The sequence below is a fragment of the Oxyura jamaicensis genome, chromosome 4 (genome assembly GCF_011077185.1).
Source record: "Oxyura jamaicensis isolate SHBP4307 breed ruddy duck chromosome 4, BPBGC_Ojam_1.0, whole genome shotgun sequence".
In the NCBI taxonomy this organism is placed as follows: Eukaryota; Metazoa; Chordata; class Aves; order Anseriformes; family Anatidae; genus Oxyura; species Oxyura jamaicensis.
In genome coordinates, this window is record NC_048896.1 from 44,201,646 (window position 1) to 44,262,593 (window position 60,948).

The 60,948-nt window shown below is 42.9% G+C and overlaps 1 protein-coding gene across 1 annotated transcript; it reads right to left on the reverse strand.

Annotated features, from left to right (window-relative positions):
• Nucleotides 1-25,087: 25,087 nt before the first annotated feature.
• Nucleotides 25,088-60,256, reverse strand: ENPEP (glutamyl aminopeptidase). The gene is made up of 20 exons (XM_035326033.1): nt 59,355-60,256; nt 54,263-54,404; nt 51,664-51,795; nt 47,534-47,654; nt 45,346-45,500; nt 44,601-44,714; nt 42,800-42,934; nt 38,548-38,613; nt 36,786-36,851; nt 35,429-35,580; nt 31,884-31,963; nt 31,395-31,522; nt 31,224-31,279; nt 30,271-30,421; nt 29,425-29,498; nt 29,219-29,320; nt 28,937-29,107; nt 27,300-27,440; nt 26,265-26,343; nt 25,088-26,015 (listed from the first exon to the last, which is right to left on the reverse strand). The coding sequence occupies exons 1-20, from the start codon at nt 59,984-59,986 to the stop codon at nt 25,866-25,868; spliced, it is 2,847 nt and encodes a 948-aa protein (XP_035181924.1). The 5' UTR covers nt 59,987-60,256; the 3' UTR covers nt 25,088-25,865.
• Between the last annotated feature and the right edge of the window lie 692 nt (nt 60,257-60,948).

A 60,948-nucleotide genomic window follows, 5' to 3' on the forward strand; every position in this document is an offset into this window, starting at 1 on the left:
CACTTGACCAAAGATATAATGTTTTGATTAGGTCGTAAATCAAAATCTTGGGTTGTGTGGTGTTTTCTTTCTTTCATTCTTTCTTGCTTTTTTTTTTTTTTCGGGGGCTTTCCTCCTTATCAGCGGTGGCAGTGTGAACCTGGAACAATGGAGGCCGTAGAGAGGAGGTTGGGGGGGGGGAACACAACGAAATGGGGACTCTGCACAACGACCGCTGCGGGAAGCAGGGGGCGAGGGGCTTAAACAGCGTCCCCCCACCCCCCCCGACCCCCCCACCCCCCCGCGCCCGCGCCCCCCCCCCCCCCGCCCCGGCCCTCCGAGAGGGCCGCTCCCGGCCGCCCGCTGCGCCGTCTGCCCCCAATCCACATCCAGGCGCGCAACCCCCGCGCAGCCTCCGCCGCAAAACCGTGGGGCTGCGGGGCTGCGGAGCGCCCAGCCCGCTGCTCTCTTTTGTTTTCGGTCGCCTCCCTGGCGCACTTTGAACCCTGGCGGTGTGCAGGGAGCAGCCCCGCTCCTGTCCCGCCGCAGTTCCCCCGGTGCCCACTGCCTCCCTCCTTCCCCCTCTGTCATCTCCGCCTTATTTTCCTGCCGCCCCTGTGTTTTCCCAAATCCCTCCCGCTCTTGCCCTACCTGCGCTTTTTTTTTTTTTTCTGCCTACGAAATAAAATAGTTTTTACACCCCTCGCTGCATTTTTGGAGGGAAGCGACCTCCTCGGGGAAACGGAGGAACGGAGGCGCGCACCGGAGCCCGGGGCAGGGCTCGGGGACCCGTCCCGCAGGATGCGCGGCTGCGGGGCTGGGGTCCGAGCAGCCCCTCGAGGGGTGGGGTTGGGGCCGATTTGGGATCGAAGCCCACTTGTGCCTTGCTCAACGCCCGCCGTGGGACGCGTGCTTTGCGGGGGGACGTCTGAAATTTGTGCGCCCGGCCGAGCAGGTCGGTCAGTACAACCCACGAACCACGAAGGATTTCCTTCTCCGGGGCTCCGTCCAACGCCGGGCTAATCGGCTGCGAAATTTTCATTTTCTATCTGCGAGCCCAGATTGGAATTAACTATTCCGGACGGCTGCGTCTTCTTCTCGAGGAAGAAAATAGAGGGGAGTAGAAAAAAATTCTCCCCAAATAAAGGCAAAGCCTATATTCTTAGCACTTTTATTTCTGAAGGTCTCCGAGGTCGGGTTTGGGGAGCTTGGCCGGGCACAGTCGTGGGGGCAGCGCGGGGGATGCTCCGCGGCCAAGGCACCAGGACGGGGACAGGGGCACGGGACAGGGACGGGAGAAAAATTAAAGGAACAAAATAAAAGCCCCAGAGCAAAGCCCCCAGCAGCCCGCCCGCCCTTCCCTGCCCGGGGTCCGGAGGGATGCTCACTGGGCGCACCCCGACTCGGACACGCACCAGGCTAACCTAAAACCCTCCCTGTCTGCTTCCATGAGATCTCGGCGAGGTTTTTCCCCTTCTCTCAGCCCTGATCCCGATCGGCCCGAGGTGAACATCTACCGGCCGGAGCGGCCCCGCACACTGCGGGGAGGAACGGGTCGTCTCCCCGCTTCCAGTAAAACGTCCCGTAAAGTCCACCTATAAATCTTGGTATGCGCTTCGCGTCCTGCCCTTGCGACGGGGTATTTGCCACCCCCATCCCCCCGATCCCACCCTCCCCCCAAATCCCTCCTGCCGTCTTAACCCCGGCCCCGCACGGCCCGGGTGGGGCGTGGGGAGGGGGAGAGCCGCCCCCCGATCCGGCACGGCACGGCACGGCCCTGCGGGGCTGCCCCCTCGCCCCCCTCGGCCCCATTGGGTACGTGTGGGTCACGAAGAGATGCCCCTATACAGCAGCCAGACCCTATACGGCTCGGCAGGGCTCCCAGGTGCAAATTCGTTAGGTGGTTTTCTTTGGGTTAAAAAGACAAAAAAGAATAAAAGAAAAAAAAAAAAGAAAAAAAGATAAAATCAAAAAAAAAGATTAGAAAAAGGATGAAAAGAAAAAAAAAAAAGAAAAGACAAAAAGGAAAAAAAGAAGAAAAAATAAAATAAAAAGAAAAAAAAAGATAAACAATGAAAGAAAAAGAAAAAATATTTATTTTTTTTAATCTGGAGTTGCACAGCCTCGGTGGTCAAAATCGATGAGCATGCAGCGATCGATGCCGCCAGCAGCCCAAGGCCGTGACCGAGGTTTAGGCAAGCGGGGAGGGAACTGCTGGGCAAGGCCCCGGCCTGCTGGGTGTGCGTGTTGAACAGTGGCAGTGCCCGGGGAAACACGAGGGTGGAGCCGGGCTCATCACTTGATGTGTATATTTAGTGTGGTGGTAGTCCCACGAGCTCGCAGGGGACTACTTCCTTGCTTAAAGTTATTCGCATGCTTGAGTGATTTGCTGGATTGTGGCCATATGTAAAGCAATAAATATAAGTGGCTACTTCTGTGCAAATAGAGATCCAGAGGTCTCGCAAGTAATTTTCCAGTAGATCCAGACACCGTACTGTACAGATAAAAGCCAACACAGCTCTTTTCTTTCATACCATTAAAATAATAATAATAAAATATAATAAAAACCAACACACACACCAATTAAGGTCACTGGGACAATGCAAGCAAAAAGGAGCGTGAAGCCTTTCCCTTATGCAAACCCTCACAGAGAACTTCCGAGGCTGCGTTACAGGGAGAAGAGCAGTGATCTGCAAGTCCCGCGTGCAGGTTTTGGTTCCAAAGCCATTCCCAGTCTTCCCAGTCACAAAATCCCACATCAGCCTTGCTGGACACAGGGCCCGCAGAGCAAGGCGATGCCTTGGGTGGCATGTCAGTGTGAGAGGGGGCCTGGCCCCCGTGGTGCTCCTTTGAAGTCCGCAGAGGCTGAACTAGCAGCATGGGGTGGGAGAGGAGTTCCCAGGCAAGCAGGGACTCTCCCTCTGAGGTCTGGGGCAGCCGGATCCCCAGCGTGTCTCCGGGGAAGGCCGAGCATGCTTCCCACCCCTCGGTAGGGATGGGAAGAGCCATGGAGACAGAGGTGGCTATTCTGCCATTTATCCTCTATCCGCAGAGCCCAAATATCTGGCAATTCACTTTTTTTTTTTTCTTTTTTTTTTTTCTTTTTTTTTTTTTTCCTAGTGCAAAGTAAAACAGAGTTTGATTAAAATAATAATATCCAGCTTTTGGCAATGCTTCCTATAAATTCATGGCTTTAGCCTGGACTGTCTCATGGCCAGACTGTAAATTTTTGCATTCTAACTCGCTGTGACAAATCTCTAGCCCCAGTCATTGTTATTTCCTTCAGCTTTCACATCCTGCTGGCAAAAAACCTCCAACTCTGGTATTCTTCCCCCAAAACAGAAATTCCTACCACAAGGGCTGTTACCCTGAGAACATTTTTTAATAAACATATTTGGAAAATGAAAACAAGACATATAAAATCTATGAATACGGCTAGCATCAAATGAAGACTTGGAAGCAGTTTCAAGTAGTGTTACAAATAGGAAATAGCTTTCCAGAGATAAAAATGCGCCACGTGTTTTGTTAACACCAGCATTCAGCCGAGCTTTGCTCTCCCAGCTTATGAGGACGTTGAGGGACACCTTTGTCCTGTTTGGAGGGGCTTGTGACTGCTGGCTGAGCCACGAGGGCAGGGGTTCGAGCGGTGTGGGGATGGCTGGCCATGTCCCTGTCAAAACACGGTGGCATGATGCCATCGGGGTGACGGCCATCCCCACGCATCGACAGCGATGGCCTCATGGTCAAAGTGAGGGAAATGGAGAAGGACACTTGGTGGCATTGGTCCCTTCTGTAAATTCTGGCCCAGGCACCTGGGGTGCCATGCGAGGCTTCAGCCCCTGACGGAGAGAAGACAAAATGGCTCCCACTGGCAGCAGTGGGTGTCGTGGTGTTTTTTTTTTTTTTTTTTTTTTTTTTTTTTTCAGCAAAAATGGATATTAATTACCCTGAGAAGCAGCCTCATGGCCGACTTAGTGACAGTCGCAGGCTCTCAGTGTCTTACAGGGTGTTTCCTTTTAATTGTCTAGGGCACAGGGAACGTTGCATTTTTCTGTCTTCATAACAAAAAGGCTTCAGAAGCTGGAGTGCAGCTCTAACAGCTCTCCCTGTGACAATAGGAGGCTTAATTCTTGTGACGGCCAGACACTGCCATTGGAGACAGCCCAAATCCCCTCCGGTGGAGCTGGGAATTCTGGGGACATAAATAACGCGGCTCCGGGACCCCGGCGAGCAGTGTTTACACGGCCGCCTTGCAGGCCCGCCACGCTCAGTGCCCTGCCTTCCTCCTTGCTCGGCAGGGAGAAGGGGCCGCGACAGGCTCGTGGGTCCGACAGGGCTCGGCAGGAGCAGGCCCAGCATAGCTGCAGGCTGAGGAGGAGCAGAGCCTGGCCTGGGCTGCAAACAGGGCACGTTATGCAGAGCGCTCCTGTTACTTTTCCCTTCTGGTGGGACAAATAAAGGCAAAGGAGGAGTAAGAAGAAAGGGTGAAACAGCTTGGGAAGAGGTAAAGAGGCCTTGCTTCTGGTTCCTGTGAGACTTCTAGCACAGAGGTTGTCACCTTTGTCAAATACAGCACCACAGAGGCCACTGCGCGGTCATATTAAGAAGGGCCTATATGCTGCCCAGATCTCATTCTGTGGTGATAACACCCAATCCATTGTGTTTTACAGATTATTATTATTTTTTTAATGTCAGCCTTTACCTTTCTTCAAAAAATATGGTCAAAATAACCTTATGGAGGGAAAATGGAGCAACCAAGTTGGTGACCCTAATGCAGTTTCTGTAACAGTGGTGATGATTCTCATCACTTGATTATTGTTACTGTATATGGCACCTGAGTAATCTCACAGCAAAATTAAGATTATACAAACATGAAAGTAGAGTGTGTGGGGAGTTGCGGGCAGAATGCTCACCATGAATATCCAGACCATTGCAAGACCTTTATGAGGAGAATCGCGGAGCCCAATGCAGGACTCAAGATGAAAACCTGGGGTTCAGCCCTGCCACAGTTTGTGTTAGAGGGATTTGTGGGGCCCTTCCCTCTGCAAAGACCCTGCCCTGGGGCCCATCCTTGGTGCGGTGCGGTCTCCAGTGGGGCAAAGAAAAGCCCAGCTCTGCCCGTCGGGAGACGCCTGACTTGAGGCTGCCAACATGGGCCGTAGCCAAACGGCAGGAAGGATAAAATCACAGAAAGCAGTCACTGATATCCTGGAGAGGAATTCAAGGCTGCTTCTGAGACTCCTCTGCACATAACGCTACTCCAACAGTACTTAACTCCTAAGGGCATTAGCTACGGGGTCCTGGCTGGGTGGCCCCTGTGGTTAACGTGCTCTCCTGCAGCCTAGCTCCTTCACGGCTGCTGGGGGAGGCTGCAGGACCCCAAAGGGTGCTTCCTGCTTTAGGCTGTGTTTAGACGGTCCTGCAGGAGTGCCAAGTGTACTGACCTGTCTTTCAGGGACCCCTCTTTTCCTCAAAAGTGAATTCTTCTTCCCCAGTTCCCTCTGAGGACAAGCAGCACAACCCCAGGCTTGGGTCCCTTATGCAGCAAGGATGACTGCCAGCTGCTGGGCCTGATACTTTCTAGTGTGAGGGGCCCCATGTCCTCAGCATGGAGAGAGGGTCAGGCAGGCACACCACATCTCCTGGACCCTCCTACATGCAGACTGCTGGCCCCTCCTTTGCTGCAGCAACTCCTAAAGCTAGTCCGAGCGAACTGAGTGTCAAAGTAGCTGTGCATCTGCTGAATCAACCAAACACCAGATGCCAGGGCTGGTGCCTGCTTCAGGCACCAGGACGAGGTGAAGCCAGCAAGGTGTTTAAGATGATGGTTCTGGGATGCTTCCAGACCAGTACCCGGAAAGCGCTGTGTGATTCACATGGCGTGCAAGCCTGGTTCAAATGTAGACCATCGTGTACCACTTTTGCCTGCTCTCACCTGAACTGGAACAATCGTTTTCCATGTGGTTTGAAGATAAAAGCATGTGAGTGGTTGTGAAATGCTCAGCTGACTTGGTGAGGAAGAGCATTTCGCTATATGGACATCGCACCCATAATTTCTACCTAGCAATGGGTACTTACTGGGCATAATGCATGCATTCGTTTTAGTTAATTTTTTTTTACTGGCATACATAAGATTAGCACTTTCAACTCCAAGCTTTTACACAGGTAAGAGCATAATCTTCATAAAAGGCTCTACAGACAAAGTGGCTTGTTGGCCCATCAGCTTGAAATAACCTACCTGCACTAAGCACCACAAAAGGTTTCGATCTAAAAGGTAAGCATAGCTGCAGGAGCAGCTGACTCAGAACGAAGCAACCACCTCACTACAGAATCATTAAGGAAAGACTTTAATAGGCTGGGACAGATTTATAATAATTAATACAACTCGCTCATTATCTGAGACAAGGCATCTACAGCACACAGCATGTCTCTGCGTGAAATTTTAGACTTATTTGCACAAGTGTGGGCTGATTACATTACATGTAAGTAGCAGGGTGAAGCAGGACATTTGGTCCAAATGCATGTAAATAGAGTACCTAATAGTTTAAAGAAAGCCGTGTCGTGGGTGATTTATGCCTCCCTACTTTGTCAAATCACGTAGACCTAGCTAGACACTTTCATTTCTTCTCCCCAGGGAAAAGAGCGCAGTGTTTCAGAGACTCGTCTCCAGAAAAAGTGCCACAGTGGTGGAGATGCCAACTTCTCATTTTCCCAGTGGGTGGTCTGCTGCAAAATCCCCAAAAGGCGAAGGATCTCGAGCTAGCCAGGGCCTCCCTTAAGCTGAGGCGTTTAAGAGATTTTTATGTGTAATTTAAGATGTTTGCTGAGAAATAGAGACTCTGATTTAACTATTTGCAGCTTATGATTTTTCCATTAGAAAATCTTAAGGAACCATCAGCACATTCCATATTTGACTGACCACAAAATCACAATTTTTTCCCTCAAATCTATTGCCACACAGCAGCGTCCTTTGTTCTTCCCCCAGCATGTTCTTGCACATTTGGAAATTGCTGGAGAGGACACTCAGCCACTGTTACTCACACTGAGCAGGACAAGTCCCTGAAAAGATCACCACTAGCTTCTTCTGGGACAAATCACGAGGAAAGGGCTTCATCTGTGAGGCTGACTGGGCTGGCTTCCCTGCTTAGCATTTTGTGCAGCCCCAGAAAACACCCTGAGCTTTCACCCTGCTCTCTCCATGCAGGCAGCCCTCTTCTACACCGCAGGAGCTCAAACCAGAGGGAAGGTGAGTGGCTCTGCTGCACCGCACGCAGCATCCCTGCACCTTCCCCTAAGTGCCAGAGGTGCCAGAGCTGCATGGCAATAGACAAATTCAACTACATCTCCTAATCTCCCTTATTTGTGCAGTGTATTTTCATAGGAAATACAGGAGCAGTGCTTCTGTGTTTGTTGCAGTGCAGCAGGGTGGTCCTGTTTAAGCAGCGCAGAGAACCTGGAGCCAGTTTCCCCTCCCGCTCCCCCCAGTAAGCTCTTTGCAAGGATGTAGATGTGTGAAGGAGCAGCAGACAAGACAGAGACCGGAGCCAGATGTTCCTCCGAGAGCTGCCTCCCGACTGGGATAGAAACCCAGCTGTTCGCTGACTCAGGGGGATCGCAGGCAGAAAGCTCGGGGATTTGCTGTGTGTGCACACCAGAGGAAGGCACAGCCCCAGCTCTCCTACCCTGACTCTTCCCAGCTTGCAGATGGAGGGAGGAGCCATGTGCTTGGCTGGGAAAAGGATGCTGCTGGGACGTGAGCCCCAGCTCCCCGCAGCATGCTGGTGAGATAGGTGGGAGCATTTCTCCCAGGACGTGGTTAAGAAATCCTGGTCTGGGCAGTGCGCTGCTGCCTTAAATAGTCTGGCAATTTGACTAAGTTAGAGGAAAAATGCCGAGGAAACTGCTCTGCTATAGATATGCTGTAGGCTGACAGCTTGTGCCTGGCTAGCAAAATGTATTAGATATTTCTGGGCATATTTACAAACATCTCCTAGTTAGGATAATAAGCCACTTGGCCAAAGTCAACATGAGCTGCAGCACACATTATCCTCTCAACCAAAGCATACCTTCCATCCAGAAATCACAGTGCAGCCCCCAAAAGCCTCCCTGTTCCAACCTGCATTTAATACCATCGATCTGGGCTGAATACAGTTTTCCTGCAGCACTGGTCCATCGGTGGCAGTCCCTGACCAAGGAGATTGTTTGCTGGTATGGAGACGTCTACCAGCAATGTGCCGTGAGGAATGAAGAAAAGCCTGACCTCGGTGTGGTTTTCACTTTGTGCTTTTCCCAACATCCAGGAACAGGTGCCGTACATAGAAATGCTCCACTAAATGAACATCTGAGGCTTTTGCGTATAGATCCTGCAGACATGCACCATTGCCCAGAGGGCATGCAGGGCAAATCTTTGTAGCCTGTACCTGTTCTAATTCATGGTGTATTTCACTACTTCACTCCTCTGCTGCTTGGGATGGGTGTGCAGGCTGAAGGCACAGGGCTACGCCTACAGCACCATCTGTGGCCTTGCTCTCGGTGGGCATCAGGGCTGTGTCATGAGACAAAGCTGGCGTGTCCCTCCTTGGAGCTGGTCCCCAAGCCCTGGGGCCACACGCAGCCCCAGTGTGGGACGGTGAGGACAAGACGCTGAGGTCCATTGCCAGCATCAGAGGAAAGTCTTGGCGGCTCCCCGGGCACACTTTCACTCACAGCCAGGATTAGGAACACTTTTTGTCCTGCTTGATAAAGCCCAGCATGGGAGCAGATTCGACCTGCTCCTGGGAGGAGTGCACCTCAGCAGCCACAGGATGGCCTGCCCTGCTCTGTGCTGCCCCCAAAAACTGGCTGGAAAGCAGCAGCGTTGGTGATGCTGCCTCGCAGCTTCAGCTAGGAAGATAGGAAGAGCATCAGGGCTGAAGTACTGGAGAAGGGGGCATTACAACTCCTCTGACCACCACCAAGATCCCTCTGAAAAAAATAACTGATTAGAATTTTATACTAGTGTTTCTAATTGGTCGCATAATGTGCTAGTTTTGCAATGCAATAACCCTGAGGAAGACAGGTTCACATTCAGATGAGCACTGCTAGCGAAAGCAAGGTGAGAAATTCCCTGCTTTGAAAGGCTGCCATTTAAATAGATAAGGCAAATTGTAGGAGGAGAAGCAGAGCTAGAGAAAAGTGAAAAGACTTGCTCAAGGTCACATGGCAGATCAGTGGCAGATCAACAAAGCTGTCTGGTTCTCTGACCTGCCAGTCTGCTGTCCCGCAAGGTCCTTGGAATAAAGGCTCTAATAGCTCCTGCTGTCCTCATGCCCACGGTGAGGCTGTGCAAACAAAGTATCACAGCATCACCTCTGGCATCCCAGAAATGAGAATTCCATATTTTGTATGCTCAGAGTAAGAGTCCCTGAAAGTGGAACGGTTTGTTGGATTGGTCATTTGTTTTTAAAAATTAACTTTTGGAAAGCGTAGCTATCCCAAAGTCTATTTTTTTTCCATGGTGAGAGGAACACGCCGGTGACCATAATCATGGCAAAAATATAGGATAAGAAGCCCCCCCCCCCCCCCCCCCCCGTGCTATTTTAAGTTGGCATGTGTTTACAGAGATAACATTTGATGTCATAGTTGCCACATTTGACAGAGAAAAGCCTGAGAGAACCATTAACTATAGGACGAGTCAGCAATCTAAGGCATCTTTGTCCTTTGCTAAATGATTAGCTCAAAGCAATGTTTCTTCTGAAGTTTCCACCCTAAGAAAATCCTGCAAACAAACACTCTAATAGCTATTATAAAATAAAGAATCCCTTATACATAACTGAATTTTACAACTGGGCAAAATCAACTCATCTTTATTGCCCACAGGAAAAAATATTTATTTTCCCTTTATTTCTAAATGTGTTGTAGTGATGTTAACTACAGATTTGAAAGCATCAGAGAATGAGAGAATAGAAATAGAGACAAACAGGAGTGAGGGTGCCAGATTTCTTTTTCTGCTGTACCACATTTTTGCTTTATAGCCCTGAGCATGTCACTTAACCTTCTGCCTCAATGCATCTATATGCAGAAGGCAGTGATGATTTGTAGTTCACATAATAATGCTTCTTCAGACAGAGCCCCCATTCCTCAAACCTCCTTGGGACAGGACTCAGGAAAAGAGATCTACTTGTGAAGATCTGGGGAGAAGCTTTTTCTCAATGAATCCAGGTAATCCCCAAGGAGCTCAGCAAATCCTAAGGGATCATATAATTCAGTGGATTAGACATAGCTGTCAAAGAGTTGCACAGGAACTACGTTCCCACTAGGCTGCTGGCCACAGCTCCCTCAAAGCCCCTCGAAGGGAAGGGCGATGCTGGTCCACAACGAAGCCCCAGTCCATGGGTCTTCTGTCAGACTCCTCCAAGGACCAGAGGAGCAAATGATATTTTTGCCTGCAGCTCAGTTGGTTTCTGGACTGTAAAACTCCCTCGCCATAGCTGAGAGAAGGGGAAGACAAGAACGGGACAGGGACAGCTTAATTTGTCTTTGCAGGGGAGGGGAAGACAGCATGCAGATGGTACTCTGAGCAAAGGGATCTGAGCAGCTGGGGGAAGATCCCACCCTGAAGCATACTTAACTGCTAATGGGTTAAGAAGAGCAAGATTATTTTTAACTCACTACTTGTGAAACATTTTTCCTTTTCCTTGAAGAAGTACTTTGGCAAAAGGTGTGGCACAGATGCCTGTAATAGTAAACGCGGTTACTGGGAAACATTGCACTACATCGCATCCATAAGAATGCAGAGTTTCCTTTTGTAAAAGACTATTTTAGGCACTCAACATTTTTCCATGCTTTCCTTCCTACTAAAAACATCCCTGAAGGGTGTCTATCTTATGTTTGATGATTTATTTATCTTTTGGTTAAAGATTCAGCAGAAATGGCTCAGCCATTATTTCCAGGGGTAATGAAATTAATCTGTCATTCGGCTCATTTTCTAAAGGGAGAAAAAAACCTCCATCCCACTGCACAGCACTAGCTTGCATGTGCTCGGGAGCAGGGATGCAAATTTGCTGACAGGGTTACTCTGGTGTCAGGAACATGCCCTCTGCTTTCCTAAATAATATCAGCCAAAACCGTGATATTCTGGTTTGGACGTACTCTGGAGAGCCTTGTTAGAGCTGGGCAGCTCAATTCTCTGAAGGTTACACGTGCCGTAGCCCCCGCCAGCTCTCGTCAGGCTATGGCTGTTGTAGGAAACACACATCGATGTGTTATGGAGCCAAAACACAGCAGCACATCCCAGAGGGTTCCCCGTGATGATGGCGAGGTGGGGGCTGCTGCTTGCTTCACTTTCTGGAACCAGTCAGTAATCCTTCAAACAGCCCCCGAGGCTGCACTTTCGAACCCCGTCTCTCCAGTCCAGGCTTGGAAGATCTTGAGGAGAGTTTGTGGCCAAGTGGCCGCTGGAATCACCACTCTTGTGCTTGTGGTAGGAGGCCAGCTGACTGAAGCAGGGACACAGATCGCAGCGGGCATCTGGAGAGACACAATTGAGGGGCAGCTGAGGGACATGTAATGCTGAACTTGCCAAAAGAATTAAGATACCCAGGCCAGGCTGAAACTGAGGGCTGAGTGCTTTCTCCACAGAGTTGACAGAGAGCTTGGGATGGATGGCCATGCCCAGTTGGGGACCATGGGAGGCAGCGCAGACGAGGGCACCGTGCCATTAGGAAGAACCGCAATGGATTGCATCCTCTCTGGAGTTTGTAAGCATTAGCAGAGGGCAATCAGCACGGGTAGGGCAGGTGACAACATTGCTTGTAGTCAGAGGACACCTTCATCGGCATAGAGAAGAGCATGCCGGGGAAAGCAGCTCAGCCAAGTGGCTTGCTGCACAGCTGAGGAGCCTCAAGCCATGTCTTTGCTCAGGAACTGCATTTGACTGGTGTGAGGCCTTTGGTGCCCAGGACTGTGCCTCCGTGCTCAGGTCTGAGTGGTTTAGACTTCCACAGCACAAGTATGGGTCCCAGTCATGTCCCCAGCCCATGTCAGGACAGGCTACTAGTTTTTGGAGTCCAGTTGTTTGGAGTTGGCTACCCAGCTCCTGAAGCAATGAAGCAGGAGGCTGTCAGAATGGGTGGCTCTAAGGGAACACCACATTTATCTGCAAAATAATTTCTTCAAACCCTGTTGAATCCAATGGAAGTAATTGCTAGATGTGTTACTGGTAAATAATATAAGCAGGATTTGTACCATGTAGCAGTGAGTACCCCAAGAAGAGGGTGTCACCTCCGAGCTATCCCAGCTTTGTGGAAACTTCTTGACTTTAGTCTCTCTGTGCTCATTTCACCATGTTAAAAACAAAGACAATACTTTTCCTTTCTTTTCTTCACCAGGAAAGTTTTATTTGCCCTCTACCCTCAGGAAAATAGAGTCAGGAACAAAAGAAAAAAAAAAAAAAGCAAAAAGAATTAGATTTTGTTTGTTTGTTTGTTTGTTTGTTTTTTTCCTTAAAAACTCTGAACATTTTCAAAACCAAGCATTTTTCATAAAAAAGCTCACATCTGTTATTTATAAAATTCCATTTTTATGTGATTTCTTTCTTTCTTTCTTTTTTCTTTTTTTTTTTTACTGGCTCCCATTCATATACCAACAAAACAAATCAGACACAAGTATTACATGTTGTACCAGTAAGTGCTGGAGTCCCTGGAAGAATATAGCAGCGATTACTTTTTTTCGCTAAAGACTTGGCAAGGGAGGTGTGCTTGGAGGAGGGATAGAAGGAAGAGAGGTAGCTTGAGAACAAAGACAAGCATGATTAATAGAGTACAACCCTCTTTATCTTCTTTGTTCCAGATACCAAACATATTCAGGTGAGTAAGGAAAAAGGCAAGTCAGCGTTACATCTCTGATGAGAGCCGGAGTCAAATGAAGCAGACTCCCAGATAAACCCATTTTCCTTTTCCTTTTCAAATAAATGTATTCAAGAAGGCACAAGCTCGTCAGCTTGGGCACTAGGCTTATTTTTAAACATTTATCTAGTCAGCATGCCAAGCTCCTAGATATGCTCACCAGCAAAACTCTTAAGCCCGGTGCACTATAGCTGCAGCCTGCCTCTCTTGTCTTTCTTGGGAAACCTACCATTTCGGCCCCAGCCGCACACAGAAGCTGCATCGCTCCGACTGCTCAGGCGTAAGTGCACCGGCACAGCCTTCCCCCTATCCCCCATGTTGTGTCTGCCATTATACCAGCATAAAGACCCCATACTGGTATTGTTATTCCTCACCAGGAAAAGGAATTAATTGCAAGCACCTTCCTGCCACTGTAAGTGAATTGATACCAGGAGCTGTAGATGCAGTTAAAAGACCCCCCAGTGTTTCCCCCCCAAAGTCTCCCACGCAACCAACACAGTTACGCTTGTACAAAATCTACTTGTAGAGCTGGCTTTCATGGGCCAGGAGCCTTTACCCTTCTTTAATCCACTTAGATTACCAGCAGTGCACTGCTAATTCGCATGGCAAAGGGCTTTCTGCAAAACACAACTTTTTCTGGTAGCAGAAATAGATGAACCCACTTTCCTCTAAAGAATTGATTACTTGATGCCTTTGTGGGTTTTGTAGAGCACTCTGGCCTTGTGAATTAGGTGTAGTTTGGTGAATTTGAAAGCTTAAACCATGTGTGAGGATGGCAAGAATTTGTGTTTAAATTCAGGACTGTAAAAATACAATAAGCTGTATTTTTTTAAAATGTAACTTTTCTGTTTCTACATGCAATAACACAAATTTTAAACTAACAGAAACACAGAGCCTTCTGAACTTTTACAGAAATGTCTGTCTTGCTAAGAATCTCAGTCTCCATTGAACTGGCAACACACATTAATGAGAAACATTAGATTATGAATAAAATCATAAATTTGTTATGTTAAGTGCTAACTTTGTCCTGTAAACATTGCTGATAGTCCAAACAAGCCTTGGTCCACATAGAAGTTGCTTATGAAATAGACAAGAAAATGTTATGGATTTATTAAATATTAAATATTCTTGTACTTTACATTCAGAACTCAATTTTTTTAGACACTCTGGATTTTCATTAATAGAAATCAAGCAAATCAGAGTTCAAGCTGTTGCTGTTGCTTGAGTTGAGCTATGCTGCTAAAGACATTTTTATATGTGACATGTTCTCCTACATACTACCAGCCATTTGGTTACATTGGTACTGTTTGAGCAGATGCAACGAAGGCACTGAAACAGTTCTAACAGAATGGAAATATATATACTGTGATTGGTGTCACCAGTAATGATGGAAAGCTGGAGGGGGGTAACACGCGAAGGCAATTTTGCCCATCTTTATTTATATTTTTTTAATCTTCCCTTGGTATTCAGAATTTTCTTTCGGGAAATTTTCTCCTAACAGTGGGAGATTCCTGAGCAATTAACTGAAGCTGCTAATATTTTAAAATTTCTAACACTGAACTCAGCTGGTGGCATTATTCATGTAGTAAAAGTTAAGCTTGTGCTGCAGTACCTTGCTGAAAGAACCAAATAGATTCTTAGCTGCTCACTCAGTAAAGAAGTTACATCAGTGTTAACAAAAAGGCTTTCTGTATGAACCGATTATTAGTCACGTTCTCTTGGTCTGTCAGATTTACTTCCTCCTTGCCTGACGCCACATCTACTAAATCTCCATTCACCTGTAGAGTAAGGCAAGTAGAAAAAAAAAAAAAAAAACAGGACTGGATTTTTGTGTGTGTGTGTGAAACATTACCAGAAAATCTCAGTCTGGACTCAAAATAGAAAAAAATAATGGTGGATTAGTAGAGATTAAGACTACAAAAAGTTATTTTCTCTCACTATTCAATCACATTCAGGGGCAGCCTTAATTCTGCATTTCCTTGTGTTTGCTATTCTTTTAAAAGCTTCCAGTGAAAACTGAGATTTAATTCTCTTGACAGCAAAACGTCCATGACTGTAAAAGAAAGGCTATTTTTCTAGTCCGTGATGGAGATAAACACTGCACGGCCCTTCTCTTCCTCTTCCCTTCCTCAGGCTCTGTTTCAGCTCCTTACACTGTGATAAATGGCACTTAGATCCAGGATCCTGCTGTATCGCAAGCACGGCTTCCTTAAGTATAACATCATGCTCTCTGTACCAGCACGCTGCTAGCGCCTAGTGAGAAGCGCATACCTCCATCCAGCCTGTGGACGGCCTCCTGAAATGCAGTGAGGCTGTGGTTGTAATCTGTCCTCTGTGTAAGTCAGATCTGAAAAATAAAAGTTTATTGTTATTCGGGTAAAGCACAGAGCCTCCATCACCAAACATAACTGCAATGCTGATAATTTCTGCTAATAGTGATAACTTCGGTCTAATGCCATATTGTACACAACATAGGGGGTAGTTATGTTGATGTGCCCACTCACATGTGGACCTTTTCATCTCCAGCCCTTCAAATTTTATCACATGGCTGCTGCTCCACAGAGAGAAGTCTCCTCTTCATCTGACTGAATGGCAGGCTTATGGCTTTTAAAGGCTGTATCTAAAACCCACTGAAGCAAACACATTCAGAAATTCTGTATTCAGTGACTCTTTGCTCAGTATATGAAACAAAGAGCTAGCTTCTGCACTCCCCCAGATGCACAAAGTTTTTAATTCTGGAGATGCAGAGAGACCACATCCCCACATTTTGTCCCGACACAGAGGCAAGATGTAGCCAAGGCAGGCAGCAAGACCCAGAAGCTAAGAGGTACTTGGGGTCAGGCTGCATAAACACAGTCAGTATTAAATCTGTATTTTTTGCTTACGCCTCAGTGCCTCGGGTCTCTGAGAACCTTACTGCGCTAGGCACCGTAAAAGTCCAGAACAAACTTATCCAGATATAGACTTTGATTAAGGCGAGCATTGAATAGTGACAGATTTAGAACATGTCTGCTAAGGACATCATTACAAATATTTTAAAACTTAAATTGCTTTTTGGAGCAATACCACCCCACCCCCTTCAGAGGGGGGGGGGGACCTTGTCAGGCAATAAATAAATGTTTACAGAAAAGCGTTTATGACTCAACATTAAATAATGATTTAAGATGGAAATGTTGACAGAGCCTGAGTGCTAGCAATACATCTAAGAATCTCAATGCATCTGGGAATTTATTTCCTTTTACAACCTATGATAAAAAAGAGAATCTATGTATGTTTTGAAGAAAAAGCACAAAACTTCACAGCAAGTGCCAGCCAAAATGATCTGCAATGTCTGAAAACAGGGATCTCTACTGGAAACAGGGACAAAAACTCTACTGTAGCTGTTTCAGCAAGAAAAACAACACAAAAAATCGTCTCCATATATTACATAGATTCCCTCTTTTGTTCATAACTCATTGTTTCAGAAATCAGGACTGTTAACTAGAACTGTCTTTTCATTTCTCCATTCCCCTTGTTTGTCATTTTATCTTAAAATGTCTACTTGCTTCAGAAAAGCCTTCTTAATTTTGACCCACTGGTGGCCTAGCTAAGCACTGAGCTAATATTGACTAATATTTCAAAATAAATTGCTCCCTCTAGTGAGACCGCCATAGTACTGATGCCCGGCAGACGTGGCGGGGGGTGGCCAGGATGAGTTTCTGCATGCTGCTCCAGCAAGCCCTCAGCCCATTGCTGGCTTGGTTCTTGCTCCAGACAAGCTCATGAGGATCCTTGTCTGAGCAAAGAGTGCTCAATAAGGCCTTCTGCATTTAAGATAATATTATTTACAAAGGCTTATGCCTCCTACACTCTTAAAACCTTCCCTAAAAGAGCAGGCAAATTAACCAGCAGACCTTTGGAGAACCATATGAGCTCGCCGAATGCTAAAGCTTTTGCTGTGGATGAGTTTCATACAAACAACATTGCCATCACCCTCTCCTCTTCTTCCAGCTCTGGGCTGTTTAGAAAAAGAAAATCCGGTTAAAAGTACACCTGGCTCCAAATATGAGCTGAGTTCTTCAGGACACCTCCCTACACCCAGTGGCTTTCAAAGTAAAAAATATTAACTTTGCAGAGTCCTCAAAAGCAAAAGGACATGAAAAGGAAACAGAGTTAGCTCTCCTTTTGGTACTTGTCAAGGTGGCACCACCAGATGAGGCCCGCTGCCACGAGTGGCAAGGCTAAAACCCCGCCATGCTCCCACTGAAGGGCTTTTTCTTTAAAAGAATGAAAATTGAGCTCTGTGTAGCACACCTATAATAAAGCAAGAATTTGGAATAGGCCACAGGCCCTCCCAGGACCACAACAGGGAAAGGCCACCTGGTGGGAGAGGTAGGCCTGAGGGTTATGTGAGGGCGGACATTAGAGTCTTGGCAGCCTCGTGCTTCATGCTTGCTTCTCTGTCAGGGCAAACTCGCTGCCCCTCTGTCAGGATGAGTCATTCAGCACAACTCATCTCCAAAATCCCTCCTTGCTGTTGAGCAGAGTGAGGGGCCCTTCTCCATCGGTGCCCTGAGGCACCATGGCGAGGCCCTGTCAGCTGCCTGGCGCTGCTGGGAATGGGTGAATGATGGCTGGAGGCTCTCCCCCCGTGGGTCCTGGTCTCCCAGCCTCTCTCTTGCTCTTCACCCTCCCCTTTATAACAGCACTAAAGTCTCACACAGTTGCCAGGGCTGCAAACATTGTGGTGAACGTGGGTCCCTTTTCTGACAGCAAAGCTCAGCTCCCCCAAACGGCTCTTCAGAGGTCAAAGCAGACTCACACTTGTGGGAGAACAGCCATGGACAGTGATGGTTGAGCTGTTCTTCTGTAAATGACATAATGACTTAAAGGCAGGTGGTGAGGTTTGTTAAATAAATATTTCTTAACTTCTTTTCAGTGAGGAATGAAAGAACATATCAATCTTAAAAGCAATGGATTAAAAAGGACAAACACAAACCTGTTTTGGAAATACTGAGCTCAGACTGAAAGCGCTTTGTTGCGGGCTACCGTCAGCTGGGTGGCGTGGTCCTGGACAGGAGATGTCCTCTGGGGGAGGATGCACCTCCTCAGCCCAGGCTCTGCCACGCCAGAGGCTGTTCCTGACAGCAGCACAGCTCCTGCAGCAGCCGCACCACCATGTTTTGCTGAGTACAGTGGGGTTATCCATGCAGATCATTGGCAGGTGCTTGTTTCCACAGCCCCTTGAAACACACATGTGTATGTTCGTGAAGAAAGTCAAGCTTGCAAGGAGACGTAATATCTTTTTAAGGAATCAGGTGGTATAAGTGAAAAGTGGAAAGAGCTAACAAATACCTGGCACAGAATGGTTTATGTGCATTTCTGACCACCGCAAATGTCACATGCCTGTTTTTGCTAAAAAGCTTTCTTTGGCTGCAAACAGCTCCTTGAGGTAAAAACTATCACTCTCAAGCTCAGTTTGCCTGCTGAGCACAATCGTGCAATCCAGTTCTTTACAACTGTCTGAGGTTCTGAGAGTTTGGCTTCCTGGTCCTTTGTAGTAGTGCCCATGTAGTAGTAGTTTTGAAACATAATGTAGTAGTTTTGAAACATAACTTGCATTTCCAACAGTTTCTAAGGACCTGAATGGCTAAACAAAATTTTCAAAAGCAATATAGAACCTTATCTTATAGGAGTTTCATTTTTTTGTTATTTGTTTGACTTGCATGATTACAAATTTTAGCTTAATGATTGTCATTTATTCTAGGTTAAGTAGTCTTACGTAGTGTTACTTAGAAGTGCCTGCATACCTGATTAGTGTTATTCCTAAGACCAAGACAACTTTGTTTTCTTAAGATGTATTTCAAACAGTTAAGCACACTGTGTTAAAGCCGCTATAATTAAATGCAATGACTGCTAACCCTCACTAGAGGATGCTCTTAATACACTGTGGAGAAATAAAAATAGCAAAATCTTTTCACTGCATGTTCTCGTCTTCGACAAAGGAGTATGGTTTTTGTTGTTGTTGTTGTTGCTGTTTTTCTTTTACAAGGGGGAAAATGTTCATTTCTATCTCCATGATGCTTCTGCATGAATATCCTATTTATTTCCATCCTTTTAACCATAAAATTATTCTAGCTATTACAGCCCCGTGAGATTAGGAAATGCACAGACAAACCACATTTCCCAGATCACCATATTCATTCTTTTCTGGTGCACACAGAAAATAGATTATAATTTTCCAGTTGCCTGTTAAGATGTATTTGAGCAATGGCTCCTAATTATAGTAGTAAACATTTTAATATTTTACCTTTACTTTACTTTTTACTACATTTACTTTTTACTTTACTACAAGTTTATGTTTTGCTTTGATATATGTTTTGGGGGGCAATACCTTTCCCATAGCAAAAATTAATGCTATTGTTTCCCTATCATGTTTTCTGATACTTACTCTTTTCTGTACTAATCTTCCCCATCTGATTTGTCTTTGATAGGTTGCGTTCATCTCCTATGTAAGGAGCCACATCTAAAACAATTTTAAAAATACTTCAATATTTTGCCAAGAACTCTTCAATAACTTGTGCAGAGCTGTTAACATCGAAAATAGGCATGTTTAAACAAACAACACCCAGGATAAGATGAGTGTCACCAGGACATGTCTGTCAAAATACTTTGGCAACTTAAATGCCTCTCTGGTCCCCTGTCCTGCACATTGTTTCCGTGTTCACTTGGACAGCCCAGAAGGTACTCCAGAAGTGTTTTGGTTTTATTTTATTTCTGAGTGAAATCACCCATCCATCAGACAAGAATAAGCAGATTGTTTTGGACTGATGTCGTGTTCTCCAGCCTTTTAAAATGTACCAAACATTTCTCTCCTTGCTCTCTTCTCTTTTAATCATGCCTCTACAGATGTGGCCATGGGGAGCAGTCTGTCTGGCGTGCGGAGCAATCGAAGCAGGAGGCACCAGCTCTCTCTGGAAGCCGTATCAGCTTGTTAGCATGCTCACACGAACAACGTTCTTCGTCCTAGCCCTAACTTTTCTGGCCAGGCCTCTCCGACGCCAATTACGACATGTTGTTCGGCTGCCTACCTTATTTCCCTCTCCTGCAATCTGATCTTTGCCGTGGCTGACCTTCCCCTAGGTTGTGTTGTTCCAATGCAAATTGCGTGTTGTTTGCTCTGCTGGCTGTTCCGTGTTTGTAATAAAGCAGTGACTGACTCAGTGTTCATGAAAACCTGCCCCTGCTTGCATCAGCCTTTCTCAAATTGCGCAATTGTGTGCTTCTGTTTTGTGGCTAGGGCGATACCTGAGGGTGTAGTTTGCTCTGGTTCACCTCCCAGTTTGTGTTGGTTTGCTTTCCTGCCTGGAGCTTGTCTTTCCTCTCTTGCAGTCTGGCCGGGAAGCTCGGCAGCCCACGTGCGAAGCCAGCAATAGTGTTATTTTGGGGCACTCGCTAGGGGAGCACACTTTTGTTTGTTTGTTTTTCTCCTGAACTAGGGAGGAGGGGAGTGAGCCTGTGCAGCTTGAATGGAGCTTTGTTTTGGGCAGGGGAAATGAAAAGCTGAAATCTTGCCTAGCCTGACAGAGAACTGTGCCCCTCCACACGACTCAGCCTTTTGGTTTGGGATCCTTGAAGTGGTAAACTACAAGAAGGGCTGCCTTTACCAGAGTGCCAGCGCAGAGGAACACCCCTTATGTGCAGCAGTTGGAGACCTTGTGCGGGAGGTGGAAGACGGTGAATTATTGTTTCTGCTGGAGAGAATTTCAAACCGCATGCCTTCCCTTTCCGGCTGTTGCTCAAACCGCTGTACTCTACGACTCTGATCCTATACGTTTGTATTTGCTTAGGGCCTATTAATGCAGGTCTGAGCTTATTAGCAGTCTCTGTTGAGGACATCCATCTTTACTTAAAGTAATAATAAAATATAGCAGTCTGGCATTCCTGTGTTTTCAGATGCTCATGGGAAGGACTGAACTAGAAAGCTACTTGTTTGCTTTTAGTCCTGACTATTATTTAAGTACCACGTGGAAATTTGAAAGACCAGGCCTTGTATATTGTCACGTGGAAGAATTCTATTGCATTTCTGTGGAGGAGATGGAACCAAGCCTTGATCCGCTTGCTTTCTTTGTAAGTGCTCCAGCCTAAGAAAAAGGGAGCTGATGACTTTTCAGCATTGATTTTGTAGCTTCAGTCCACAGTGTTTTCTCCATCTGAACTTGCCTAACAAACCTGGGTGGGCCCTAATTTCAGTTTGCTGAAAGAGACTATTTGCTAAAATAAATTAATCAAATCTGGTTTTGGCTGACCACCAGACACCTGCAAAATCTGCCTCCTAGACTGCCACAGCAACTATTTTGGCTCATAAGAACTTGACCTATGGCATTAACAACTTCTTGCCATGATGATTTAAGCATTGATGATTTAAGCTTAAGCAAAGGTATGGTGGATATCATGCATACAGCTCCAGCATCTACTTAAAATTAAGTCTTAATTCTTATTAAAAATAAGAATCCTGTATCCCCAGCCCCCCTTTTGTAGTGTCAGACTCCAGGGCTCTCTCATGCCTGGATCTCTTCCTTTCCCTGTCTGCCTGCTTCTTGAGACCACCTGTACACGTTGCTTCAGCATCATTAAACCGCCAGCAAACAGACAGAAATCCCTGGACATCAGTGTGTGAAGAACAGAGGGTTGATATTGAAAGGATTTCTGTGTATGAGAGATTGCTGAAACAGCTAGTGCGTGCTACTTAAGAGCAGGGTCTCTCAGATACTGTGCCATGGTCTTGTTTTTCAGGATTTGTTCTTCACTCACAGCTCTTTATAATATACTCTGTGAAGTCAGAACCTCTCATGTTTGTCTGAACCTAATGTAATTCAGGTGCTTATATAAATAAATTTGCATATTTTTTTTTTCCAGAATGTACCTTGGAAATGCTCAGACACCTGGGCAGCCATATGAGTCATGGAGGTACCTGTGAGCTGGAGAATACCTTAGTCTCATCTAGCTGTATGCTCCTGTACCAGTTTTCCACACACAGGCATACATTTAGCTGCTGTAAATGTGGATGTGAAGTTGGAATACCTCCAGGTCAACTGCCTAAACACTAAGGAAAGCAAACACAGCCTTGTTTGACTAACTTTCATAACTAGATATGTATAACAACAGAAGATAAAGTCTTAATCTGACAGTACAGTATTGCTGCTGATAGCAATGCGACGAGGCCCCGTGCTTCTGATCCCACTTGGCTGGGCTTTCCTGTGCCTTCTACAAGCTACTTCTCACCTTGAGTCCCCCAAACTGCTGGAAGATGCCATCACCCAAAATGATGGTAGCTAGGAGATGGCTCTGGTCATCGCAGGATGACTGGAGGGCTACTTCCTAATCATGTCCTATTTCAACAGAGAGACATACCGTAAGTATGTCGTGGTTTTTATGTATGCATACTGTGTAGTGATCTTAACTCCTGTTTTAGAAACTGACTCAGCTGGGAAGGTGTAAACCCCTTGGCATTTGCGTTGGTGCTATTCATTTTTTGTTTTATTCTATGCAGTAATGTAATGTTTTCAGTCCTTTTTTACCTGAATCATCAAGATAAAACATTTTCATGGGCCTATCAAATTTACAGCCTCCCAGGGCACCCAGGCTCAGGCTCTATAGGACACACAGCTGTGGCTGATATGAAAAAGATTTGCAGAGCTGGTGTAAGGCAACACTAGAACAGTCACAAATGGCCCCTCTTTAAGTCCACCACACTGCACTTCGGTTACTCAAAGCATTTCTCTACCTCTCTGCATGCTCCGGTACAACAGCAGCAGAGCCTCCAAAGCTGTGCGGGTCTGAGAAGCCAGCCAGTTCTGCACTCCCTCACTTGGCTTTATCAGTGGAAATTCCTTCCTCGCTGATCGAATGACCAAGGGAAAATTATCTCTTTTTAAAACAGTTCACATTTCTTTGGATTCAGTTTCAAATTGGCATTCTTAAGCTTATCACAGACCATTTGTAAATGCACTAGTTCCTGACCGAAAGATTTAGCATGTACCAGATTTGTTATCCGTCTAGGACAAACAGTCTGAAAGAGGCACATGCCATACAGTACATTCTCCATGAACCGTTCAGGGGTAGCAAGAGTGCTGCATAATCTAGAGAACATTATTTAAAATTGACAGAACCTTTATCCTGCTATAAAAGCAGCCTTCTTCTGGGGCTTTTGGATTTACTTCCACATTCACCTACCTAAGATCAATGCAGACATCCAACAAACCTGTAACATCAGAAGTACCCAAGCACTGGTCTACTGTCTCTGATCAAGTACCACTCGGGCACAGAAGCTGCACGTGGTCCTCCTGTCTTCCTGAGTGGGGCAGGACTGCAGTGACAGGAGGCAATTGCTTGGTTCACTAAATCCCTTTCTCTCCTCCATGCATGCATGGTCATGCACCCAGTTCTTGCTCAGGCTTGTGCTTGGCTTCCTGCTCTCTCTTTGCCTTAGTGGTATTTTTCTGTTGTCTCTCTCTGATTGACCTTTCTGATTTTTTTCTACAACAGCAATGCACAGTACTACCAATATGTGCCTTGTCTTGAATAGTGCTATGTCTGCGGGTGTGCGATGAGGGCTGCTTTTGTTAGAGCTTTCCAGCACTGCAGCAAATCTTCATGCCTTCTTGTGCTTTCCCTGATGAAAGCCTACTACTGTAGCTAACAAGGTAGGCAAGTTTGAGCCCACTCCATAGTAGCAGCACCTGCATATAACAAAGGATAGAAATCTCTTAAAGTAACTGCTTAATCTTAGCCCATTCACACATTTCTTCCTACAGCAAATTGAAGCAGAAGCATAGGAACAGTTAAAGAATCAGTTCTTTCTGCCAGATTTCAGTGTCTTCTTTTAAAGGGAAAACTGCTGATCTAGCTGCTTGAGCATCTTTGTGTCAGTTCTGCATAGTTACACACGGTGGTCAGCAGGAGTTAAATACCTGCCACTAAAGCAAACAGCACCTGCAGCCCAAGCAAAATTCTGTGTGCTGACCATATGTACTACTGCCCAGTCACAGCATTACAATGTGCCGACAGCATTACAGTGTGGGGTGACTAAACCAGTCTGTGACCTTGACACCAAGAGAGGTGTTACTCGCTTTCTGGGCTTCCAATTCACTCACTGAATGGAGAATGATGGAGGCAAACCGGTACATCTCCTCCCCAGCAGGCAGCTGAACAAGGCCAGTTCCATGGCCTGATCTGCTGGTAGTTTTGCTTCACTCACTGTCCTCTGCATATCAGTGTGAGTAATAAGAAAACCTGGCAGAAATTGCTTGGCCCTTTGCTGCCTGTTGGCCTTAAAGAGGAGCTGGTGCCTGTAGCCAGTTGTTAGCACTGTTAGTCAGCATCCTGTCATGTTTTGTTTGCAGGAGGCAAATGGCTGCTGACATTTTCCTTTGACAGGATGACTGACTTGGTCACCAGATCTGTTTGGGCTTGTTGCAGCTATTTGGGTATCTAGGGAGAGGCCCAAAACTGTACCAGTCCTGAATCTCCTGGGGGAGTAGGGCAAAGTGTTTGTTTCCATCTGGGACTACATGTGCTTCTCTGGAGCCCCCTGTGCTGAACAGAATCCCAAAGGCAGGCAGAGCTCATACCCCAGGATTTCTGTACGTCAGAGACACCTCTCCAGCATCTCCAGCTTTTCCTTTGAATGGCATTGCGGGCTGAAGGGAAGAGAAGTGCTTTTCCATGCTCCTGTCATCCCATCCCACTGCAGTTTCCAGACAGCTGTGCCTCACCTCTCCCAGATCTGCCTACAGGGAGATGTTTCGTGGTCCTGCTCCCAGGGCATTCACACAGGGACCAGCTCCAGCTTGTTCCCTTCAGCTGCTCCGAATTCCACCCAGCAGACCAGGGAGAAGGCTGCGAGGATGGGGCTGATGCTCACGTCTGCTGCTTGTACAGTGTCAAGATGCAGCTCAGAGGCAGGCAGAGCTGTCCCATTGCCTTCCCCAGCATTGCAGTGACAGTAGGACTGGGAACAGAGTTGTTTCTTTGCTGCCTGTGCTTCTGCTGTCTACTCATTCACAGCAATGGGACTGATATGAATTTGCCATTTTTTGTAATTCCTCGGAGGAGGTAGTAGATGTTTTCCCTTTAAAAGTCACTGATGCTATATGTACCCCATAGCTGGGCTATGAAATGACTGCTTTTCTACATGCCTTGCAGTTTTCCCACTTTATTAGAAAGAGACCGAGACTTTCAGGTAGATTTTCTAAATTTTATTTTTCCTTAAGAAAAGAGACAGCAAGTACCATCTGTCTTGTTTGCAGTAAAGGCTGCCACAAGTTCTTTTGACAAGATTTAGAAATAAGACAAAAATAACTAAGACAACCCCTTCCCCAAGCTACAGAATCACAACTAATAACATTGAAAAAGAAGCTGATAATATTGATCCTTTGTGTACCAGTAGTTAAACTTCAAAAATCAATGGAGATGGAAGCTTAACTAGCCTTTCTGTAGGATAAGAATGCAAAGCTAAATCCCAAATGTAGATTTTTTTAATGAATATAAATATAGGGAACGATCTTCAGACAAAGTTTAAATCACTGCATAATTCCCTTTTCTCCAGAACAAAGCTCCCACACGGTGTACATGGAAAGGAATCCCTGAGCGTAGTAGGTGTACTTCTGTATCAGCCATGAAGTAGTTTTTCAGAGTGGTATATGGAAGGCCTGAGAGCCACTTGATAAACAAGGATCCCAATTATGCTGTCATTTCTGCCTTGAGTAACTTGAAATATTTGTCCTGTTTTTTCAGGCAAATGAATCTCCCAAAATATAAAGCTATTCACGTGCACAAGCACTGGCAGGATCCAGGATCAGCAGCTACACAAACATTGCTCTGGCAGTGGTCTCCTGAGTGGTTGCACAAAAAATATTAGACCTTGGTCCCCTAAGGTACCTAGGTGAGAAATCCGCATTGCTAAATATCTCTGAGGATCTGCATGCCCAGAATGAGGGCCTGATATTTTTAACTAAGAGTTTAAGGGCCTTTCCATGACTCTAGCCATGCTCGTATCTCCTCCTTGTTATCTTTCAGCCATTGAATATTAGTCTTCACCTGCTCGATTGACTGACTCCTGGGTGATTCTCCTGCCCCAGCATTAGGATATTTCTCAAAGAAATTTTCCATCTGGAAAAGAGAGAGAGAAAGAATTGGCATGGGGAAATAACGCTGCCATCGGGCAAGTAGGATTTTACAGGGACCTGATCAAGTGCAGTTGGGGGTGAGAGCGATATTTAAGCTCAAGCTAGTAGCACTGGGAAAGCTTTACAATAATTCATACTGCTCTAGATACTTAGGGAATAAAAAGTCCAGTTTTCTGACCAGTAGCTTTTAAAATGTGATGACCTAGAACCAAGAGAAATGCTGGCACCGTACCTGCCAAAGCTGGAGTTCAGTGTTAAAGGTTTGGCTGATGGTTACTATTCGGCCAAGGTTTCTGTCATTTATAGTGAATCTAGGGAAAAAGATATAATAATAATAATGTTTGATGCAAAGCTGTTCAAAATAAAAGGCAGAAGTAATTATCTGAAGCTTAACCTTCTAACAGCTCTATAATAAAACAGATGCACCCATATTTCAGCATTTTTGGAAACACATGAAAAATGGTACTCCTAGAGAATATCTATACTGTTCTCAAATAAGTCTAGTAATGGAATGATCTCTTCTGGGGGATTATTATTATTTTAATTTATGGTTTATTGTCTCACATTGGAAATCGGGTGTTTCAAGACATTTTGGTCCTCCCAGGTCTATCTCCTGCTGTGGAATGAACTGCTTAGCGATACAAACACTGTCTGGTTCACAGCTCTAGGCTAGCAGGTGGGTTCTGCTTCTGTGCCCTCACCCAGCATTTAGAAAGGGGAAGGAAGGAGAGGGAAGTCACTCCAACAGGGAGGAGCAAAACTAAGAGGTTTGTTATTATTTCCACTGCTCTTCTGTACCTCCTGCTGCTTGCTGTTACCACCAGAAGGGTTTTAATTCTAAAATTACTGCTCTGTACACTGTCTTCTCATTATGAAATCAATAGAAGGAAAACTGTATCAGAGTGGAGACATGACTGACTACTGCAGAGCATTTCCATGTAAAAACAAGAGATTTCTACATGCTTAGTGGAACTTTCTATACTTTTTCAACATGATTTATCGGTAATGGTCCTTAAGGGAAAGAATGTTTTTCGAGTTAGCAGCCAAGTACTTTTTCACAGAAGATGGCTACAGTTGTGTTGGTTATACTTTCGGTTTTCATTATGAAAAGAAGCTGACCATAAGAACTGCTTGCTTTTACAGAAATGAAAGGAGACTCACAAACTTTGTCTTTCCAGAGAAAAGTAGAGGCAAGTGCTTATGGCTGTATAGTGACAACAGAGAAAGGCCTGTAGACCTAAACTGCTCCATGAGATCATTAGCGTACCTGTCAACTAAGTATTGCCAGTTAAGCCGAATCCAGTCCCAGGCCATTGTTTTCCCATAGGTGTTATAGGAGATGTATCTCAGGACTGTGAACACATCTTGGCTTTTGATGAAGTTGGTGTCGTAAACATATTTCAGATACCTAAAGGAAATTTCATAAGAATCAGTGCCTTTCATGGTTGTTACCAGGGAAAGCAAATAGTAAGTTAACACTTTCCATGCAGACTTAGCTGATGACAAAGAGAAGTAATACAGTGTTAATGCCTATGTTTCTCAAGCATTTGCAAACACAATTTACAGTCATTTCCAAGCAGGAATATTATTTTTCTTGAAAGCATTTTAATGGTGAAGTACACCAATCTAAAACATAACTACCTGTTGAAAATTGTATTAAGAGATCGTAGAGTATTGAAAGTAACCTGGACAGGTAAGCATCTCCTTAGAAAAGAAGTAGAGTTCATGCCTTTAAGTTACTTGAAAATAGCCCAAATCTTTTATTATTATTATTATTATTATTTTATGAATACAGTTTTGATGGCTACAGAGGGGGGATCCCTCAGCACACACATGTGCAGGACAATGAGGAGCATGGTCATAGCTTCTCAGCAGCAGAGCCTTTGTCTGTCATGTGTTGGGATTATGATTTGTCTTTTTTTTTTCCTATATACCCAGGTGCCAGGAACAAAATATCAACCCGTTTGCTCTTTTTCCTTCCCTTGGTATTTTAATAATAAATTAAGAGGCAAATTTTCCCTGCTTTAGGAGGGATTCTTTATTTTCTGCGAATTTAGGTTGATCTAGATAATTAATTCATGCCTTCATCATGTCAGTGATTACTTATTGAATGGCTTTAGGTTATGGCTCTTGTGGCCACAAGAATTTATGAATACAGCTGCCTCCTACCACTATTTTAATTACTCTAACTCTTCTGTTTACTCTTCCTGAACCTCCTGTACTTCCTTGTTTCATCTTGTCTAAACTTGGGTCTCATTCACACAGAGACTGCTCCTTTTTATGATATTTAGACAGGGCTCCAGCAAAGTGGTGTATGGTCCCAGTGAAGATGTTTGCCTGTGGCTCTCCTCTGTGGTACAACTGCGTGCAAAGGTATCAGATAAGCTTAAAGGAGTTGGCGTGGCCATGCAGAGTGACAGCCAGGGGAGATGCTCGCCCACTCTGACAGCTGCACCAGCCCGGCACAGCATTCGGATTCCCCATCAGTGCTGAAAGCAATTCTACCCATTGATTTTGAGTCCTTTTCCTGGTCTGGGATGAACAGTGCTCTGGAAGTCTTGCCTCCCTTATAGAAGAAATGTAGAAGAATATTTTTCTCCTGCTGCCTAACTATTAGGCAGCTAAAATTACACAGGACGAAAGCACTGCTGGAAAAGCTGAAGGCTGTTGATCACATGCAGAAACAACCACATGTTCAACATCTTTCCACCAAAGGAGCAAGGCTTTTTTTCTACTATGGTATAATCTCAGAGGGGGGTGTTAGATAACCGTGCTTGAAAATGTGTTGAATTCCTCATGCTGTAATCTGACAAAATGACAGCATAGGAGAGAGGAGAGGTGAATGAGCAAACGGTGAATAGTTGCGTCTCAAGGGAAAGAATAATCTTTTTCTATATAAATCACCTGTCCAAAAGGCTGATGTTATTCACTGACGCCAGACCATAGAGCAGTTTTTCTTTTTCTTGTGCTAATGAAGTTTCCTGGTACATCTTGAACATGTAATTCCACGACGACTCATTGCCGGAGTTCTGCATCCCATAGCGATATACCAGGAGTCGGAGATTTACAGCAATGCTAGCATAAAGAAAAAAGCACTTTAATATTCTTCCCCCTTTCCTGCTTAAGATCTGTGACCACATCACAGGCAGTATTATTCACCAGCCACAAATAAACATGAGCTCTCACGTTTTTCCTTGTAGCCATTGTTCGAATTGTTGAGAAGCATTGCCCAGAGACTCTGGGTCATCCATGCTGCACGCAAAGTCGAGAACAGATGCACGAAGAAGCCTTTAAAAGAGAGAGAGGGGAAGAGAGAGAGAAATATTCCTTCTGCTTAGCATTCTTTGAATCCATCAATAATATCATAAAAAAGAAATGAAAGATTGTTCAACCTGTCCAAATGGTCTCCAGAATCACTCCAGCCCAGTTTATTCACAATGGGTTTTACCAGATGGCGAAAATATTCCTGAAGTAGAAATAGGGTTTGGTTATTTGTATAGATTTCATTAAAGAACGATGTATTTATCTTTATAAGTTATTCTCATTCATTTTCCCAGAACTAGCATCTCTTAAACAAAAAGTAATACAGACACACACACAATCGTTCCAGATCACCACAGCATGTCAAATGTGAACGTGCTCACACATTCTTGCTTGTAGGACTGAAGGGCAAAGTCAGTCAGAAGGGCAGAGTCTGCTTCTCTCGTGCTTTGCTCACACTCCAAAATGAAAGCCAAGGTATAGCAAAGGCACAGTGCCATAACTTTTTTTCCAGGGGTAATCCTGAGTTCAGGACATAGTTATTTTAGTGACCATTAAATCATGTTCAGCTTGGTTGACCAAATCACAGTCAACTATCAAACCTTCTGACTGACAAGTTGAGATGTAGCCATCCTTCATGCTGAGGACAAGTGTCAGAGATCTTGTTGCCCCATACATCCTTAGTGAATGCAGAGCAGCCTTCAGAAACAAATGACTGTATCATGGCTTATGGTGATGGATTATAAGAATAACGAGGGATCATTTCTTTCCTCCGAGTGCACAGACTTGAACTATCTAGGTAATTCAGAGATTGGTACTAAGCAGCTTTCAGCACTTTTTTCAGTACAGTAACAAAAAGTAAATCCTGATAGCCCAGCAACACTGAAAATCACTTGAAATTCAATATTATTGCCATTACAGATCCTGAACTGTCAGATCCAGTAGTTCCATGCAGGAAGGTATTTTTGCTTCTTCACCTGAAACAGGGGATAGAGATCTGTGTTGTCTTCAAGCATATCTGCGATGTAAGTTACAGATGATATAACTCTATGCCAAGGTAAATAGTCTGCTTCATTTGTTAAGTATTTTGTGAGCTCCAGGGGAACAGAGTAACTCACAAGTCCAGCTCTGAGGAAGGAGAAAACATAACTTTTGTTATTTTAATGAATTTGGAGAACTCGCTTCTTTAAAGATGCTAGAAGGCTACTCACTTTAGAAGGTCTGAAGTAATAAATTTTGATGGGGGAAAAGAGTCTGATATGTAATGTGGGATGCATTTTCCAAAGAGATCACCGAGGACCGCTGTTGGTCAATGTCTAACTGCAGGAGCTCTCACTGTAGTGAGAAGCTGCCCATGTTGTGCAGCAGCCCAGTGCACCCACAAGTGGGCAGCCCTCAACAGAGTACATTAAATCCAATCACACAACAGAAATGGCTAGTTCTGGAGACATCCTGGAAGGCTGAGGAGCTTCAGACTTACAGGCTGTCACAGAGTTCACCTAAAGTTTATCTGCATCAGCATGGCTGGGAGCAAGAGCTAGAAGTTTCTAAGCAAGTTTCTAAACAAGGTAGCTCAGGTGAGAACGTCCTAATGCCATGCTGTGCCTTGTAGGCATACTTCTGATTTTCTGGACACCTGGCTTCTTCTGGAGTGCTTCTATCATTGCTTCCTACATGGCAAAAGCACCCCCTTCTAAGAACTTTTTCTTCCACTGAGCAGGGAGGGAGCATTTCTCTTGACTATGTTGGTACTGCAAGTTACCAACGCATACTTGTATTTGTTCTTTTGAAAGGAAAATAGAAGTAAAAAAAAAAAAAAAAAAAAGATTTGTAAAAAATTCAGAATTTTCTTTCAGTCACCTAAGTTAATTCTAAGAGGCAATGGAAAGTGAAAAACCTGTGCTGAAGTCTCTGCAGGGAATTAGTTTACCTTGCTAAAGAAAAGGCATCATCCAAAATCCCTGCACGGTCAGCAGCTGATAAATTCTGTATGAAAAGAGGAAGAGGGTGATCAAGAATGTATAGATTATTTGCAGATACAAAACGTCTCTACAGACTTCTGTAAGAGACCAACCAGACAAGTTAATGTTAAGACACTCACTCTGTGGCCGTTGACCAGAAGAGTGCTTAATGTGGTCCAGGTTTGATTATCATAATTCACACGATAAAATCCAATGTGGTCTGGATTCACATTCACAAAAGAATTGGGAGATGATGTTATTGTAATTCCTGAAAAAAAAAAAAAAAAAAAAAAAGTGATCAGTTCGTGCATCTTATACGACATAGAACTTAGTGGAGATGTCTTGGCTCCAAAAGTAGTATTTGGTTTTAATGAACATCAGAATAAGATCCAAACCTCAATTATAATTATTATAATTATAATTATTGTTATTATAAATGGCTGTGAGGAAAGATGAGTTATTAGAGACATTAATGGATACCAGCACTTGTGTTAGAATAGTGAATTGTAGTAATTACTTGGGAATAGCTAATTTTTAAATTTAAAATGGAGACCTCTGTGATTAGGCTGAAGATTGACATTGAAAAGCTTTATCAGGGCATTGCTAGTAAAAGAGTAGGGGAAGTTTACCTGCAGAATCTGATGTGTTGTACAAAGTATAATTCGCTGAATTCCCCAGTCCCCATTTCACTGGTATATTCCATTTGTAACTGAAATTATTTAAAGGGAAAGAGAATCAAATGACATTTGAAATCAAATGCTAAAAATAAAACTCCAGTGTATGCTTCTAATGGGCTTAACATGTACACTGTGTTTTATGAAGCCAACTGTGTATTTATGCACATATAAATATACCAAATACCCCTTGTAAACCCCCCCAGCTTTTTTTTTTTTTTTTGATTATGTGTCTAACATATGAAAGCTGCACGATCTGCCTGATTCTCTCTCTCCTTTTTGCTTTTTTTTTTTTTTTTTTTTTTTTTTTTTTTTTTTTTTTTTTTTTTTTCAATCAGTGGAACTGCTAGGGCAGTTCAGAATACATCATTCTTCATCTCTTGGTAACACTGCTGGAGAGAGTAATTACCTGTAATCAGAGAGAGATGGTGTGGATGAATTTCTGGTGTACTCTACTGTGTAGCTTATTATCATAACTCTGGAACACGCAGTTTTAAGTAGTATCTTTATGTCATATCAGATAATAATCTAGCAGGGCACACACAAATTAATTTAGTAAAAGATGACTATATGTGGATGGTTCATGTCAGTGTTAATATGGCTAGGGCTCTCTGCAGACACCAGATAACCTTTATAATGCTCACTTGAAACAAGTGGTTAAGTGTTATTAAACCCTTTTTACAGATGGGAAAACTGAAAGAGATTAAGCAGCCGTTGCTGTACAGTCAGTAAGACCTCTTGCCATTTCCACCCTCTTCTCCTTCTCTGAGACAACCATAATTCCTTGACTGTAAAGCACTGAGAGCCAAGTGTGACCTTACCTCTTGCTCCTCAATTCCACAAATACCCCCAGTGGCCAAGTGCAGGCTTCTCAGCCTGGGCTATGCCCTGTGTCCAATCTGAGTGAGGACAGCCCAACACTTAGACATTTGGGCTGTAAGCACAGCCTGACCAAGAGTATGACTGGACAGTCAGAGAAGTAGGAGAGCAGAGCAAGCCATGGCACACCTGCACTGCCACCTACATAGGGCTGCTAAAATTGATAAGCTATCTTGTTCCATGCTAGAACATTACAGTCCATCCCAAGGAGATATTTATTCCATCTGAAGTGCCCTGGTGACAAGTGCTACAGGAAAACGTGAGCCTTCTTTACAGCCCTGGATTAAGTGAATGGTCGTTAACTTCTAGGAAATAACAAAATGAGGGTTATGGCATCTCCTGCCGCCTCCAGGAAGAAACATCAGCTATTGTTTTGTATCTTCTAAACAAAAACATTTTAACAGATTTATACACTTTGAGTTTTTACTAGTACTCTTATGGAGCTTACTGCTGTGGAATTTTGAGAGGTTATTGTTTGGCCAGAAGCCTCAGTATTGTGTTTCCTTGGGAGAAAGCCCATAAAAAAAAAAAAAAAAAAAAAAAAAAAAAGTCTTGGAAATGCATTTAGTAGTGGGGATTTTATTTAGTTTTCTTTGCATGTTCTTGAGATTACATGCATAAATACTTTTCCTGAGCATCAGATACAATAGCTATGTCCCCTTAACTGTGCACATTGAGGACGTGTTCCTGACATGCTATGCTGCAGCTACATATTTGCCCAGCAGCACTATTTTAAGAGCACAAGCTTTCAAACATCTATTTCTTTTGAGTGCCAGCATGCAGCAGAGGACTCTTTCAAGCCAAACAAACTTGAAACAAGCAGGCAGCTTATGATACCATCCCTGCAGGGTTCAGAGAATAAAGCATATACAAGGCTGGAGTCTTCACTGCTTAAATCAAAATCCTGCATCCAGATGTGAAGTGGGCCAGCCCCATCTGGGGTAGTATCACTTTAAAACCTTTCTCACTCTCATCTCCGAGGGTTGAAGGAGGAGGTAATGACTTTCAATGGACTTTTAGGCAAGGGAGTCAGTCTGTCCCAGGCTAGATAATATCAGCATAATATGTATTATTACTGCATTTCATTTCTAAGTCATTTATAAAAACTACACATTGAGAATGAAATTTCCCTATTGCTTTAGAAATAGCAGGTGCAGTACACAGCTCAGGTTCTTGACAGGTTAAGGTAGGAACCATGCTGGGATTTCTTCTCAAAAAATAACAAATGGCAAGGTACTGTAAGTCTTGAAGTCAGGTAACAGTCAGATTCCTGAGTCTACTATCTCAGAGCATAGTGCAATAAGTCAAGATTTTTAACACAAAGAGGTAATTTTTGCTTGAATAGTCTGTAACATCAGTCTTCATCTAGCACAGGGCTGGAGTTTGCAGCTAGTAGTGCTTCAAAACCAGCAAACTTTTCTGCTTGTGTTGGGAGAAGTACAACATCGCAAATGCTTGGTTAATAATCTCATCCCAACTCTTTTGATACCTATCCAAAACTGCCAATGCCATGGGCCTTCCCATTGCTCAAGTGTTTTCTTTTAAAGCAGAAACACAATTGTTTCTTTGCTTTCTCATTGTTCTTGCTCTTTGTATTAAAATAACTAGTAGAAGCTAGCAGGAAATGCATTTGGGTTGACTCGGTTCCTGTTCATACATGCAATTTTTTTCTGGTTTAGTTGTATGGGGTTAGTTCAAGGAACAAGCAAGACTTTCCTAATATGGGGTAATTTGAATCTTTTTCACTGAAGCATTAGCAAAGTTGCATTGCCTCAAAATTGAGGGTGGCTAAGAATATCCGCAGTAGCAGCTTGGAACTGTAACTCACTTAATGCTATGGTGTAGCAGTCATTTTTCCATGCTGTTCCACTAACCCACAGGCAGGGTTCATCTCCCCTTAAGTTGGTCATCTGGTAATTAACAAATATGCTTCTCTTCAGTATCCCAGCTGTCTTGAATAGGGTAGATGTATATCTACAGCTGGTTGTCCGGACACATAAGAGTCTGAGAAGGCTATTTTTGACTATTGTTTATATGGTTAAAATTAAGCAATACCACCCCGAGATAAACAGGAGAAAAAAAAAAAAACACTCTTGGTGAGGTTTCATATCATTTATACGTGACCAGCTATTTCACAGTAATTCATGTTTTTAAGAGATGTAAAGAAGACCCTGTACTGTGATATATTGTACATCCTCTGCCATGCAGGAAAAGGAATAAGCTTTCATGGTCTAAGATAGCTGGATCACGGTACCTGGTTTCTGGGCAAAGAAAATTTTGTGTCAGACTTCTTTGTTCTGGCAGACAGTAATTTGTAGCTGTTCAGCAGATGTCTTGCAATCATCTGACCTGTCCACGCATGGCAATAAGACCTTGTGAGAGACCCTGTCCAGTTTCACTCTGCTGTGTTTGAGAATGAAGCCCTGAGAAAAGGGCTGATGTTGTGCTAAATTTGAAATATTTGCAACTAAATTCCTGCTAGTTTCTTTTAAAAACAAGCTGTGAGAATAAGTTTACCAATAATCGGTATTAAACTGCCTACTTTTGCATCAATCAGTAAGAGAGGGTACCTTTACAGTATTTCTACCTGGTTTGGACAGATTTTTACAGTAGGCTCTTACCCGAGATCAGAAGGAGGAGAAGAAGCATCTGCACTGGGATCCAAAAGAAAACGTTTCTGGCTGAATACTGAATTACTTCCCATCTCCAAAACAGGGTAGCCCATCTGCCTTGTCCATGTGTCCATGACTTCGCTCACAGGTTTATTACTGGCCTGTGAATGGTGGGAAAAGGTTGCAGTGAAAAAGCAAACAGCTAAAGAGGAAAAACAAACAAACAAACAACAACAACAACAAAAGCCAGTCTCTGAAAGAAGGAATGATCTAGAAACTTGAACACAGCCACAGGAAATGAGAAGCATATGGAAAGGAGACAAGTTGGTAACACAGACAAATACTGAATGTCCTTTGAGGCCCCTTGCACACTTAGTTCTCTTATTTTTTATTTTATTTTTTTCTGAGGAAGTAACAGAAGAGGTCAAAAAGGATATAAAGAGTCTTTTCAAAGCCAGAAGTTACTTTGCAGCAGGCCCAGTTCTGAGTGTGAACGAGGAGCTACTATTATCTCCAGCAGCTACACTAATATCAAATTTGATCCTTTTTGTGGAACACAAACTTCTACGCTAGAGACTGGAGCTGGAGAAAGCTGCCACTGCCTCCCCAGGCTGCTGTGTGTGAAGGAAGGGAGCCAGAATCACTGCTTCCTTCTTCAGATCAAGTAGGTAACATGAGATGCACGGCACCAGAAAGAGTGCACAGTTGAGCAAGAAGCCTGGGACCAAGGAGAAGATGGGAACTAAAAAGAGGACACAAAAGTGCAACTTGGGTTATATGAGTATCCACAGTGAGGGAAGGAAAGCAAATACCATTTGGGAAGAACCTGGTCATACACAGGTGGACTTTTGGGGGATAATGAGATAGATGGAAAGGAAAAGTCCACACACACACTCAAAAATGGAAAGAGCAGAAAGGGATTGCTCAGAGAATGACCCAGCTGGGACTCAGCAGCTGGAGATGGAGACAAGCAACAAAACTTCTTGGTAATGGATACTGTTGAGAGCTTTCAAGCAGATGAGTCTGGTTAGAGATGAGGGAGAATATGGGGTGCAAGTGTGTGGTGAATGTGGAGTGTTTTCACCCATCAAATGAGTTTGGACTGGAGGGGAGATGCTTCAGAAGCAGTCCGTTTGTTAACAAGGCCCCCTTTCTTTTTTCTTTCACTCCTCACACTCTCCTGCCAAAATTGATGAAATAATATATGCTTGCTAGAAATGAGATGTGTTGGAATATACTGGGATGCTGCCTAACTTATGATCTATTGCTGACAGAAGAGTTACAGAATACAGAAAGGGAAATTTAAATCAGCAGGGTGAGATCTGAAGCTTGTATTAGTGAGGGTTTGGATTGCCACAAAACATACCATTTCCAGAGCTTCCCAAAAATGCTGTGTCTTGGCATTCTGGAAATAGTGGTTCTTCAAATATGCCTAGAGGGAGGTAGAAGACTGTGAAAATCCTACCATCTCTTTTTCTTCTCCTATGTAAACAATACACACATTCAAATAGGATCAGTTGTACAGAATATGTGTGGGGGTAGTGTGTTAAACCTGGAGGGACTTTGAGTTACTAATACACTGGTGTATTCCTCTGTCCTTACCAGCAACATTCACCACTCAGCATTCAAAAAACAAACAAACAAACAACAACAACAACAAAATTGAATAAAAAGTATTTCCTAGTGATAATGCTGTAAGTGGGAAAGTACCGAAATATTTTAAATCACTCATAATATGGTATGATTAATTTTTACAGACTCACAGACACACACACATAACTGCATCAATTTCCCAAGAGACAACTTCACTTCTTATGAACGATTGCTTTAAGTATGTCCCAAAAGAAAACCAGCAAAGACCAAAGTGCCATCAGGGAAGATAAAATTGCTCAATGAAGAGATATTTCTGGCTCTGTGCATAAAGCTCCCCAGCACATCCACCCTGTGTTACCGTGGGGGGTTAAATGGATCCATATTCATCTGATAAAGCTCCTTTGCCTTCCAATGTGTCCCGTAATGCTACAAGCCAGCAAGTTCCACTGTGACTCACTAGTATGAAACATATTTGTACTTGAAGAGTTCTTTGTGTTTTATTTGGATGGACACCAGTATATTTATTCTGTTGCAAATTTCTGTCTAATGAAAGAGGTTGTTAGGAGGAGGCACCTATTTCAGGTTTCATAACCTGTGGACTCCTGTGGCAGGACAGGCTGGTGACCTCTAAGCTGTGATCAAACTGGCCGTCACGAGGAAAAATAGTATTTGGGTAAGCGTCTGCCCATCCTAAACACTGTTCCTGTCCTGAGCCTTCCCTGTTAACTGGGTCCTGGTGAGGTTTAGTCAGTAGATGGTGCTGTTTGTCTCACAGTTAGACACAGCTACCTGCTTCTGTATTCTTGAAAGCTCAGAGTAAAGAGGAAGTTTTTGTCTTTTGTGGACAAGGTGGCTGCATTTTACCATACTATAGAACTGCCCTGACTGAATATATGAAAGGAAAAAATACAGGGAAAATACAACTTTCCTGTAGTGGCCAAAAAAATGCTTTCTAGAAGGAGAGGAGCTAAGAGTAAATTAGGTAAATCTGCACTGTAATTTTTCAGGGACATTAGATATTGATTCAGAAGAAGAGAGAACCTTTCGGGGGGGCTCCTTTATCCCATTTTTAATTTCTGTAATTTTATAGCACCACATTTTAATTCTGCTCTCTGGGGCTGGGCGCTCCATCAGGTTTTAGGGCCTGGATGATCCTACATCTGCAAGAGTCTCCTGAATATTGGGCTTGGGTGGAGTGCAGGGCTGAGGCCATATAAGCTTCAGACATGCTTTACAGCTGAGTGAGGGGATCCTAGCTGACAGCAGGACAAACAGCGGGGTTGAGGAAATTTCTCTACTATCGGCTGTCATGAATTTAGGACTTCACTAATGGGCTGTCAGATCTTCCTGCAGTTCACATTCCTGTTCTGTGAGAGCGTGGAGCATCCCCTTGACATTGTCCACTCAGTAGTTAAATCAGTTAAATATTTCTGCTACTGATAGAGAATCTCTGGTATTGATTTTTTGCATAAAGGCTTTGTTGTTGTCACATGAGGAAGGGCTGCCTTTCTGGCACGTTTTGGTGCCACTCATACCTGACACCCTTTCTGGAAGAGGTCCGGTGTAATCCAGTCTTGAAGCATCCTGAGAATTGATGCACCCTGGGGACAAAAGGAAAGGGAAGAAGGTAATTCCAGGCTGCTCTAACACTGTATTCCCATTCACCTAAAAAGCAACATGTGAGCGAATGTCTTATAATGCCAAAGCAGAAACCATCCATCTGACTAAGGCAGTGTTTTTTCTAATTCCTTCCTGGCACTTCATGCCTGCCTGCCCAAACCTGGAGATTAATTCTGCATGTGAGGGCTGGTCTTTAGTGGTGATCAGAAGCCCACTCCTGAGCCCTGCAGCTAGGGTTAACTGTCCCAGTGCTCTGCCAGTTTGTACAAGTAGGGCTCCATGTTTCACTTGGAACAGGACAGTGGGCATCTGGGGAACCAGCCCCATCCAGCCTGAGCAAGGAAGAGAGCTCTGCAGAGTGCCCAACAGGTAGGAAACTCCTAAAATGATGCGATTCTGGGGCATCACTTGCTGGGGATGCCAGCTCCAGATTCAAAATGAGCTTTGCCGAGGATTGGTGTAAGAGCTTTGGTCTCTGAAACAGGGTAGAATTGGGATCAGAGAACTGACTTATTTGGGTGTCACAAAAATAAAACAATTATGACCTTGAAAGAAGAAAGAAACAAAGTGAATACAGAAGAGAGAAGCAGACGGACACGTGGGACAAAAAACAGTATAGGCACAAAATGAGGAAAAACAGAATCAATGCAAACCAATTCTAAAATGCAAAATACGATTTTAAGATTAGTATGTTTTCATTTTCCTAACTAAATCAAAGGGCAGCTGAAAGCCTAATGCTACAAATGGTTTTAAAATCCAGTTGCCCCATGAAAACAAGAATGTTATCTGAGTTCTTAGTAAATCCTGTCTCCTCTATTTATGTGTCTGAAAATAAAAACTTGGCTGCACAAGTAACAGGATAGTAACTGAACAGATGTGCTTCAGACTGCTTTCCAAACTAATGTTGCAGAATCAAGCTGGTCAGCAGATGACTGTTCTGATACAGTAATTTAATGTGTTTGCCATGAAATATGTTCAAGAAATGATTGGGTAGAACTTGAACAGATATCCATTAGTGGTTATCAAACAGCTGCTAATGATTAATGGTGATCATAAGTCCACATTTATGCGTTGTGATATCTCAGTTCCTCAGCTTTATCTTTCAGCCACTTATCTGATACCACCTCTCATAGACCATCCCCCCTCATTTATATTAAAAATAAGAGTAGAACTGGGCACTTGTGCAAGCATTTAGGGGCAGCGGAGATTTCTTTTGTTTTAAACTGCGATATATAGTTATTTCTTGTATCTTAATACAGCTGCTTTTCAGTCTCTTCGACCACTATGCGTCCTCTGAATTTAAAGACAGAGTGCTTTTGTAAAAAACTCATGCTAACAAAATCACTAGTTATAGGAACCCTGGTGTTTTCATAACTTTCCTTTCTTTCAAATATTTGGGAAGGTTCAAGAGACCAACCTTGATTTGAATAGCTGACCTCATCTCATTGTGATGTCTTTACTTATTACGGAGATGTATTAAGTGCCAAGTATATGACAAGACTATATGTGATGGAAATGTGCAACTTTTAAGCTTAACCTTCTCTAGCTTGGAGGGTCCAAAAATGCAGAGCTCCTAAGAGCAAAATTCTAGCAGAACTGTTAAATACCTGTTTTCCAAAAAGGTAATCAACGCTTGAACTCCAGGGACAAAAAAATCTCGTTGTTTTAACACAATCTTTCAAATTAAGGGAGATAGTTAAACTGGAAAGGTGAAGTGCAATTCCTGTTAAAGTGTGGATTATGTGTTTTAATTGTGTATTCACCAGCTCTACTCCAGTACAGCTTTCCTACATTCCTAGTAGGAATGTTTCCTAGTATGTTCATAATGCCACAGTGATCGTGCAGCAGTCCGAATTTCACTTACAGAATACACTGCAATGGCTCCACAGACCCTTAGGCAGTTAATTATGGTTTTAGGAGTGTTTAAGCCCTGTAATTGCTCTGGTAAAACTAACAGAGAGCATTCCAAATTATATTTTATTTGTTTATTGATGAATATTATCATGAGAAGATTGTTTTTATAAGAAAAATGCTAAAGAGAAGCCAAAACAGAACCAAAAAGAAACAAGTTAATTTTGTCATGCATTTATATATAAATACCAACAGTAATTTGAGCTAAATCTATGCAAAGACTTTCTCATTCAAGCCAAATATATCCCATGCCAAATTATATCCCAAGCAGTCTATTCCCAAAGAATACACAAGTCCTCAAGTGTTTTGCTAAATAAATAAATAAATAAGTAAATAAAATAAAAAAATCATGTAGCAATTATCTAAGCACAAAGAGATGAGTTAATGTTAGGATTTTTTTTTTTTTCTCCATTGTGTTTTCAGACCATACAAAAGTGTGCCACTTGCTTAGCTCACCACTGAAATACAATCTGGTCCAGAACATTTGATTTAGCTCTGTATATTTCTTGACTTTTGTTAGCTTGATTTAAGAACATCAGTGTTACACAATGCAGGTTTTCACATGGTTTATGATTTGGCTGTGAGGCATTTATGATGCAATAAATACTGATTGTATTGTTGGACAGAGGATTTAACAATTGAAAACAGAAAACTGATGGAAATGGATGGATCAAGTCTAGCTAATAAAAGTAATACTTATGGCTACAGATTTTAGCTGAAGCACAGCTAAAGCTAAAGTCAATGAAATGCATACTTCTTGTTTAGCTGATAATGAGAACTTGGAGGAAAGGAACAAACAGGATTTAATAATGGTGGATTTTGCATGTTCTATGGAAACTTGCTGTAACATCAGATAGGAACCACTGTCAGCCATACAAGAAGCTGCTAACACAAACATGGTGTATCAGGGTCATATGCAACATGGTACGGGAGATGGCTCATTGAGGAGAGAGTGAACAGAGCCCCAGGACTAGTGTAAGGGCACAGGAGTTGGATGGTACAGGCATCCTGGAGTCTCTCTAGGCAGGCAGACCTGGGGGATTCTCCCAGTTGGTTCCAGTTGGCTCCAGGGAGAGCCCTTAGAGGCATAGGTCCCCCCCAGCACTGACAGGGACAGTCCCAGGATGAGTATAATGCCTGTTGAAGGCCTAACAGGGGTGCCCTCTACCACCTCCTCGCAAGGTCCCGACTTAGTCCAAGTCAGATGTGAGCTCCACAACTCGCTGTGAAACATGAAGCTAACGTCTCCCAGTTTAGAGGAAATGCCAGTAGAGGCTGGTGTTGCCCATCTTTGCTAAGGCTTCTAGTGAGCCTGAGATCCTCTGAGCAACATGAGACAAAAAATTGTTTTATTTGTTTCCACTGCTTGATTTCCTGCCTGGCTTCCTAAAAATAGAAGTTATGGTGCCCCAAAGGTGTGGTGGAAAAGTGAGAGAAAGGACACCTGGCCATCTGCCCTTGCATCAGGTTATGTGGCTTGACAGAACTGGGCTGCATCAGCACATGAGGTGATGGGAGAGGAGTGTGCTTAGACATATGAGGAGTGGCTGAGGTCATTGGGCCTGTTCAGCCTGGAGAAGAGGAGGCTGAGGGGGGACCTCATCGCAGTCTACAACTTCCTCGTGAGGGGGAGTGGAGAGGCAGGTGACCTATTCTCTGTAATCACCAGTGACAGGACCTGTGGGAACGGTAATAAGCTGAGGCAGGGAAATTTTAGGCTGGACATCAGGAGGAGGTTCTTCACCAAGAGGGTGGTTGTGCACTGGAACAGGCTCCCCAGTGAAGTAGTCACTGCACCAAGCCTGTCTGAATTTAAGAAGCGATTGGACTGTGCACTTAGTCACATGGTCTGAACTTTTGGGTAGAGCTGTGCGGTGCCAGGAGTTGGACTTGATGATCCTTATGGGTCCCCTCCAACTCGGGATATTCTATGATTCTATGATTCGGCTTAGGATAATATTAAACCCAAAATCTCTCGTAGCAGACACTGCTGATGCTGCAATTTCCCTGCTCCTCCCTGAGGAGCTTTGCCTGTAACATGGCGGCCAACCAGGGCTCTGACTGCATCGCTCCTCTCACTACCACTTTTGGCTGAATTATCACAGACAACAGTAGGGAATGTCCTAGAAACAAGCGCTGTGTAGACACAGCCCATATTGGCTTAGGAACTACAATTACAAGCTCCCTCGACTTTTGCCTTCTCTCCCAAGCCTCCACTTTCTGTGCAGCCCAAGTCACCACAGGGGGACATCCTACCTTGCTGTAGGAAATCCCATCAAACACAGAGGTGATTTCAGCTGGAGAAGACACGTTGACCACAATTGGGTGGGAAGAAAGCAAAGAGTCGTCCTTCATTACAGGAAGCACATCGTCAATTAAAACCTGGTCAAGCTGAGAAGGAGAAGATGTTAGAATAGAAACAAAGGCAGGACTGTATGCCTAACGTATCAGTAGCTTGAGCCGCAGCTTCTCTAGGGGAGGCAGTTGGAAAAGGAATGAAATTTCACCTCCTTTAAAGAAGACTTGCAAATTCATACTTTACCTCTGAAAGGGGAGTGATACATTTTTTCCTTAACTAATATAAATCACATTTTGCAAATCCTGTTTTCCCATGCATTCCATACCACACACACACAAAAAAGTAGGCACAAAAGGAGGCTGTATTACCAATTTCAGAAGTGTGACAATATCTCAAAGCATGATGAGCTTCTCTTGCAAAAATGGAGCAGGGGAAAGTAAGGAGGGAAGAAGGAAAGAGGGGAAGAAGGAAGCAGGCTTCTCCTTCCTACAGGTGATTATCATTTTTTAAAAAATACGAAGTAACCTTTGGTCAAAACCCCCTTACTTCTTAATCAGTGTTCGTGGAAAAAAAAAAAAAAAAAAAAAAAAAAAAAAAAAAAGACAAGATTTCTATTTAGTTTTCCTCTTCTAATGCTCGATAGGATGAAAACTTTGAAATGGTGCTAGGTCTTAAATGAACATGGTATCTATATTTAATGGCTTTTAAATTCTAGGCTGAGTAATAAAATTTTTGCTTACATAGGCAGCACAACAGATCTACTTCAAGTGCAAAAGAAGAGATCCAGGAATGATTTCATCCTCAGCCTCACATAACACAACGAGAAGAGCGATTTGTGGGAGGCAGGGGAAGTGCTGGGTAGGCACTGCCTGCTCCAAATGTCTCTGGGCTTGTCGATGGGCTCAGCCTGTGCAACACCTACCCTGCTTCCTTCCAGGGGCATATGTTATGTATTTTCTAGTAGCCAGAATGTCATTACTCCTGGACAGCTGGGGGAAATATGAATACTATGTGCCATCACATCTGTTTGGGAAGGGAGGAAGGAGAGAGGAAGAAACCTCCCTTTACTCACACGCTGTTATCATTCCTCAGAGCATAATGCATATTGAAGGCTGCCCTCTTTGCAACTCCCCAAAGTGAAAGGAGTTGTTCTTGCTGCACAGTACCACAGGACATCCCGTCACTACCTCTTTTGCCTTGTGCAGATTAAACATACGCTTGAGCTGGAGTGTTGGAAATGACACTTAAAGTGCTTGCAGCAGATAAAGGGGGGGACCTGATTTTCTCCTTGACAAATAGCCCAATCTGTGGGACAGGCCAGGGTTCCCAACCTGCACCAGGTCAAGTAATGATCCTAAGGCAGGTCCTGCAAAGAGAGACTACAGCCCAACTAACTAATTAAGGGGATTCTCCATCCTCTAGGGCTGGACCTTTAAACAACCTTTTAAAATCTGCTGAGGCTCAGCCCACAGTCCACCTCGGAATTATTTGCCATAGTAATAACCAAGCACTTCACTCACTTGTTAAAAAGGATGACTCTTCCCTGCAGATAAAAACTCTACGAAGTTTACTTTGACTAGTTTCAGACCATAACATAGGGAGGTGGAAAAGCTTAAATCAGATTTTTCTTTAGATTGCACTGCACTACATTTTTAATATAAATATATTTTAAGTCCTCGTCATCCCTGTCTAATTTATAGACCCTTTCAAAATGCTCCCCCCAGCCCCACCAACCCTCAGCAAGACAGAAATAATTACCATTTGCCAATCTGGTTCTGCAGCATTGACTCCCAGGAACTCAAAGTAACTGGCAAATCCTTCATTTAACCACAGGTCATCCCACCAGTCCATGGTCACAATATTTCCAAACCACTGTAATTATCAACATTGAAAGGTGTATCATTAGCCAAATGGTAACCATACATTTCTATATCTCACATCTCCACATAGTACATTCGTTTGTTTACATTTCTTCCTGTTACCAGATGAAAATTATCCTAATGCTGGGGTTTAAATAGGAACTCAGGCCTTGCCTGATGTTAAAACATCACTTTTATTACCAAATTACATATTACTGGGGAAATTGCTAATGATTCATGTGCCGCTGAAAATATTTTTAGTTTCTTCCTCTTGATTTGCTGATTTGTGCTTGTACAGATATGTTTTCAGACAGTCTCCACAGTGTATAGCTGTCCTTATTTGCTTGCCCAAAAGAGACATCTGCACATGCAAATGAGTTCCTTTAAGACATTTCAGACAGATTTTCATAAGCTGGCTCACCGTCTGGACCCAAGCATCTAATTTCCTGAGAAAAAAATCAAAAGCAGTAGTTCTGGTACTTTAAAGCTCTAACAGGGAACAGTTTTAACACGGTATTTTGCAATCAAAGTGTGAGCACACATAGAAGATCCGGAGTCGTGATTAATAAGAGTATTTTCCTGATTAAATAATTGCTGCTACACATTTAAAGAACTTTAAAAATGATCCGTGTCCTAAAACATACCTGGTGAACAAGCTCGTGGGCTATCACGGCTGCTACTCGCTGTTTGTTGGAACTGGCAGACTCGTTGGGATCATAAAGTAGGTTTGTTTCTCTGTATGTGATCAGCCCCCAGTTCTCCATTGCACCTGTGCCAAAATCTGGAATAGCTATTTTATCTACAAGGAAAGAAAGAGAATGTGGTTACCACTGTATCCTTTAAGCCAGTTAAAGCACCCTCTTTTCTGCTTATTCACGGCCAGTTTTGCTTGCCATATGTGGTTCAGGCTTACTGGTGTGGATTGCAGCCTATAACCTGTGTTTAAGAAGCATGGGACTGGCCTACAACTGCTGATAGCAAGTGCCCAAGCTCTGCTGGGATTAGTAGAGCTACAACCAGTTACACTAGCTGAGGATCTGTCCTGATAGATGATGCTGTGCCACCTCCTGGGAGCGTGCAAATCACACACAACTTAATTTTGGCTCTGAAATTAATAGTATTGTCTGAGGATGTGCTCTAGGCAGTAAACCACCTGAAACTATCTGTAGCATAATGAGGCATGTCATTTTTTGTCACACTGTCGCATTAAGAATATTTATTGACATGTTAACCAAAGTAAATCCCCCATGCAGTGAACAACATCTGCTTCTATTCCTGGCAATTTGTGGGGGTCACTCCTTCATGGTCAGTAATCAATACAGGTTTAAATGAGAACTGTGGAATAAATTGGACTGGCATTTTCTTCTGCAAATGATGACCACAGCCTTTCTGTGTGAGTTAGTGAAAAAGTACAGATGGATTTAAAACTGAATAGAACGAAAAACCCTCACGCCACCCTAACAGAAGACAGGAATTAATCATTTTAATTTAAACAACTTGATTATAGAATCTAAGCTAGTAGTCTGGCCAGGGCTCCACTGAGAGTCAAAATGAGGATCACAATGGGAATGGCAATGCCAGAAGCCATAACTCAATGTGAAATATATCTACATATTTTGCAGAAATATATTTGATTCATCAGGTTTGATCTAGGTGACTTCTAATACTGAGGAAACAACATAGCAAGTCAAGATCCAAAAAACAGACAAGAGCATCTACCCTCTCATACTGTAGACCTGGGGTTGCCAGTCCACACTGTGGTGCAGACAGACCCCTGATGTGCCAAAATCATCAGGCATTTATAGAAGTGAAAGCTTGGGTATGAAGCACATTTAAGATATAGTGCCAATTATTACTTGGAACCGGTGTGCAAAAGGACAACATATTGTACTATTTTCTCAGGTACCTAAAACTCAGGTAGTGTTGACATGCAAATAGATATTTCCAGTAAGCTCAACTGATGTTTTGAAAGGAGGTGGAAATCTATTGCTAAAATAATACAGGTTAGACTGTTAGATAAATTTTTGTAGTTATTTTTTTTCTTGATCGTTATAAATTTATGAACCTGATTGCATTACCTCTAGAGGTCATGGGAGAGGGCATTTCCAACACATTTTCACAACTCTGATTACTTTCCCTACTTTGCCAGTTCAAGCTACACAAATCAGATCCAGAGACCAGATAGCCCAAATTAAAGGATGCTCAAATGCACTACTTTTATATATATAAGCTATATATATATATATATAGCTTATTTTGTAACCATGGACAAAATTTGATCCTATACCCAAGCTCTGTGTCTTTATTCAGCCCAGCAGTAGTAACAACAAATTATACACTGGACCACATTCATTTTTCTAAGAAATGGTCACACACCCACTTTGCACTAAGCTTAGTAAGTAGTATGACATACTCTCTGGCAATTTACATCTTCACTTATCTCATTGCTGGCTTTTGTCCAGAAGTTCCCATGGAAGTGGTACTTGTTTTTCTCAATCTTCATCTGGCTCTATTTTAGCTCATAATGTTCCTTTGCTGATGTCACCAATGATTCCTCTGATTTTCCAAAAAACTCTCTAAAATATCCATGCCAAGAGCAGTTCTTCAGTTCTTTTTGAGAACTGTTAATGGAACTGTTGCTGAGACCAACACTCCCATCATGACACTTAAGAACATCTCAAACTATGTTGGTACAATTTTAAAGCATCCTGACATAGTATCAGCAGGTAACAACCAAACACTTTCATTCTCTGTTTACCATCAAAATACATGAACTTGTAGGAGAAACATAACCATGACAGTAAATTAACAAAATGAAAAACTAATAATCACCTAGTTTTGGAAGAGAATAGCTCAAATTAAAGTACTCTTCAAAGAAGTCAAATACAATTTTTGTTACATTTGCTGCATATTCTGCTGTGTGTAATTGCAGTGGCTGGGCATAAACTCTCAGCTGTAAAATAGAGAGAGACAATTAGAGCAGTCTTCAGTTAAGAGAAAATAGAAGGTGGCAAGCATTGAAAAGTCATTTAACATACCTATAACACTGCAGATTTTCTTTAAGAGATTGGCCTAATCAATGACTTCTGTTCCCTGACCCATTTATTCAAAAAAGTTTTTCAAATGTCATGCATAAGAGAAACCAAGTCAACATAATATGTGCACACTTCCCACACCATGCCTAAACTTCAAAACTGGCAAGACCCATGTCCAGAAACACACAGTGGCCATCTCCCCACTCCAAAACCTGGAGCAGAGCCTGAGTGCCTACCAGCCACTCTTCTCCCAAGGTCCGGTTTTCTTGGGAAGGAAACCCACACAAGCACAACTGAAAGGAATCTGCTTGTTCTGAGAAGCTCATTGATTTAGACTGATCTCATCAGATCAATTTCAGGTGGCACATTTGGCAGCCTTGTGCACAATGGCTGACCATTTCTATGCTCCTCTTGTGGAGCTTGCATTTTTTGGTGAAGGCAAAAAACATTGTCTTGAGTGCTGACCTTTCCATCCCAAAGGTTTGGTGTGTTAGCTCAAGCCCAGGAGGACTAGAGTCCTTATGGCATTCATAATCATGAGGAGGAGGCCTACAGCTTGAGAAAGCCTTTTCAGATGTTATCTCCACATTGGGAGAATTCTCCCGTTGGGAGATTTCCTTCAGAATTCATGGTGCTTTTCTGGGGAGGACTTTTCCTCAATCTCTTTGTCCCAAAATTTCCAGGTCTCTTGCTCCAGACCTGAACTGTAGTGCTGCACTTACAGGAGCTGTAGGCTGTCCCCTTCCTTGTCCCATAATACCTCCAGTGTGGAAAGTGAGAGATCTTCATGTGGAGTGAAGTTGCTGGCTTTGGGATAACTGATCCATCTTTTTGCAGACACTGTGTCTCGTATGAATGGCTCACATTCTTCTGGCTGTTTTGGTGTGGCTTGTTTACTCCTCAGTCTCATCTCATAGCCAGGCATTTAGGGTCCAAACTTAGCAAAGGAGCTGGCCTACTCTAGGAGCCTCCTTTGAGCCTGACAACACATTTATTTCAATACCATGAAATTACACTTCCTCCAACAAGAGGGGAGGATGGGAAAGTAGTCAGAAATAGAGATGGAATGAAAAAAACAAAACCAAAAAAAGCTTATGAAATTCAATCGGGAATCAATCCCAGCCAGGGGATTTCCCTCAGGGTCAGTTTGCAATTACAATCTGTAATTTCCACTTCAGTAAGCTCTTTACCCAATTTAGCAATCTTTGGTCCCCTAGCTGATCCATATTAATGGGTTCCAAAACCTTCGGCGTGCACTAGAACCAACTTTGGGTTTCATTTGTGTAATCTCCTCTGTGATTTTCCAAAGCAGACATTTGGTACCTGACAGGTAATCAGCTCAGGAGTGTTGTTTCCAGCTGTGGGCACATTTTCCACCATTGATTCCATCAAGGTCTTTGTCAGGGCAATGATTTTCAGAGCTAACGGCAGAGTTTTTAAATCATGGGTCGTATCACATGAGTTGCATGCTGTTGCTGTTGTTTATGCAAGCAATATATGGATTACACAAATAATTTCTGTTGGATGCATGATTTACTACTAACAATTTATATAGCAAACTATAGAATGTTTTTCTCAACAATCAGCAACTCAATATCTCATGGCCTGGCAATGCTTCAAAGTGTTTTGAATGGAAGTGTTTAGTTAGGAGAAGGACTTTCTTACTATCTGATTAAAAACTCTGAAGATGACCTGCTCTTACTGGTAAAAAAAGATATTTTTTAGTGATGGTGTTTATGTGGCTCCCTTAACTTAAAAAAATCTTATACATTTACTTTTTATTGCTAAAATATGTCCATACTAAAAGAAAGGGAGAAGTTAAGGTTTACTTCACAAAAAATAAAAAAATAAAATCTAGTGCAGGCAAGTCCTCAGACATCGTTTAGAGAATATCATTAGTAACATATGTAATAATCAAAGCCTGAACTAGAGTAAGTTTCTTCAGGCAACCTCTATACTGACACAAATACCCCCACTTCTACACACACGATTGCACACACACACATATACATGCACACAATTTAATTACCACGTTTCAGTGAACACTCCCTTCTCTTTAAAAAAGCTACAACAGCTCAAGAACATTTTGGGATTTACCACTTTGCTTGAGGAAAAAAATAAACAAGTGTCGGCCTTAGACCCATATTCTGGAGTATGGTTTGAATGAGCAGATAATAAGCTAATATTTGCATCTAAAAATGAAGTTTTCTGCCTTCTTCAGCATTCAGGTGTTCAGCATTTATTTTTTCTTATCCTTTTTCTACCACACTCCTATAAAGCTCTCTTTCCTCATGTGACAAGTGATAGGATGCGAGGAAATGGTCTCAAGTTGCGGCAGGGGATGTTTAGATTGAATATTAGGAATAATTTCTTCACAGAGAAGTTGGTCAAGCATTTGAATGGGCTGTAGGGGAATTGGTGGAGTCCCCATCCCTGGAGATGTGGACGTGGCACTAAGTGATGTGGCTTAGTGATGGGACTTGGTAGGTCAGGTTGATGGTTGGACTTGATGATCTTGAGAGTCTTTTCCAACCTAAATGAGTCTATGATTCTAGAGCTGCACAAATTCTTTTTTATTTTTTTTTAAATAACTAAACTCTAGAGAATGTCAAAGAACCAAAGTCTTATTCCTGACAATGGAATGAGAAGACAAGCCAAACAGCATCTTGTTAACGAAACTGTATGGCTGAGTAGCCTAAAACATTCTCCTGTTTTGCAGATTACTGAGAAAAACAGCAGGGATCTCAGAATATTGCATAATTATTTCAAGCCAGGCTCCATTGCCTTGGCTAAGTGCAATTTAGCCTCAATTGTTTGTCGAGAAGTAAGACAAGTGTACAGCTCGATGCTAGCAAAGGCATCGAGGAGGGAGGTTTCAGCACAGCACTATACCAGGAATTCTTTGCTAAGAGCAGGATCAGCACTTCGGAGCTTTATACAAGGCAGCTTTTCACACTGGCAGACAGCCTGAATGTGCCATGCTTTTTTAGGCAGGGAAAGGAAAGGGAAGCAGTGAGGGCATGCAGTTGTGGCATCACCCTCTCTCTCAGATGAAAGGCAATGTAAACCAATAAGTAACCAAGAGTGGGTTGAGCATCCCAGACTAGTTGTAGGCTAAATGAGGAGCTTAGGCTGAGGAACAAATTCTCTTCAGGCCTTCAGCTATTTAGTAGAATATCTTACCTGCTAGTGCCTGTTCATCTGCACCTTCAGAAGATTTTTATTGAATCAAAGCTAGGACTGGGTTGGAACAGTTGTGTCTGTTACATCTAAACGAAGGAGCTACTTTGATTTTATGGATTCAGATTCAAACATAACCCATCAGGGCACCTGTCAATACCCAGGCCCTGTCACTTCTGTATGGTTTAGTAAAGTATTTGCACGGTAGCAAATTACCTTTAGCCACTGTTGCAAAATAAAGAATATTATAGCCAACATGCAATTGTACATAGCATTGTAGTCCTATGTCTCCATGACTGTAAATAGGAAAGACATCAAATGTAATATAGATTCATGCTTTTAACCCCCCCCCCCCTCCCCCCCCCCGCCCCCCCGAAATGTAAACTATTTGTATCCAGGGCCTGTGAATCTCTTGTACCCTTGGATTTGTACATTCCCTCTGGCTCTGAGCTTTAAGTCATAGATGAAGTTAGAGCAACAGTGCTCCTTTCTCACCCACGTGCCTCTATGGGAGGTGCTGTCTGGGATCTCACTGAGATGGGAATCAGGGAAAAACTGCAGAATACTCTATGTACACAGTGGTCAGAGGGACCACTGCAAACACCTAATCTAATCTGCTGCCTAAAATACATTATGGGAGAGGGAAAACTCTTCTTTGTATAATAAAAACATCTGATTCATTAAAAAAAAATGCAAATTACTGTACATCTGTCATCTGAACCATGTTCATGCTGCAACAGGACTTACGGGTATTCCTCTAGCAGATTGTCTCTCTACAAACTTGAACTGGTGCACTGCAAAGCATACCAAGTAAGTACTCATGGGAACTGACTTCTCAAAAGTTGTCCGAGTCCAGCCATCTTCTACCTGTACAGTTTGCTTAGAAACAGAACAATAATTAATTTGATTTTGAAATTGCAAACACATGCAAAATTTGGTATAATATTCTTATGAAGGCTAAAACTACCCAGGAATGATAAATCACCTCTCCAGATTCATCCCTTCTGGCATCCCGCTGACAATGGCATGAGAACAGAAAAAATACAAAAAACGAAACTTTGTTTTTCTGCACTAAATAAGTTTACCTGGTTCTAATTTTGCATCAAGGACTTGAAACCATTCACATGGATGGGAATTTTGCCAATAGTTTTCCAGTGTACTTTAATGCATTTTGTTCTTGAAATATTTTATAAAATAACATCACTCTGGACAGATCAAAGAAGAGACTGGATTCTGTCCTCTTAAATACGTGCATCATGCAGGAGTCAGGGGGTGCAGAAATGTTAGTTAGGGTAAAGACCAAATTGATAAACCTATCCTGAACTTGCTCAGACACAAATTAGCACTGCTAATTGGTGGGCTGTTTAAATGTACATAAGGCTTAGTGATCATAGTTTTTATTTTGTAAATCAGTTAAAAAACATTCCTGGTTTTCTCAAGTGAACTGTATGACCAAATCTACAACCTTTTCTATGCAATTTATACTCTGAAAATTTGTTTCTGCTATGCATTATCTGCCACCTGTCTAATAAACTTTTGTGCTTCTATCTGGATGACTAAAACAGGAGAAAAGGATGTTGTATATAAAAGACACTAATTTTCTTCTAGAGATACAATACTTCATGAGATTCATTTGTTATAAATATAATGTAAATAAAGCATACATAGTGAGTGTTACCGGTAATATGATTTCATGAGCTAAAAAATCCTTTTCACAGATATATTCACAATCTGCTTTTTTGTTATTTGACTCTAATTTGGTATCTTTTGGTCTTTCAACAAAGTCAGAATCTCAGTGGGAAAAAAAAAATAAATAAAAAAAAAAGAGGCTTTTAAATAATTTCACTTCAGTGAAACATCAAATTAAATGCACAAGATCCTGGTTTTGCTGAACTGATTTTGCCACATGGACTCTAAAGCTACCCACCACCGAAACTACTACAGAATGTGTAACACACAACATGCATTGCATTTACAAACTACTTCAACTTCCATCCATTGAAATGATTCCCCAAAGGTCCTTCACTACTAAGAAAAGAGCAACCAAGCTTGTGACCACATCAGATAAAAGGGTCCTGCTACCATCTGTTAGTCAAACTCAGGATAATCTATATCCCTCCCTCTACTTAGGTTTTAGCAAATTAATTAACAAGCAGTAGCTAGCCCTTCAAAAGTTTATTTTTTATGTCCATTTTAGAGACAAAAAGCACACCTAAAGATGTAAAGAAAATCTCAAACCCCACTAAATCTTGATAACAGCTAGTTTTACCCCCTCACCATCCATACCCCACTTATCTCAGATCTATGTGTAAAGGTACCCCAAACACTCTAGTTTCATGTGTTGTTCATCAAAGTACCTGCTGCTCTTCTAGATATCATAAACATATTTTTAATAACTATAAATCAGGGCTTTAAATTTGCAAAGGGTCTGGGAGGCAGCTGTATCAGAGCAGTAATATTTCTCTCAGCCACGTTGCTGATGCATAGTTAAAGTTTGGGGACTCTTTAAATAAAACAGTACACAGCAAAGCAGATCTTTGTTTGTTTTCTGGGTGGGGAGTGATCAGGAAGATGCAAATGTCAACAGCCTGGAGGCTGGAAGCTTTTTTTTAAACTTGGCACTTTATCTCCCACTTCAGAATGTAGTCATTAGAAATTAAATGTTGGACACACATTCAGTTAAACTATTCATTAGAAACTCTTGGCTGAAAGCCATTCAATCTTCTTTCAGAGCGCCCAGAGGTAGATAATTGATGCCATTGAATTTCATCCCAAACTTGGAATTTGACCTAGCAGGTCCAGAAATAGATTATTTAGAAAATTACAGCCATAGCGGACTGAAAAGTGTCCACACCCATGATCTGACAGACAGGATTTTAGATTCTGTGTTATTAAACACAATAGTCCTAGACTATTACTTGCTAGCAGGATCCTTTGCTGTTAGGTTGTGAACAGCAGGCCCTTGCACTGGAACATAATGCTCCCCATCCAGGAAGCGGCTGTCTTTCAGAGCATTTCAAACCCACCTGGTTTGACTGAAGAACCTGCTGTTACCTATTTATGGTTAGTAGGGAACGCTCATATAGCATACCTGAAGAGAGGGTCAGCTAGCTAAAGACAGAAGACACATTTCATTTCTGATTTGGATTTGGCTCTGCATTGCTATCTTGTGTACTGACTGACCACTGGGAGTCCTAACCAAACAACCAGTCAGATTTCATAGAATATTTATTAACCATTAGCTTCACAGTGTCTGGGTGGTAGAATATGAGAATGCACAAGGACCTTGTGTCCAGTGGCTTTACAGAACCATCCTACTTAGACAGTAGAGTTCGGAAATACATACCTGTACTGGCATGTTGGCAAGTGCTTCATACGTGTTTTGATGGATGATAGATACATTGTAAGTTGCCTTTTTGTTGGGCTCATCAAAGCAAGGAAATGATTTCCGTGCATCTGTTGGCTCATGGTCAGTAGCTGCAATACTCCTTAAATAAACAACAGATTGGCAGGTTGTTCCAAACCTTCACCACATACCTTTCAAATCTTATCTGCGCTTTCTAAGCCTAAGTATTTAGCAACTTTACAAACTAAAATCAAGTACAAATATTTTGTGTACTCGTCCATTCATAGAAGTAGGTGACATCAGAAATGCAGAAGATATCATATAGGCGTGTGGAGCATATGTACCTCAAACTCTGTTTCCAACATCCTCTAGGGTTCAGAGAAGAAACTAAAGACAATTACTTATCATGAAATATTTTAGGAGCCAGGTAATAAGATACAAATGACCCATCCAGGATGTTACAATTTTGCTAGCCTTCCTTATGAGTATTCCCATTAATTTCTGTGCCTAAAATAAACTGCTGGTGGTATCATCTAAAAAAAGGAAATATAGGTTCTGATATAGAGCTATTTACTTACTTAAGTAATTCTATGTGTTGTTTACCCTCTAGAGTTCATCTTGGGATTGGAGTCTTAAGCATCTCCAAGAAGACACCTTGGAATTGTCTAAGCGACCCTGAAAACTCACCCTACCCATGTGTTTCTTTCTCTGCAGTGACCACATACAATTTTCTGCTGGTGCTGTTGCACTCCTCTGGCTCCCATAAAGAAAGCACTTGAGAAAGCATGAGAAGTCCAGGTAAACTTCCTAGCACAAAAATGATGCCATGCTAGCTGTCTTGAGGGGGATTAGAAAGCCATCTCACACAAAAACAACTGGAGGAACTAGAGAATAATGAGTCAGAGAAGAAAATAAGATGAAGATTGTGAAAGTTCCTATTGTGTGTTTGCTTCTCACAGTGACATCAGGCTTCCCCATTAATGAACCATTCAGTGGCAGAACGTATTCTTCAGTGATTAATGGTGAAAGAGATCACAGATGCTTCTTCAATTAATCTGGAATGTTGAGCATTTTTTGACAGCACTTCCACAGCTGCTCCAACTATATTAAGGTAGTTTTTCTTTCCAAAATGTAATTAAAAGTGTACATCATAAATTACAGATCTGCAGCAATCCTACAAGCTCACTTGACAACCAATTTTTCTGTTGCCCTTGGGTTTTCTTTGTGATGGTTAAATACTAAAATCTGGTCATTAGGAACTTGTAGCAGCAAGGTTCATTTACAAGCCTGATGAGGTAATATGTCTGGGTTCTCACCATTCATGTTCACTGGAATAGTAACTCTGTAGTTCATGAGCAGAAAGCATAATGAACCCTCACCTTAAAATAACTTCAGGCTCAATGGAGTTCCATTTGCTTGGTAAATTGTTTGATGTAACTCTACGTTTGGTTGGATTTGAAAGCTATTTCACAATGAAGTTAACTTCAAGTCCCCAGGGCAATGCTTCACAGCTATTGCTTAAAAATTTGGCTATTTTGACACATTTATATCTTGTTCCTAAAGACGGATAACAATATGATAGCTCTTCTGATTTATAAGGTGATTATCTATCCTCATCTATTTGTGGAGACAGACAGACAGCAGCACAAAACCACAGCACTATCTCTTCAGTAGGGTAGATGATCAGTACTCCAGGCTATGGCATGCAAGTGGCACTAGAAACTTGAGATCTTGTAACTTCCTCCCAAATTGTATAATGTAGTTTTTAGATAAGATTTTCTTCACTGCTTGATGGATTCCACCCTTCTACTTGCTGTTGATGTCCAGAACTTTAAATATGAACTTGAGGTGACAGCTGTAAATATCCTAGTAATAAGGAGTGAAGACCTGGCTGAGACTGCATCCAGCAGTTGTTTCCAAAATAAAACAGGTCTGCATTTAGAACTATGATTAATTTCTTTTTTGTCCACCCCAAACACAGGGTTTTAGTGCAAAAAGCCTTCCCCTTGAGCTAAGTAGTGCCTTTTTTTTTCTCCTAGTGTTTCCTTAAATTCATATCCATTGCTTCTTCTGAGAAAATTTTGTTCCTTCCTTGCAACAACAACAACAATCTTGCCTTTCTCTAATCAATAAAATCCTAAATGAAAAGTCTTCTTATCTGTTAGAGATGTGCCCGAATATCTTTTACAAGCCTTTTGTTCTCTTATGGAGGACAGAGAGAATCCCTGTAAAAGGGAAACCATACATTGTCACAAATAGTAATTCAAAATTAAAAATCAGATGACTTGACATGTTTGTTTTATCTGTAATATCAAGGTGAAAATAAAGGAAGGTATTAGCACATTCCTCTTCAGGAACCAGTGAGTTAAAAGAATCAATAATACCAGGGAAAGATTCTTGTTGTGCTCGCTTCCTTGGTATTTGAAAATAACAGTTGTGATATATTTTTACTCACTGCATCATGTAAAGTAGGGGAGGACTGTCATTCCACTTTCATCAATGAAATGCACAGAGACAGTGAAATAGCCTTACAAAAGGACTCCAGTGCTTACTGTTGGATTCAGGAACCCTCAGGAGGATCTAGGTAGGTCTGTCTGAAACCTGCATTCTCAAGATTTCTACTTTCCTGCTCCCTACCTGCATGCTCACATCAATTTAAATAGTTGTGTTCCCAAGGTATCTCGAGATCCATTTCTGGGCAAGTCCAAAAGTACCTTCAAAAAAAAAAAAAAAAAAAAAAAGGGATTGTGCAATCCATCTGAACAGGATTTGCAAATGAGGTGTTTTTCTCCCTAAGCCTCCCAAGGTTCCTGGACTTGCAGGCATGTTCCTCACATGTCTCCATGTTTTCCACAAAATGTGGTGGGAGATTTGGATCTAAGCAACAGCAGAACCTGGACTTCTGCCCGCTTTGTAAACAAAAGGCATTATAGCAATGCTTTGGCAAACCTTTGCCCTCACAGATAGACAGCTGGGGAGCAGCTTGGTCTGGAAACTGAATTTTCAGTGACCTTTATTTTCTCAAAAGGTCCCACTGCTTCTAATACTGCCCAGAAGGGATGGGGGAGTTGGTTAATTACAAACTGGCTCTCATTTTCACCTCAGCCCTCTTCTGTCTAGTGTCTGCTATTAGTAGACTTTCCTGACTTTCGCTATTACCTGATCTAATTTGTATTTACTTCCAACATAACAAAAGAATGAACTATTTGGGTTGAAATATTGCAAGGGTGATAATCTGCCTCAGGCAAAGGTAAAGCAAAAAGCTAATTCCGGTCAGCATTGTTTTTGAGTAGAAAGCCAGGGGAAAATGCACTTTTAATAAGTAAGAAAATCTTTCCCTCACCATTTTCCCTTAACCCCTTCTACCACCTACCCTCATGCCAAGTAACAACATCTTGAAATTTGGCTAGTAGTTGCTTTCATTTCAGAGCTTTATTTGTCACTATAATGTACATCACATCTTGCACCTCAACAGACTAACTACACAAACTTAACCCTATCAGAAATCACCACTCATATTTATTAGAGCCCTTCTCAAGCCTAAGAAACAAACTCACACACTCAAGTTCCCTTCTGTATTGAGCATTTGCAGACTGCTAGCTAGTATCAGCCTTGCAATACAGTAGCTTCTAGCATCCAAACCAAGGAGTAGGAACTCTCTTGAACTGTGCTCACTTCATACTTTCTTCAGCTTATGAAGTTCTCCTTTCTTCCTGACCACAGATGCTTGTTTCTTGCCTTCCTACACTGTCTGGATCTGAGGGATGAGCACTCACCTCTCCTGCTCTGTGATTCAAGAGACCTGCACTCTGGTTCTGCTATTCCGGTGTTGGGACAGACCTGGGGCAATTCATTTAATATCTAGGTTTTCTTCACCATTAAAACGGAAGTAACATACCCCAGTTTATAAAGATGCTAAAAGGTTACACTTTAAATCTCCTGTGGGGATTTCAGATGCTCAAACTATGAAACCAAAAAGCCTTCCAAGTCAGAGCAATACCGAGTGGTACTAGACAGAGGAACAAGAGGGAAGGAGCTGGCAGGAGTTTAATTTATTCCCCACATGGCTTCTTCACAGACCCAATAACCATGTTTACACATAAAAATGAGTGCTTGCCTTTTCCTCTGCTTCCTGGATTTGCTGCTGCTGGTGCCTGTCATTGCTGCTACTCCTGGCATTGCCTGCCAGCGGTTGAATGAAGCTGATGCAACTCTCACTCATGACCCTGTTGTCCCAGGAGGGCAAAAAAGTGCCATGAAAACAGACCAATGTTTGGCTTTGTGTTCCTGATACAAGTCCCTAGAAGAGTCTAGCCAATTTTATCTTCTAATTCTAAAGGCTGGCCTAAGTCACTTCAGAAATGTAAACTGTAAAATGAGTGGTATTGTGCCCTTTCCATGCATTAAGTGAGAAGAAATACCTCTGAGCACTGGGAAATGGCTTTTTCAGGCTTCCCCCTTGAAGCAGTGCAAAACTGGGAAGTGAAATGGGTTAAATGAACCACAAGAGGCTTTGTAATCTTTCAATAACTATTAATTTGTTGAAAAAGAAGAGCTAGAGCAGAGAAGCTTCAAGTCAAAGATAACCTTCATAGTTTGGAACTCCCTAACTCATGATTTAAACCAGCTGTAGAAGGGACAGAGTTTGGGTATTCCACAGGCTTGCAATATCAAGGAGGCACAATGTCAGTAAAAGTATCACAAGAGGATTTCACACCAAAACTATTACTCTGGGGAACAACCGGCAAGTTGTGAGAGCTGTATGCTACTTACTGGACTATGGAGTTAAAAACAGGCCTCTGCCTCTCTGAGGGAGCCTTTTGTAAAGCTCAGGGCTAACCTGGGACCAGTAGAGTTTGGAAAAGCTTTTAAAAATAATAACAAAAGCCACCAGCTCTCCAGCGCACTCTTGTCAATAGCCAAAAGATTTTGAATACATCTTCCTTAGGGGAATGAGAAAATTAAAGAACAGCCCAGAAATGTCAGCAAGTTGCTGAGAGACAAGACTGAGAAGCTGACACAGAAATAGAGCAGGTCTGAGCAAGTAGGAATAGAGAAGAACATTTAATAAATAAAAGAAAATCTGCTTTACTTAGTCTCTCCGTTCTCAGTGTAGGTGGTCCTATAAAAGCCAACCAGGGAACCATTCAGCCAGCCTTGAAACTTCAGGGTGAGTATATAAGGGTCATTTTCATCAGTGACAGGGAGCTCCGCTTCTGCCTTCATCACTATGTACTCTTGTGGTGCGTACTCAAAGCAGTCAGTCACAGCAATCTGCTGTCCTGAGGATTTCTTGAGCGTGGGCCTTTCTGTAATCTTGGTCTCCCGCAAATGGAGCCACAGGTGGGTGGTAGATTTTTCCAAAGCAATATAAATACTGACTGTCCCAGTGTAAATGTCTGCCTCCATCTCAGGCTTCACTTCCAGGTCATAGTGGAAAGGCTTCACGTAAGTGGGTAGTCTGAAATGTCTCCACTCACCAGTCTCATCATTTTTAGGAGGACAGGGACCTGCATCCACTGTGGGAGGAGAGGTTGTTGGCTGATCTGGCTGATTTGGCTTATCTGTTTCCTCTGAAGACTGCTGCGATTTAGGTCTGGTCAGTCCCACACCAAGTCCCACAGCAAGACCTACAACGACCACAACACCACAGATGATAGCCACATGCTTTGTCTTCATGCAGTACTTCTTGGGCTTCTTATCATCGAGATCCATGTCCTCCATCTCAGCTCCCGGGTCTGTTCTCAGAGCAAAACATTAACCATATAAAGCTTATTAGTCAATTCAGCACTTACTTTCGGTAAACTCAGCAGACTTGGTTTGTACGTTAATTGTGCAGCTATAGCTGTTCTCTCTCTGTCTCCCCCACCTCGCTTTCCACGAGGCACTCAATTAATTAAAGATAACATGCATTTAGAGGAAACATGAATGATCAAAAGGAGTGCAGCTGGGCAGGGAGACCGAGGAAACCAACACAGAGGAACATTGTTCCCACTGCACTCCCCTTATAAGCAGCACAACCCCACCCCCAGCCCCTCCTGCTCTGGCCTGAGTTAAATATAAAACAGTGCTATGTTAATCAGCAGTTAGGAGATGATCAGATGCCAAAGCTCTGTCAGCAGCTTTCAGAAGGAGTTTGCAGATAGAGGTGTAACTGCTCCAAAACCTCAACCTTTGCCACTGCCTCTTCCTTTTTTTTTTTTTTTTCTTCCTACCATGCTGTGTCTTGTTTGGGTTTTTGAGGTTGCAGGGTTTTTTTCCCTCTTACTAGCAAGGATTTCCTTGAACTTCCACCCTATAGTTGGTGAAATGACGTCTCTAAAGTCTCAAAAATCCAGCAAAATCACATACATCTTTCAAGGACTTTTCAACTGTTTCCCCTCTTTTCTAGGCTCATTTACCTCTGCTGTGTAATTCGAGGCAGTCACAGGCAGAAGAATATACAGCAGAATAATAAATCTTCATCGCTGACTTCAAACTTTAAAACACGTCCAATTCTTCTTGTCTCATAGGGCCAATTTTCCAGGAGACTGCCCATGACTGTACATGCACAGGCAGCCTGGGATATGGCTGCCTTGTTGGTCAGTGCAATTGCATGCTGCCTGCGAACCCTCGCTGTGAGGGACACTTCTAAATATGCAGTTGGATGATTTATGTAGTAAAAATCTAACTCAGCATTTACCGCA

What these genes read in the sequence shown, in the direction of transcription:
- ENPEP (XM_035326033.1), bottom strand. Translation starts at nt 59,986, where the DNA reads ATGGAGGACATGGATCTCGATGATAAGAAGCCCAAGAAGTACTGCATG. An exon ending in TTCTGGTCAACGGCCACAGA is followed by an intron (nt 31,280 to 31,394) that starts GTGAGTGTCTTA and finishes CTTTTCATACAG; the next exon opens with AATTTATCAGCTGCTGACCG. An exon ending in AACATCAGCCTTTTGGACAG is followed by an intron (nt 27,441 to 28,936) that starts GTGATTTATATA and finishes AATTTCCTTTAG; the next exon opens with GTATCTGAAATATGTTTACG.